At 43.5% G+C, this 72,089-nt stretch overlaps 3 protein-coding genes across 4 annotated transcripts; all 3 read left to right on the top strand.

Moving 5' to 3' along the window:
• Positions 1–33,263: 33,263 nt before the first annotated feature.
• LOC147634270 (uncharacterized) lies at positions 33,264–70,996 on the top strand. 2 transcript variants are annotated; one of them, XM_086805398.1, is made up of 4 exons: positions 33,264–33,389; positions 69,684–69,831; positions 69,932–70,249; positions 70,410–70,996. In XM_086805398.1, the coding sequence occupies exons 1-4, from the start codon at positions 33,375–33,377 to the stop codon at positions 70,613–70,615; spliced, it is 687 nt and encodes a 228-aa protein (XP_086661524.1). In that variant the 5' UTR covers positions 33,264–33,374; the 3' UTR covers positions 70,616–70,996. The 2 variants fall into 2 exon arrangements, with proteins under 2 accessions (XP_086661524.1, XP_086661525.1); XM_086805399.1 differs by having other exon boundaries at positions 33,360–33,389; positions 69,717–69,831.
• Positions 61,665–63,517, top strand: LOC147634272 (uncharacterized). The gene has a single exon (XM_086805397.1). It carries the CDS (start codon positions 62,057–62,059, stop codon positions 63,500–63,502), a length of 1,446 nt encoding a protein of 481 aa, XP_086661523.1. The 5' UTR covers positions 61,665–62,056; the 3' UTR covers positions 63,503–63,517.
• LOC147634271 (uncharacterized) lies at positions 64,149–66,307 on the top strand. Its single transcript, XM_086805400.1, has 2 exons — positions 64,149–64,280; positions 64,404–66,307. The coding sequence occupies exons 1-2, from the start codon at positions 64,236–64,238 to the stop codon at positions 64,848–64,850; spliced, it is 492 nt and encodes a 163-aa protein (XP_086661526.1). The 5' UTR covers positions 64,149–64,235; the 3' UTR covers positions 64,851–66,307.
• Positions 70,997–72,089: the final 1,093 nt, after the last annotated feature.

Here is a 72,089-nt window from a genome sequence, read left to right as displayed (position 1 = left end):
TTCACTAATTACCTTACAACTTGCTTGATTCTTTGTTCACGGTAGAGGCCCCCAACCAATCAATTGGTTAAGTATGTTGATGGAGCCACTAATGGGGATTGAAGAAAGAGGGAAGCTCCAAAAACTAGTGAATTATTAAATGAATTCACAGTTCTTGGCTTAGGTGGAGTAGAGTAACGATGCATAAACACTATATATTTTTCAACAAGGGGGAGGCTTCTATTTATAGGAAAAATTGAGCTCCTAACCAAACAAACTGATTCTAGAATTTTCTAAATCAGTTTGGTCAATATTTGACCATTTTTAGGTCAGTTAAGCTAACTTTTTGGAACTAGACTTAAATGAGGAGAGAGGAGAGATGAAATATCTCAATTTTTATGAGTTTAAAACTCATTCAAGCATGTGAAATATGCACCTCCTTTAAAGAACTCCCCTTCCTTACATATGTCATATTTTTAATATTGCTCATAGTTTTTTACTAATAAACCTTGTACATTTTCAACTCTTCATCTTATGTGAAATATGCACCTCCTTTAAAGAACTCCCCTTCCTTACATATGTCATACTTTTAATATTGCTCATAATTTTTTACTAATAAACCTTGTACATTTTCAACTCTTCATCTTATGTGAAATATGCACCTCCTTTAAAGAACTCCTCTTCCTTACATATGTCATACTTTTAATATTGCTCATAATTTTTTACTAATAAACCTTGTACATTTTCAACTCTTCATCTTATGTGAGCATTTACTCATTTTTGGGTATCTTCTTTTTCAAATTGGATTTATCTCCTCCCTACACATGGATTGATGCTATTGGCCCATAGGAACCTTAATTGGACCATAATCCAAAAATTTCTGAAAATCTAGACCCTTAGACTAAGGTCCTTTATACACATTTCTAATTAATTCCAATTGCACATTGGAAAGTTCTTTTTTGAATTTCTGTTTCAGGGGAACTTATTTTAATAAGATGAGATAATTTTCTATCTAAAAATATTAAAAATCTGAATATTCTCTCTCTAGAATATTTTCTCTCTCTAGGTTAAAACAATTAGAAACAAGTCTTTTATATTTCTGAAGAGGGATTGATTATAGAAGAAGATACTAGACATCAAAAAGGGGTTTGGGGGAGGAATCTTACAAGACCCATGCATGAATCATATGACCCCCTAGGTCAAACGGAAAGGATAGACTCCCGTCAATGATGAGGCTATCTATGCAACCTCCTGGATCAAAAGGAAATCCGAGGCATGCAAAATCCAAGGCAATGATTCCATGATAATCTGGTGGAAGTGGAGAGGATAAGGAACCACTATCAATGACGAAGCTATTCAAATACCCTCCAAGATCAAAGGGATATGTATGGTATACATCCCAAACCGTTAAAGTTGGAATGGTAGTAGCTCCTGGATCAAAAGGAAATCTCGACTCCAAAGAGATAGTAGCCCCAAGGTCGAAAGGAAAACTCATAAGCCCATCCTCATGACCATACTGTGAATCTGGCATGAAAGGTATCCGTCGAAGAAGCTCAAAACTCCTAGCCAAAATGTCAAGTGGTCCTGCCAACAAAAGAATCATCGTGTAGGCCAAGAATAGAATATGTCATAGATGCATCTGAATGTTGAGCCACATATCCAATAACTATGCTCCTCAAATGACAAAGAATACTTCCAAAGAAAAATGTCCTGACTCCAAAGAAAACAGGATCGTTGTTGACATCCGTAGGAGTCAAATGAACATAGCTCAAGGTCGGCCTCATGTAGAGTCAAATGTGAACTCATGCCACCGTCACATGTAGCACCACTCAAAAAATTAAAGGCATGATCCACGATATCAATATATGCATGAGTATGACCCGACCCATGCACAATATCTCCATGTGCAAGATAGTCTATATGTGTGTGTCCCTCTAAAATAAAAGCTGGATTATCATAAAAATCATCATCACTAAGCATTGACAAAGTGTCTACATGAGATATAAGTGGTATCAATCAACTCACTACTATCAATGGAATCTCCAAGGCCACTAAGGTCATCTCCAAAGGTATAGACAAACTCTATCACACTGGTGTCCCTATATGACCTAAATCCCATGATAGATCAATCTCCAATAACACTGGATCTAAGAAAATACCTAGATCAAATGTAAAGCTCTCAAGGTCAATGTCATAGGATATGCTAAAAATATGATCGATATGCATACTCCTACGATGTCTCACCTCTATGAACTCATCACTACTCTCATGCACTATCCCTAACTGTTCAATCACAACAACTCGATCCACCCAAATGCTACTAAGAATGTTGGGAAAACTAGGAGTAGTGGTCGTATCTGAAATCTCTACACATGTAACAAATCTAGAGGAGTAGCCCAACACATCTAAGACTAGAACCTTGGGTCTATGCTCCTCATGGTCTATGATGTGCTCAACGACATGTGAAGTGTCAATCCCATGTGTAACTGGGAATGTATGACTAGTTGAATGATCATGACTAGTCAAATGTCCATCAAGATTATGGAATGCATCGCTATGGTCATCTAATGTATCCCTATGATCACTAGCAAGAGACTAGGGTTGGCCACTCAAATCATGGAGTGAAAAACCCTAGTCTCTTGCATTGGTATCAGAGCAGCACCTTCTAGAGTTCAGTTTTGTATCACACCATTTGTACCATCTGAACTACACTTGCATCATGTGTTTGTAGGTTAGCAAACCCTGTGGTGTATGGTGCATACTGGCTCACTCGAGTGGATTGGGTTCAATTCCTAGCAAGGCCATACTTACAAACACATGTTAACTAACAACTTTTTGAATTTTTGCACTCAAAATTTTAAAGCTTGTACACTTTTGCATCAACTAGTCATCAACATCCTTTCTACATTATACTGATGCTCAAATCTGTAATAGAATAACATGCTATACATCCTCTTGATGGCAATGTGCTCAAATGCTATAAACCAAGGTATGTGCTTCTAAACAATGTTTTCTCAACACTTTTCTTGCTTCTTTTACTTCTAATACATCAAGATTTATACTAACCTGAGTAAATTTGTACTATTCCAATAGATTTGTAATCTCTGTTTATCTTCTTTGCAACAAGAAAGTATCAAGATCAGAAAGATTTGATCAAGAATCACTAATTGTTTTGTTTCTGTGTTAAGATTTGATTTCAATACAATAAACTTGTATAATTTGTATATTGCTCTGTTCTGCATTGTAGATTTGCACCAAACCTTGAAAATATGTATTAACTACACATAATCTTGAAATTTACACCAAAATTATTGAAAATCTATTCAAAACTGCGACAATGAATCTGCACTCAGCACAACACTCTGCAATTTTGCAACAAAATTTTGAGAACCCTGTATAGCAATTTGAATTTCTCTGCACAATAATCTGAATACTCTACACAGCAATATGAATATTCTGCACAACAATCTGAAAAACTCTGCACAGCAACCTACTTCTTGCAATGTTTCTTCTAAGAACTCAAGATCTAAGAATCTAGGGTTTATTCTTGAAGAATTAAGAGCTTAAAGGATTAATAATTAGAATAGTAGGCTCTCTAAGCAAGATAATGCAAGAAAATCCCTCAATATTGGTTGCTAAAATCTCTATAAACCCTAATTCGAAAATCAAGAAAATTTTCAAGAAGTTCAAGAAATCAGACAATAAAGTTGATTAGTGTTTTGAAAATAGTGTTTAATACAAATTCAAAAATGATTAATAGAGATTTCATTGTGAATCTTGTCAAACAAGAAATTAGCAAATCTAGGAATTATGTAGAAATCAATTTTGAAAATGATTAACACTAATTAAGATTAAGAAAATACATTTCAAAAAATACAAAGAAGGGGACACCCAGAGTCTCCTCCCGATCTACAGGATCATGCCAAGTCCACTCTCCCAGGTCCCACTGCAATCGCGTGCTGCAATCGTGTGAGAGATCAGCACTCCCAAATCCATAGCCACCATAGTCTCTTCCTGGCCACCTTGGCCAGGGATGATGACTCCCAAGCCAATCACTGCCAGCAACACAGTTGCTCACTAGCTGAAATACACACCCCTCCGAGGCTGAAAGATAGGGACCAGAAAGTGTGACTCTTGCCTAAAAGAATCTTCCTGCATCTGTGGGTGCACCCCTTTGAGAGGTGCTCCGAGAGGAATAAAATGTTCTATGGGTCCCCCAACCATGGCTCTCCGGAGCTCGCCTCTCATAGGACACCTCATCTCTGAAAGCACCGAGACACCCCTAAACCCTTAATGTTCATGTAACAATCCACATATCAGTATCTGTGTGATGCGAATATCTGCATATAAGTCTCTGTGTGGTACGGCACTAGCAAAACTGCCCTCCACTTGAAGGGTCTTGAGCGAGGGTTTAGACAAGAAATAATCACAATCCATGCGCGGACAAAGGCATGCAGGTGAGCACTAATCCTATCCTCCATGTGACGCCACTCTGTAGTACGAGTGCGAGCATATGCATATGCTCCGGACTCCATCAATCATAATATAGGTATCTATAAGAGGAGAGAAAAGGTACCACGATAGAAGTATACATGAAGACAAAAAGCAGCACCTCCAAGCTAGAGACTACCATCTCCCCATCCTGGTTTCGATGAGCAGAACCTTCAAGCTCCATCTTAGCCAAAGGCTAGAAATGGGTGAGAATGTCATTGATGCGTGGAGGTGATGGGAGAGCTCGACTACCTGGCCCTGGATGGCAGCTCCCACTATCTCGGGATCCCACTCTATCCACGGGGCTGCACTGAAGGAAAAAGAGGTGGTCATCATGCCATTATCTCATGTAAAGGACCTAAAGTGGTGAAAAACCACACATACCCGAATAGGAGCTACTGTCTCTTAAAAAATGTCGGTCCCTTCCGTCGACAGACATCGAAAGAAACTATAGTCCACTGGCTGCCCCAGGATCCTGGGAGCCCCACCTACGGACTCTGGCAGAAGAGCCCTCATGGAGAAAGTGGCAATGGTCATCTCTACCAGCTCAAAGAATCAATGAATCAAGCGACGAAAATATCCTGCCTATTATCTCCACTCCAGGTCGGGGGCTACTGGGAGGCAATGAGAGTGTGGAGGAGGCAGAAGGGGGCGGGAGGTAGGGCTCGAATGATAAGGGCGTAACGGGGAAGACTGCGACGGGTAAAGTGGATGCCGAAACAGGGAGATGAGGGGGGGAGAGGAGGTGAGGGGGGGAGAGGAGGTGAGCGAAGCGGTGAGGGAGGGCGAGAGGGAGGAGGGGCAAGGAGGAGTGCTGCTGTGGGAGAGATCCATCGGAGAGGACAGCTGCGAGAAAGAGCTCACCGAGGGCTCAGATAGACCAGTTGGCCTCTTAGAACACTCAGGGGAAGAATCTCGATGAGGTATCGATCACCATACTAGTGGGCCAGAGGGACCCGCTCCGAGACTAGCCAGGGTGCATCACCCAATGAAAAAATCTTGAGATAAATGTTCATAAAACGATTCTCTGACATAACTGAATCCTCTTGAGATCTGCCAGCCTGGCATGCACGACGACAGCACTCATCTCGGGTGGTCATCTAGCGGCCTGGGCGGCATGGGCCAACCATCCACCACTTGCTCTAGTAGCTGGGTCATCTAGAGTCGAGGCTTGGGGCTTTGCTACCTAAGGGCCTACGTCTCTCCCTGCCCCCTGATGAGAATCATCACAAGAAACGGGAGAAGGTACCACTAGAGGTAATCGCCTGGTTTGCCATCAAGGGCAAGCTCTGGCTAGATGGCCATCGGGAGAAGACGAAGGTACTCCTTCCTAAGACCTAGAAAACAAACTGTCACTCGGAAGCCCAAAATGCCAGCCAATGGGTCAGACGTTGGATCGAAGCCATGCTACCACATTGCAAAGAAGACCTGTGTCGTACTCAATGCAAGGGGAACAGCCACATGACCTGGTCCGACATTGCTGGCAAGTCGAATTCCACCTGGTAATATCCGTGCCCCAGAGGGTGAATATCGAAGATCTTCGTAGGTTCGCCAAATGAGACTGGTCTGAAAGATATCCCTGAGCTGTCTACATGCAGGGCGGCTACCAACAATTTTGTAAACCAAGGTGGAGGCCTCAAAAGAGGCAACTCCCGTGGGCGAGAGCCTAAAAATCCGCTTTTCAGAGAAAGAAATGCAAGCAACAGCGACTTCGGTCGAGGACAACAGAGCGACTGCCATGGAGTCCTCCTGAGGAAAAAGACGAGAATGAAGCCGAAACTTGCTGAAAGAGGGGAGCCCCGAAGCACTGAAAAAACCTACGAGGAAAGGGAAACAAGGCTGGGGGCTGAAAGCGGGACAGAGGGGGGGGGAGGGGAGGAAACAACGGCAAGGGCTAGGGAGGAGTGATGGAGAGAGGGGAAGGGGGGGCAGGGGGGGCAGGGGGGCAGGCAGGAGGGGGGCGAAAGAGAGGAGGGGGGGGAGAGAGAGAGACTGGTGAGTGGAGGCGAAGGAGAGAGGGGGGGGAGAGAGAGAGACTAGTGAGTGGAGGCGAAGGAGAGAGGGGGGCTGCAAGTTACATGAGCTGTGAGGGAAAGTAGCCGGGGGCGGGGGGCAAAGGGTGGGAGAGGGACTGGTAGGCGAGCTGGTAGGGCAGGCGAGGGGGGGGCAAAGGAGGCGGGAAGAGAGGGTTCTGCGCAGGAGAGGAAGGAAGGCGGGCAGAGGCCAGAGGAAGGAAGGCGGGCAGAGGCGGAGGGGGGCTACAAGTTACATGAGCTGCGGGGGAAAGCAGACGGGGCGGGGGGGGCAAGAGGAAAAGGGCGGGAGAGGGTTCTACGCAGGAGAGGAAGGAAGGTGGGCAGAGGCGAAGGGGGGCTGCAAGTTACATGAGCTGCGGGGGAAAGCAGACCGGGGGGGGCGGGGGGGCGGGCGGGCAAGGGCGGGAGAGGGAAGCAGGGTAGGCGAGGGGGGGCAAAGAAGGAGGAGGGAAGAGGGGGTTCTATGCAGCAGAGGAAGGAAGGCAGGCAGAGGTGGAGGGGCGACAAAAGGGCAGCGGAGGAGGGCGCAGAGATACGAAGAAGGGGGAGGCGAAGGAAAACATAGACGACAAAGGGGATTTTGGGAAGCGTGCACACGACCTGATTCGGATACACCTCCTCTTTATTAATCCTACTAACTTTAGTAGACGGGAGGAACCCATTGATCTAATACTATCATCTCTTCCTAGCTCTTATGTAGCTCCCCTTCCCAAACTACAAGAAAACTTAACATGGATGCTAATACACACGGCTTGAGACACATACACCAGCACCATAATAGTAAAATTTATCATCCCTATGGCATTCCTTGTCTTTTTTATATAATATGTGCACATTTTCAAACTTTATTAGCAAGGTTAAAATATGACTTTACCCAAATTCACAGAGGAAGAGAACTATGTGTCCTAACAGGGATCCACTAATAATTGCAAAAGCACACTTAGCTAGATTTAAGTTGTGAGCCTAGTCTCTCTACATTTCTCCACGTAGAACATTAGGTGATGAGGTGGTCTACCTTTTTTTCCAAATGCATTTAAATTATCCATAAAGATCCTCATGAACGTGGTCAGATACTTGTATAAAATTTACTGAACCATCGTTTGGAATGTCGCTCTAGTGCTTAGTCCAAATGTCATCACATTTAAAGAAAATTCTCCCCATTCTATCACAAAGGCTATTTTTCCCTTGTCCTATATGGCCATCTAGACTTGATTATACCCATTGAATCCATCCAAAATGAGTATATCTCACGTTTCCTACGATTTCATCTAGCAAGGAATCTATAAAATGGATTAGTAATTGTAGCTACCATTGAGTATTTTGTAGTTAATGTAGAATCTGAGCTTCCCATTCTTTTTTGGGATAATCATTATTGGTGATAACCATCCTATTTTATCCACATGATAGATGAATCTAACTTTTAGCAACTTGTATATGTATTCCTTGACCTACTTTTCATAGTTTGGATTCATCTTGTATCTTCTCAATGTAATAGAAATTCCATCTTCCTTTCATATTGATCTCTTATGCTAATGAAAGCTTGGGTTGATTCCTTTCATATCTTTATTCAAACACATCCTTATATGGAGTCAGTAATTTTTTACAGTTCTTCTTTCAAGTACTAACTCAATCTTGGCAGTAACTCAGTTCTTCCTAAGTTCTGACTCATTCTTGGCACTAACTCTGACTATACATGGCTCATGATCATCACCACCCTCTGCTGGATCTGTGCTAGCACACATCTTCCTACACTCTAACATTATGCCTTTTCCTCTTCTTCATGCTATTTGAATGCAAGAATGGTTTTATCTTTTCCTTTTCTAACATTCATGCCTTTTCCTTTTCTTCATGCTATTTGAATGCAAGAATGGTTTTATCTTGCTCTATTGACTCCTTATACCATCATGTGGTGTCTTCTTTGGTTATTTCTTCTTGACTTTCTTGAGCAAATAACTTTTCTAATTGTTATGTCAAGATTTCCTAATCATACCTTACGATGATCCATTCCACATTCACATCAAATGATGAGAGAAAATCTGGGCTCTACCTCAAACACCATATTGGGGAATATGGGAATTTCCCATAAGTTTGGGACATGTGGTCAAATCTTTGGATTAATCATAACTTGAACACCGTTACTCCAAATTGAGCGCTCTATAGCTCACTAGATTCCATTTTCCAAGCGCTTTCCAACAATAGGTCACATGATATGGTTTTGAAAAACTTATAGGCATGTTATCCAGGTCCCACCTTTTTAGCATTCAAAAAATGGGAGTTGAGAAATTCCCAAACTCACGAATATAGTGTTCTCAGGAGATCTGATCTTCCTGATCATCCTTTACTCCTTCCAAGTAGTTTAATCCTTCTGCATGTAGAGATTAGCTAGCTGGATCCAGTCAGTTCTTCCTACTCCTGATCATGGCCTTCTGTTAACCACACCATAATTAACATGGTTACACCCGCCCAAGCTACTATAAGGCACTTTGCCATCTTACCTACTCTCTTTGAATGGGCACTTATCTTTTGGATTCTACACAATCCCGCAATCCAAAAGTGCAAAACTTTTTTTTAAAATATTTATATTCCCAATGGGATCCTTATATGCAAGTTTATCCTTTTGTTCATATAATAGATATCAATTTTCAGCATTCATCTGATAAATTCAAACTTAAATATGATCAAGAGATCAAGAAGTTACACAATCTGGATTTACTATTATCCAAATAATCCTTCTCATCAAGTGGTTCGACTTTTGTCTATGGGGAATACGACCTACTGGGTGTGTTAAGTGTTAGCTTAGAAAATAACCCTTATTCTTATTATTTATTTATACTTTATGTTAGAATTAGGGTTAGGGTTACAACAATGCACACACACAAGATAGAGAAGCTTGAGAGCACACAAACTCACTAGATTAGAATGAACAAATGTGTGCCAGATACAAAAGATAGAGAAGCTTGAGAGCACACACACAAGATAGAGAAGCTTGAGAGCACACAAACTCACTAGATTAGAATGAACAAATGTGTGCCAGATACAAAAGATAAGTACACACCCCAAAATGAGTAGATAAGAGGGTGTACATACGCACGAGGGAAAAAACCTCCTAGTGAGGGAAAAGTGCCCCGGCGGTCCTAAGTGTGTTCACACACATCACTACCATATAATGCTACAAATCTCCCCAAGAGTGATGATGTGAACATGTACAGGGTATGGCCGATCAATTCTAAAAAGGCAGTAAGCCTTTTTAGATGTACAGGGTATGGCCGATCAATTCTGAAAAGGCAGTGAGCCTAAAGCTTTACGAAAAGCTTCGAACTTTTCACGAGGAAGAGCCTTTGTGAATAAATCTGCCATGTTGTCATGTGTAGACACATATACCAAGCTGATCTCTACTATAGAGAGTCTTTCCCTGACATAGTGGTAATGCATCTCAATGTGCTTTAGTGCAAGCATGAAACACTGGGTTCCTCACAACTGCTAATGTGCTCTGGCTGTGAGTGAAAATCGTAGTGCTAGACGACTGTCCAACACCCAAATCAGCCACCATAAGACGTCTAAGCCACACACACTCAACTGTAGCTGTAAAAGCTGCCCTCCCGTACTCAGCTTCACAGTTGGAAGTGGCCATTGTAGGCTGCTTCTTGTTCTTGTTACTGAGCCATGATATACATGAATCACCAAAGTGAAAGAAAAACCCACTAGTAGACACTCATGTGTCATAACATCCAGCCCGATCTGAATCACTAAAAGCATGCAACTGTGAATCACCCCCTTTTGAATAAAACAATCCAAAATACTAAGGCCAGATATACAACCTGACAATGCTTCATACCTGGGCTATGCATAAATCTGCTCAGCAGCCTGCTGATACAAACTAGCATCAAAAGAGTCTCCTGCATCTTGAAGACTAAGTTGAGTACCTGTCTCCATAGGTGTAGCCACAAGTTTACAGTCTTCAAGATTAAACCTCTTCAAGAGCTTCTGTATACATGTAGACTACAGAATAACAATGCCATCATTGCACTACATAAACTGAATCCCCAATAGTAATGCAATGGCCCCAAATCTAACATCTCAAACGATGACTGCAAATCAGCCTTGAAGGCTGAAATCTAATTTATATTGGGTCCCGTGAGCAGCATGTCATCCACGAATAGAACAATGACCAAAAATGTGTCCTTACTCCTCTTCACATAGAGGGTACTCTCTGTTGGACTGTTGCAAAAATCATTTGCAACCAAGTATGTATGAATCTTCTCATACCATGCCCTAGGAGGCTACTTAAGGCCGTAAAGAGCCTTTTTCAACCTGCATACTTTAGACTCTTCTCCTTTACTCAAAAATGCAATCTTAATGCCCAACTGATGTACATTCCACCCATGACGTGCTTCCAAATCAATGAGACACCTAATGGTAGTCATACAAGATGTGAGTGCAAAGGTCGCGTTACATACACCTCCTCATGTAAATCACCACTCAAAAATGCAATCTTAATGCCCAACTGATGTACATTCCACCCATGATGTGCTTCCAAATCAATGAGACACCTAATGGTAGTCATACAAGATGTGAGTGCAAAGGTCTCATCATAATCAATGCCCTTTTCCTGGGCATACCCTTTACAACAAGTCTGGCCTTGTAGCCATCAATGCTACCATTTGCTTTGCGTTTTAACTTGTAAACCCACTTAGTACCAATGGCCTTCTTGCCCCATGAGGTAAATCTGTCAAATACCAAGTGTCATTCTTGAGTATAGAGTTATACTAATCCTGCATAGCATGCATCCAATGATGATCATCCTATGCTTCCTCAAAGGAAACAAGTTCCTTCTCATTACATAAAGTAGAAATGAGAACATGATCCGCATGAGAATAATCTGCATGATGAGAACCTACATGAGTTCTGCTAGGTAAAGGAGCTGCCAACTTGCTATCCCTCAATATCTGCACAAGCCCTTTTGGCATACGCCTAGATTCTTCTATGGCTGCTCTCTCCTCATCCACTACATCCTCAATAATTGCCTCATCAAAAGGCTGATTTGCAGGGTGATTTTGCACCTGTAATGGCTGAATTTCAACACTTGGTTGAGCATTCAATTTCTCTACATATGGTTGTCCTCTATTAAACAAAGGTAGGAGCAAATCAAACATGTCCTGTGAGCATACATTCTGCTGTTTTTTGCATGAAAGCATGGACTGAACTGAGTTTTTAACAAAAACAATATCTCTACTTAACCAAAATCCGCTTTGAGGCCGGATGGTAGAGTCTATATCCCCTGCTTTTTGAATTGTATCCCATAAATATGCATTTAATTGCCTTATCATCAAGCTTACTACATTGTTGCTCAGGCACAAGAGCAAAAGCAAGACAGCCAAAAACACGTAAATGAGCCACAGAAGGCTTCCTGCCAGGCCAAGCTTCATAAGGAGTTTTAGACTGTAAGGCCTTGGGGTTGGTGGGCATTTGTTCAACACATAATTTGCGCACATAGTTATCTCTAACCAAAAACCATGAGGTAAATCTTGGGCTTTCACCATACATCGTGCCATCTCCATGAGAGACCTCTTCTTCCTCTCAGCCACACCATTTTACTAAGGTGTGTATGGCATTGTACATTGATGCCTTATGCCTTTTTCAGCCATATATATATTAAATTCCTTGGACATATACTCCCCCCCTCGATCTAAACGAAGGGTGCCAACTTTAAATTTACTTTCAACCATGGATATGAAGTGCCTAAAGCACATAAAAACCTCTGACTCCTACTTTGATGGATACACCCAGCTCTATTTGGAGTAATCATCAATAAAAGTGACAAAGTAGAGATATCCCCCAATAGATGGTGTCCTCATAGGACCACATACATCACTATGTATAAGCTATAATTTCTTAACATTTGTCACAGATCCATCCTTTGGAAATGATGCCTGATCTACTTTACCAAGAATACACCCCTCACATACATGTCTAGTAGGGGTCTCAAGAGTTGGCAACTCAGACACCATATCATGCCAATAATACACCCCTCACATACATGTCTAGTAGGGGTCTCAAGAGTTGGCAACTCAGACACCATATCATGCCTTTGAAGGCATAACAAACTTCCATTTCAGATGGCCAAATCGTGCATGCCATAATTTTGCATCACTCATAGCACGAGTCGAGACTAAGTAAGCATCATGCTGCAACTTCTCAAATACATCCATCTTGTATAGGCCATGAAAAAGGGTACCTAAGGTAATGATAGAATAACCATCATTTCTATCCTAAACTGTACATCTGTCATCCATAAATTTCACCATCAAGCCTGACAAGGCTAAGGCTAAAACTGACAGCAAGTTCTTCTTAATGCCTGGCACATATAAAACTTTAGAAAGAGTAAATGGGCCCCCATTTGCAGCAGTGAGCATAATTCTACCAACTCCTTTGTTGACAAGATATGAGGAACCATTTGCACATGTGATGATTCCTACACTTGGGACAAATTCTAGAGATGAGAATAAATTTTTTGTGAAGTAATGTGTTTACTAGCACCACTGTCAAAGTAACAAGCATCTAATTCTCCCACTGACATGCATATATCATAAACAGAAGGGTCATAACTGCAATGTACAGTCTATGCCCAATCATCTTGAGCAAAACTTGTAGATTCCTTCTTCTCTTCACTTGGTGCAAATGCATTAGCCAACCATGCCCGATTCTTTCTTTTTCTCTTTCTCTAGCCTTTTCTTACACTCATGTATGTAGTGCCAAAATAATGCCTCTACAAAACGTTTGTAGAAACCTTGCGTGCCCGAAACATAGCTGAATCGTGTCGCGGACCCCGAAAAGTTTGTATACTTTGTATACAACACACTACTGTATATGCCTTCTTCTCCTAAGAGGGTATCTCAATCAAAGATAGAAAAAACAGGGTTGTGAGGAGGGAGGTAGCCAACTAGATCAAGTGTCAAGGAAGCTCTGATACCAATTATTGGAATTAAGGTTGGGGTTACAAACGATGCATACACACACAACTCACTAGATTAGAATGAACAAATGTGTGCCAGATACAAAAGATAAGTACACACCCAAAATGAGTAGATAAGAGGGTGTACATACGCACGAGGAAAAAAACATCCTAATGAACGAAAAAGTGCCCCAACAGTCCTAAGTATTTTCACACACATCACTACCATATAATGCTACACTTTATACCTTAGCTTAGCGGTAGATTAGGAATAAGACTCAAATAGTCATGTCAAAGGTGACACTTTATATCTTAGTTTAAGGATAGCTAAGGAAGAAGACTCAATAGTCATGTCAGATCAAAGGTGACACTTTGTTCCTTGATATAGGTTGTTATATAATGCACTAAGCACTGGTAAATATGAAAGAAGAGAAGAAGAAGAGAAAAGGAAGGAATATACAAAAATACAGAGTCATGTGTGGTTTATCTTTGTAATTTTATGTAGTCTTGTATTAGTAAGTGTTGTAATGTTTAGTAATCTGTGTATCACATAATCTTAAATATTTGAATGATGGTTTATGCTATAATTATGTTTAATGTTTAATCCATAATCTATATGTTGGTTATGCATCTCACCAAATAACCATCACACTATAGCATATAGGTTTCACCAGTATTCAAGTGTTCCCCTGTAGTTTTAGTGGTTGCTCATCATCTCACTCCCATTTGGTGATCAACTTAAGCCCTTTTCCAACCGTGCTTAATGATTCACATATAAATACCTAGTGCTCACTTCCTTCTCACTTATGAAACAACATTGATCCAGTCTCCTCCGTTGTGTGAAGGAATCTTGGTCTGGTTTTAAACTAGTGTGTGGTGCAATTAGGGAGGTCAACTATATGCATGGTCTAGTAGCACTCCCTAGTGTCGAAGTGTAGAAGAAGTCTCATATTTAAAGGTTAGATTAAAATAAGACAAAGTAATGATTTGTCCTAACTATAAATGTGCACCTAATCTGATGCCACAATTACTTGGTGAGATTGTTTTTATAGGTATTTTATGATTTTTTAAAATTTTTACGGGTTTTTATACTTTTATAACGTTTTTGTATTTTTCAAGTTTTTTTTAATTGTGAAACAATAAATTGACATGCAAATGAAACAATAATTGATTTTTATGGTTTTCAAAATATTTTAATATTTTTCATGGTTTTTTTCAATGAAATGATAGTCTGACATGCAAATGTGCAAGATACATATAAACAATGCACATAGTTTTTTATCCTTTTTTGCTTTATGGAAATCTAGTCAAATTAGCAATCTGAATTTGGGATTTTTGAGTCGACGATTTGGATCTCAAACCGATTGATTAGGATCACAGATGATCTAAATATTGAATGATCCCAAACTAATGGGCGATCCAAAAAGCAAATGATGTGAAAAACTTAATAATCTAGGAAGTGGGACGATTTGGATTCTCAACAATCTGAAGTTTGGTTGTCGATCTGATAATTGGATTGGCAGTGATTTGAATATTAGTGTCAATCTAGATCACAAACAATGTGAATTTAGGATTGACATTCAGAAAAGATTAGGATCTAGATTTGAAATCATCTGACCGAAAAAGTGATGATCTAAAAAGAGAAGCGATCTGAAAGTTGGATCGATTATCCATACCATTGGGCTGGGATCGATGATCAAAATATGATGAGGTTGGAATCGGCGATCTAGATTTGGGATATGTGATCTAAAAGTGCATTAAAGATGGTGGTTTAACACCAATTTCTATGTACTTTCCAACTATAGCATCTAGCATCTTTACATAACTTTATATTCTCTTACAAGAGAATATTTGATTGGTACCTTGGCAACCTCTTTTTTTATAGCTCACATTGGAAATGAAGATCATTTAGCACTGATTTTTGTGTACTTTCCAAGAATAGCATCTAGCATATTTACATAACTTTATATTCTCTTATAAGAGAATATTTGATTGGTACCTTGGCAACCTCTTTCTTTTTACAGCTCATATTGAAAATGAAGATCATTTACCATTGACAATCCCTCATATCATTGCACACTTTCAACTCTAGTTAACGATCTAGATTTCAAATCAGCGATCCAAAAGCTGGATGATCCGGATCTTGGTGGATGATCCAAAATTTCTAGTGAGAAAACAAACAAAGTTTTTGAGTATTATGGAATTTTCAGGGTTTTTCTTGATGTTTTTGGGTTTTTTAACATGAAAATGATGCCTAGCAGCAGCATGATTTTACACTCAATTTTTCAAAGAACAAGTATAAAGATTAATGTCTAAATTAAGCTAGTATTGGTAAAGAATACAAAAAATACTAATAGACACTAATTTTGTAATTAATCTAGAGCTAATGCCCATGGTAATGATGAAAGTAACCAAGTGGAGAGATTAACTACCTCAATCACAGTTAGGAGAGCTTTCTCTTCACTCTATCACTCCCATGAGACAAAGAATAGATCAAATTAATCAACACAAAAGGCACAAAAGGTTATGGGTAGAAATAAAGCCTACTCTAATCACATAAAACACACAAATCACACAAATAATCAACTCAAACCAACTCGATATCATCCTAGTCTAGAACACCTTTCCCTATAATAAACCAAGGATTTACATCCACCAAGGGCAAGATAAAGTGAGAAAAATAGAAGACATTTAAGTAGATGATAGCTTCACGTTCTTCTTTCATCCAAAGCTAGTTCTTCCCCCATAGCATCACCATTTGTTCATGTCAAAAACCTTCTTGCCCTCTTGCAATGAATCATAGTGATAGTGGCCAAACCACTTATCTTGGATTATAGAATTCTCAAAATAGGAGAGGATAAAGATACCAAGAGATCCCTCTTGTTTGAGCCCTTCCTCTACTCTCAATCCTTTAAGTTGGTAACTAATCCTTGAAAATCAATTTGAAAACAGGAATGAGTCAACCCATGGGTCGAGACATTCTTGTTATTTGAGTGACATAACCACTTGGATCACGTCACAATTGATATTTATAGAGCTTGTAACAAGATGTTGGATGGTGAAGATGAGGACTAAGAATATGAGCCCCTCTCTCAAAGCATGTCAACTCCAAGGATTGGATTTATATTTTAGTAAACCATGGACACACTGAATCTTGGAACAAAGTTTATATGGTTGGATAGTGTCAGAATCACATTCATGTTCATGCATGACACATTTCAAATAGAACTAGCACGAGTGGAACCTGCCTGCCTTAATCTAGAGTTCCTTTAAAAAGACACCTAGCTACATGGCCCACCCTAGTTAATGTCGAGGCTAGCCATAATGTGTTTTCTTGGGAGCCGTGGACCTCATTAGGCCAGCCAACCCTCACACCATATGTAGCATCCATTACCGTGGTAAATAAATCCTAATCCAAAGCCATTAATTGTTTTAAAGTTGAGTTTTATATTTGGAACTAAACTTGCATCTTGCAAGCTTTATGTCAACCCCCACGAGTACAAAAAAAAAAAAAAGAGAGAATCATTCTAGGGAGATGATGGATTATAGTCATCTCACTGAATATTTAGTCAGTGGTAGAAAATAACCGTAACACTCGAGCTTCCCCATGGAATCGACCAACCCCTCAAAATATTATGGAGATCCAAAACCTCTTTCAAAAAAATCTATGTAGAGAATTTGAGATTTACAAATTATTGGTGAACTTATGTTTGTGTGTAACTATTCTATATACAGTGATAGTATATGGTATGAAGATTGTAAGTTTTCTATATGTGTAGAAGTATTTTACAAGCACTATTTGGTAAGTTCCGTAAGTATAAGGTAATCATGTCCTATCCCAGATTGTGAGTGAGAAGCTAGACAAGAATAACTTCCAAGCATAAAAGTTCAAGATGACCAATTTCCTATGGAAAAATGATACTAGGAGTTTATCACGGGTGATGAAAAGAAGCCACAAATTAATGAAGAAAATCCCACCCCCCATAATAGGTGCAGGCATATAAAACATGATATAAAATAACCAGAAAGGTATTGTATTAGTTATCTATCATTGTAACAGACTCTATGGTTATGCATATATAAGATATATAAGATGTACAAATGCCTAAGGGGGCTTGGGATGCCTTGGTGAAGATGTAAAGTACAAACACTCAAGCTCGAAAGATGCAACTAAAGTAGGAGCTGCATAATGTAACTAGAGGGAAGCTAAGTGTAAATGATACTCAACGGCGGTGAAGGTTAAAGGTCTTACACATGCCCTTTTGAGTGCAAGGTTATGCATATACTAGATGCAAAATGGCTAAGAAGGCTTGGGAAACCTTGGTGAAGATGTACAAAACAAACACTCGAGCTCGAAAGATGCAACTAAAGTAGGAGCTACATAATGTGACTAGAGGGAAGCTGGGTATAAATGATTACTCGATGAAGGTTAACTGAAGGGCTTGCAAATACCCTTTTTTCTATTGAACCACCATTAGATGTCACCAATAGATGATGATGATCTGGTATTGGCAACCTTGAATGGTTTTAGTAAGGAATATAGTCAATTTTAGACCTCAATTGGAGTTCAAGAGAACTTTCACGATTTTTAAGAACTGCTTACTCTCCTCATCCGTGAGGAGATAAATATGGGGGGAGGTTCATCCTCCAGAAATTCACATAAGCAGGCCTTCTACTCAAATATAGGTAGAGGTAGAACATCATCTAAAGGCTGAGGATTAGGCCATCTTGGAAACAGAAATCATGGGCACAACGCAACAACAGGAATCTAATATACAAATAAGAGCAAGAGGCTACTCTAGAGGCAAGGGGAGCTAGAGAGGCTGAGGTGGTTGGGAAAATAGCATAGAGTGCAATTACTAAGGCAAAGCAGGGCACATTGCAAAGAATTTCTATAAAAAGCAGAATGATATCAAAAATGTAAAATTATAAGCAAGGCAACTATGCATCATCAAGTAAAGAGGGTGATAATAGAATTAAGCAGTTGTTTGAGATACAACACATACTCAATTCTACGTCAAGAGATATGTCACTATTGGGATATATGTGGATTCTAGTGCCTCTAACCACATAACCAGTCATAGTGAGTGGTTTAGAGATAGAAAATAGAAAACCCAAGGTATGTGAAAACATGTGATGATACTACACACCCTTTTGCACATGTTGGTAAAGTGCCATTATCTACGTAAAGAATGGAAAAATGGAGTACCTACCTAGCAGATGTACTTCATGTTCCTAATATTACAAAAAAACTTATTTCTATTAGATAGATGGTTGAGTAGGGTCTGCAAAAAGCGAGGTGTTCAATCTTCAAGGGGTGCCTTGTATAGAAGACTTCAAAAGTCAATGCCACTTGGCTACAAAGGGTAACAGAAATGATAGGATATTTACTTTGGATGTTAGTATGCCTAAGGTGAAGTCACTGATGTTTTCTGATAAAGTAGGTATCATTGTAGATATTGACATATAGTACAAGGCACCCATGTTTTCTCATAAAGCAGGTATCATTGTAGATATTGACATGTGGTACAAGCACATTGATCATGTGAATATACAGTGGGCTGAAGTCTATGCAGGTCTAAAATATTGTTGTGGGTTTGCTGAGGTTTAAGGTTTATGGTATACATAAATTATGTGAGACATGCTAGCTTGGTAAGCAAGTCAAACATGCTTTCCCACATGAAAATCATGTTGGTGCAAGGCCATTGGATGTTATACATTCTAATGACCAAGATTGTTGTTACATTCATTGATGATGAAACATGCTTTCCCACATGAAAATCATGTGGGAAACATGCTTTCCCACATGAAACATGCTTTCCCACATGAAAATCATGTCAATGCAAGGCCATTGGTGGATGTTATACATTTTGATGTATGCAAACCAAGATTGCAATAATTACAGGTTGTAGGTATTGTGTTACACTAATTAATGATCACAATAGAAAAGTGTGGATTCACTTTTAAATATTTAAATCCTTGGTTGAGAAGGAAAAAGGAATAAAGATCAAATGACTAAGATTAGATGGTGGAGGAGAATATTTCTCCCAATGAGTTCGAGAAAGCAAGGAATCAGGAGGCAATTCACATATAGGTACACTTTGCAATAGAATGATATTACAGAAAGGAAAAATAGCCACATTACAGAAGTTGCTCATGCCTTGATGTTTAAAAAGAATATGCTAGATTATTTTTGGGCTGAAGTAGTAGCAATTAATGTTTACATTATGAACAGGAACCCAATGTAGATGTTCACGAATGATGCTTGAACAAAAGTTTGCAAACATAAAACCAGATGTGTCACACTTAAAAGTGGTTAGATGTATTGCTTATGGACATGTTCCTAATGAAGTAAGAACTAAGTTGTATCCAAAGTTAAAGAAATGCATCTTTATTTGTTATGTGCTTTGGAGAAGAAAGCTTATAGATGTTATAACTGTTGGGTAGGATGGAAGCTAGCAAGAACACACACACACACACACACACACACACACACACACACAACCTCAAGCACAAAGAAACGTGAGAGTGCTAGAAAAGATGTACTCAATAATGATATAAAATGAAAGTACAAGTGAGTACTAAAAGGCCTAGGGCAAAGTGCCCAACACACATAAGTGTGTTCACACAGGGAAAAAAACTATGTCCAGTCATAGGGAAAAAGTGCCCGTGCATAAGCTGGGTTCACACCTGAACTAGCCGGGAGTGGACATGACCAACAAACCCCCCTCAAGTGAATGGTGTGAACGGGTAGCAGCAGGGTGATAAAGCTATGAATGCTGCCCTGCACTATGCTCCACAGTAAGAGTGAACTGTAGTGCCAATTGAAAAAGCAAGCACTATATGACAGGGAAAAGGAGAATCCCTAATGTCATAGTGCTAATGCTAGAGCACAGTAGTACAAAAATGCATCACCAGAAATGCATGGAAAAGATTATGTGGACATCAACTGCATCAAATCAAGAGGCATCGCATAATACCCCCTGAAGGCAAGTACCAAATGCCAAGCTGAACTGCATGTAATCCACATCAATGCTCTGTAACTGCACCAATGATAAGCATAAGAAGAGGTAGCAGATATATGCATGTGTAAAGGCAACAGGATCCAGAAGTCATGCATGTGAGACATGCAGTGTAAGCTGCAAAAGTGATACTCATCAATGGAGGATCCTATGAGGAAAAAATCAGCAATGGTAGGGCTGATAAAAGTAAAAATTCAGCAATGGTAGGGCTGATAAAAGTAAAAATTCAGCAATGGGAAAAGCTGAAAATGGGGAGAAAAAGTGGGGGCTCGAGGCAGGCATCAGCCAATGCTATGAGAGGATAGGTAAACTCTCATCGATGCCATGATCAGTGGCATGTATGGCAAATGTAAAGATGCATAATCCCACAATGAATAATATACATGTGACATGTCAAAACCATGAGAGCAAGCCAACACTGGCCAAGTGTGTAAAAGGCACTCCCAGTAAACATCACATGTGAGAAAGTGATAATGTCAACAATGTAGAAACAATCCCGCCATCGCTGCAAGGGAAAACAGCATAAAAGGCATCTCCAGTAGACATCACATAAGAGAAAGCATATAGCATAGACCAGCATAAGGGTCAACAAGCATAAGTGACCGTGAGGCATCACCAACTGCATGTGGGCAAGTAGAATCCCCCCTTGAAATGCATCTACTAGACAATGCATACCATGGAGTACAGACTATAAAGCATAGTCATCAAAAGCAATGGCATCAGAAGACATCTCTGTAGGCAATGAAGATGTAAGTGTCAAGGCTGACACATGTGTAGCCAAATTGGCCTGATCTGTGCCTCTGGAAGAAGATGCCAGCTTCTTCTTTTTTTCACTCTCAATACGCTTCCTGCATTCCTCTATGGTGTGCCCTGTTTTCCTGCAATAGTTACAGCGCTTTTTCTTTTCAGGCTTGTCCTCTGTCTTGGGAGGATTCGATGGACTAGGTCTAGGCCCAGATCTATTCCCACGAAAAGGAGCAGCCACCCATTGCTGACTCAACAAACATCATGTTGTTCCTGTTGGAACGAGATTGCTCTTCACTAAGCAAGAGAGTCACAAGGTTGTCAAAAGTGACCGCATTAGGTGCATTGCCAACCAACAACCGCCCGCAAAGTGGTGCCAAATGTTTGATAAGAGTCAGGCAAGTTGCACAAAACTGTCTAACAAGATAGCTATCTATCAAAACCTCATCAATGTTAATGAGCTGCTCTCGTAGGTCCTTCACATGTGTAAGGTACTGATCCATAGAGTCACCTTCAAGCATGCAGTCAGTCAAGCTTGCCCCGAAGGTAAGCTACACAAGCCTCATTGCGACCTGAATACAATGCCGCCAAGGTATCCCAAGCACCTTTTGCAGTGGTGCAAGATCGAATGTGCGATATGATATGCCTGCGGCACTAGAGAGCAATCAATGCATGGTCCTGGGCATCCCTAGCATCCCAAGTACGCTGTTGCTGAGTAGGAGGAAGACGAGGAGGTGGACCTGCAGGAGGATGAGCGGGAATCACTTCACCTTCCGCTAGAGTAGGTGCAAGAGGACATTCCTCAGTGCCATCCACGTACAACCATACATTTTTGGCAACCAAAACATGAAGCATCATATAAGCCCACATAGGGTAGTTGTCCCCATTGAGCTTGTCCTCTTGAGATAGCATTCCAAAGAGGTCATTATTAATGTTAGCCATGATAGGACAGCAAATCTGTCACAAGTCACCACGAGTATGCAATGTCCAGCAAAACCGTAAGAATGCGGGAGATAAATAGCAGGATAACCAATGGACTGAAAGGGGGAGAAATACATATGCATGTCCCAAATCTGCAAGTGTACTGCTGCACGATGATGCAAATCTGTCAAAGTGTCCACAATGGCATACATATACTACAGCAAACCACCACAAATGTATACATGTGCCGTGAAAAACACAATCAGCTGACACGTGTAAGAGCTGCAAATGCTCAAATCCTGGCAGATCAATTGGTTGAATGCTCCAAAAATGGGCTCAATGTAGAAAAACCCTAAATTTTTAGGCAACCAATTAGACCACATCTGAACCAGATGTGCACCTGTAAATCTGCTAATGCGATTGTCACATGTACCAAGTGCTGCAATGCCCAAAAATTGGGGGAAATGCCCCAATGCCAACCAAATGTGCCTGTAATACCCAAAAAATGGGGGCAATGCTCCAATGCCAACCAAATGTGCCTGTAATACCCAAAAATTTGGGGGAAATACTCCAATGCCAACCAAATGTGCATATAATACCCAAAAATTTGGGGGAAATGCTCCAATGCCAACCAAATGTGCCTGTAATACCCAAAAATTTGGGGGAAATGCTCCAATGCCAACCAAATGTGCCTGTAATAGTAAGCCATTTCCTAAGCGCGGTACTGGATGAAGCAAAATCTCCAGCCATCGAGGATGCACCTCAAGATGTTCACAAATCGAGAAAGTTAGAGAAGAAAAACAGGGCTTGAGAGAATCTTGTTAATTTTTCTCTTATGGATAGAGGTACTCGAGATTCAGGAGCCTACCGCCTTTGTTAAAGCATAAGAGGATCCAAAGTGGACGATAGCCATACAAGCAAAATAGGACTCCATCCTGAAAAACCACACTTGGGAACTTGTAGATCGTCGTCTAAGACATAAGGTAATTGGCAATAAAAGGGTTTACAAAGAATAATACAGATTTGATGGCACTTTGGAAAAGTACAAGGCACAGGTAGTCACCAAAGTTTTTTCACAAGTTGAAGATTTTAACTTTTAAGAAACTTTTGCTCCTACAGTGAGGTTAACCACAGTCCACACTATTTTTGCATTAGCAGTACAAGGGGGATGATCTATTTTCCAAATAGATGTAAAATCTCATTTCCTTAATGAGAACTTCAAGAGGAGGAGATATATGTGGAACAATCACCTGGGTTTGTGGTTCTAGATTTTGAAAGCAAAGTTTGTAGGTTACAGAAGGCACTCTATGGGCTATAACAAGCCCCACAAGCATGGTACCAAAGGATTGATGTGTACTTTGTGAGCATTGGTCTCTTACACAACCCTTTAGACGTAAATTTGTATGTCTTTTATGATCATGGAAAGTATATAGCCAGTGTTTTCTATGTAGATGACCTCATCTTGGCAGGGAATCACCAAAAAAAGATCTCATAAACATAGAGGATTCTTAGTACAGAGTTTGAGATGATAGATCCTAGGCTCATACATTATTGTTTCGGGATTGAGGTCTAGCAAAATCTAGATAATATTTTCATCTCTCAACAAAAATATGTAGGTGAGATAATCAAGGCATTTGGCATGACCAAATGTAAGCCAGTTTGCAAGTCAATTAGTACCCTAATGGAGGTTGATGTGAAGCTATCCATCGTAGACACATTAGACCTTATAAATGAGTTATACAAGACACCTTAGACCTTATAAATGAGTTATACAAGACACCTTAGACCTTATGGATGAGTTATATAAGAAACAATGGTCTTATCTTCACCAGTCTTGCTATTGGTGTTTTAAGAAGGTTCTCTAATAAGCCCTAAGAGAATCATTAGAAAGTAGGTATATGGGTGTTGCACAATGCATCCAAGGTGCTCAGAAGTACGACATCGACTATGCTATAGATGACTCATATCACAGCATATGATTTGGACACCAGAAGGTGCTCAGTAATAGGGTATTGATTTTTTCTTAGTTCAAGATATATTTATGGATCAATAAGAAACATCCCACTATTGCACTCTTGTCTAAGTATAAACAAAGCTACATACTTTGCATCATGTGAGGCATTTATGGATCAATAAGAAACATCCCACTATTGCACTCTTGTCTAAGTATAAACAAAGCTACATACTTTGCATCATGTGAGGCATTGTGGCTGAGGAGGATTCTAAATGGTGCAAAAGCAACCTCCTATAATAGTGTAATTTGTGATAACTAGAGTTGCACGGCCATTTCTTGGAATCCTATGTTTTATGCTCACACAAAACATATTGATATTCATTATCATTTTGTGTGTGAGCTCCTCTTGTTCAGGGTGGTCAAGGTGCTCTACATCCTGAGACGATAAATGATTGTGCAAACATCATCAAGCAATCGAGAAGGTCTGCTACCTCATAATAGAGAATTATGTAGACATTGTTATAGGCTGATGATGGAGAAGTATGCAAACATCTTCATAGTAGGGAGATCAAGAGAGAGAATTGTGTAGACATCATCAAGAAATTGAAATAGTCTACTACTTGATGATAGAGAATTGTGTAGATATATTCACAAAGGTTCTTACCAGGGAGATCAAATGGAGCGGCACCTTCATTGACTTAGTATCGAACCACATAGGTATTCACTTTTGAGTGGACATTTAGGAGGGGTGTTGGTTTTTAATGCTCCACCCTCATATTATATTATTTAAGCATAAGCTAGCTCACGTTTGTATGGCATTTATTATGAGGAATAGCTCATGTTTGTATGGCATGTATTATGAGGTGTCACCATGTTTGTATGGCATGTATTATGAGGTGTAGCCATGTTTGTATAGCCTGTATTATGAGGAATATCCATGGTTGAGCAGCTCGAGTGCCCAACATCCCTGTATATTTATACAAGAAGGTGGCTTAGGAGGCTAGATGGTTTAGAGATGGCTTTAGATTTGCCACACTGCCAAATAGGCTATATTCTACACTAGGCCATCATCTCATAACGGTCCACACATCTTGGACACCTTGTCTTGACATTATAGGGGGATGAACGGGGCGTAAGAAGATGAGCTCGAATGCCATGGGATGTGGGAAAAATTTACACATTTACTAGTACATCTTTACGAGCCGAGTTTACACTATGAATAAGGGCATCAACTATGACTACATACCTATGTGGGCATGGTATGGCCAGCCCCTTCTCCACATAGTTTATCAATCATCGCTATATGAGTTTACTCCCTAGCTTTTACTATCATACATCTTCTATCTTAGCAATTCCCAGATCAACATCAAAGCTCCCTTCACACAGGAGCACATGGGTGTGGGGATTTGTCATCTATTTTATCACTTTAGTAATACAGTATTTTCTTCTCTATCACTGTTATTATGCAATTTTAGTTTTAAATTTTTATGTCGTGAAAGATTACTTCTTGTGAGTATTATGTTGTATACACTATAGGTTATATCTTCTTACAAGTTTCTCAAAAGCGGAACATCCACATTTATTGCCGGGGAGAGATATGGTCCGATGTGTAATTTGCTACCACTGAAACCATTTAAGCATAGAGTGTCCATTACTAAGGCCTAGATAATAATAGCATCATGCTCATTGCAAGTGCTATGGGAACCATGATATAATTCATTGTTGGTACCAAGGAAACCCGTCTCACCACGTCTCACCACAAGCTATTATCCCAATACCAAAGTAACCACTAGCCTTATCACCCCTATACCTTCTCAATTGGTGCCTAATCCAATGCCCATTTATCAAAACCATGTACCAAGAGGTATGTACAGCCCTGCCACTAGTGTCATACCCACCTTTGATATTATCCCCAACCAGATCCTATAATCATACTAATATAATAGTAGTCAATATCTTTTCTAGTTGAGTATGAGAGTTTAGAACAAGAGAGCTGTTAATCATCATTGGACACCTCTCTAGTGTCAATGCCATTCATTGGCAACCATCCCTTCATTTGGCCGTTGGCATTAAAAATGCTTATATTGTATATTTTATGTGTGAGATCGTCGCTTGTCTATGAAAGGTGTGCCACGGGATTAACTATGAAGATTTCATGCTTAGATTAAATGTTTGCACAAGTCTAGGCAGCCTTGAATAGCCATGGACCTATATTTTAAGTATGGCCGACCAAGGTGTGAATGCTTGGGGCCAAGATAAGGGTCAATTTGTATTCTCACCATTGATTCTCTTATGCATAATCAATAGAGTGCTCTTCTTCTCCACTCTCTTGCTCTCTTGTGTCTTGCTCACCTATTTCAATTTGAGCTCGTGTGCTCATTGCATGTGTGTGAGAGAGTGAGAGCGAGATTGAGTGAGAGGAGGGTCAAGCTGCATTTGGAGTGCGGAGGTAGCGACGGAGTGGAGCACTTAGGTGCTCCTGCGGTGGCGCAACCTACGAGGATCCCAAGCACAAGTATTCATGAGGTGAGTGACACACCCTGCCCTTGCATTTATGAGCTAGGTCATGGAACATTGGCTTCTCGGTTGAGTTGTTTTATGCTCTCGAGTGTGGTTGAGCAAAGCCCCACAACAAGTGGTTATTTCCTATGTTTCCTACGTCTTTTCCATGGCACAAGGGCCTTCCATAAGTGGCGCCGCTGCTAAGGAATAGCCCCACCGCATAGCCACAATGCATCTTGAATGCTTGTGTGTAGTTCATTTTTGTGAAAATTTTGTTTTTGGTCAAGAAAGGAACATAAGAAAAATCTCAGAAATTTGTCTATTTTGCTGTATTATTTATGTTTCTTGTTGCATTTTGTTGTTATATTTGCAAATCTGTGTTTAGTTTTAGTCAATTTCTACAAAATTTCAATTTTGCATTGATTTTTTATATTTTTTGTTTTTTGCATTTTTCAATTTTGAAAATGAAAAACAGTAAATTGGACATGAAATTGAATTAATCTACGTAAACATACCTCAAAATCAGTTTTCAAGCATAGGGTTTATCTCAATTTTGACTCCTTACATGGAGAAATTGGGATTGAAACAAAAATTCAGGGAGCATTTGCAACACGTATTAAATTCTGCATTTAGCAAGTTTTTTTTGCATTTTTGCATTAGTGCAATTAATATAGATTAAGTTAGCTTAATCTCCCTATAATTTGGGCCATTGGGAGTTAGACTTGATTGGCTAGCTGCATTTAATGTGTATAGGCTTTTAGGCCACTAGCCAAAAAAGTCCAAAAGCTTGTCAATACCCATTTTCGGGTAAGTTTTGAGTGGCTAGACACATTTAATATATGTAAGCCTAAGGTAAAGATTTAGGGAATACTCTTAACGTAAACCATAAACGAGAAACTATACAGTAAAGACGTAAAAAGTGGGAAAAATAGTTAAAATAAAAAAGTTAAAAAAAGGAGAAAAGTAAAAGAGAAAAGGTAAGTTCCGAGGGCAAAAGAAAAAGAGTATAGAAATTTTTTTAAAAGTGCAGCATAAGTTTGCCTATTATAGGTTTTAGACTGTGTAGCTATTTTGGTGCACTTGATACAAAACTTAAAAATTTTCAATCTCCTAGTTAAGGGACCCACCTTTACTATAGGAAACCCTCTGGTTGGCCCGAAAAAAGTTCATGCACAACCCTTACCAAAGTGTTTAGAACTGTCTAAAACCCACTTTGGACAAGTTTCTCTAACACCCAAAAAAGTTAAAAAAATATAAATATAAGAAAAAAAATTAAAACCTCCTTTGCCCCTGACCAGCGTTGTCACATGCACTTACGGTCTAGACATGTATTAGAGGCCTATTTAGACAATAGTGCATCTATCAAGCTAGGTGTGTACCAACCTACGCTAGGCTTAGGACCTCACAATTGGAAGTTGGAACCCAGTTACAAGGACTTGCAATAGGGGCCAATGATACTTTATCTGATCTTGAATCAATGGAGAATCCCCAGTCCCAAGAAGTGAGAACCCTAAACAGGCCTCACCAGGTCGGCCAGCTACCAGTCTTTTTGATCTCGCATAGCTAGCTACCTTAAAGGTTCCGCCTCAAGTGCTACCCTCTGAACCAAATCTTACTACATACCGACCACATGATGGAGGAGTTGAGGTAAACTTCAAGGAGACACTTGGGGTGGTGTCACCATTACAAGCAAGGAGCATTCACATTGATATCCATGTCCATACAGCTCCTGTTGCACCTACTACAAATGTGACCATCAAACCAACCCTGCACAAGCGCTTATGCCTTATGATAGAACATTAGAAGAAGTGCAAGCAATAGAGGCACTAATCCAGGCTGCTAGAGCAAAGGAAGAAGAGACTTTACAAGTGACAAAGGAACGATTATTAGCCCAAATAGCTTAGTATGCCCAAAACGTGAATCGCAAGCCAGGAATGTAAAAGTACTGCCCGTACGATAACCTCACCACCACAAGCAATCACATTGCATCTACCTCAAGGAAAGAGCTAGGCTTGTAAACCTTGGATCAATGTCTTCTCACCGGAGTATGACGTATCAACAGAGACTCTTGTGGATTTCGATACAGGTCAAGCTTATGGTGTTAGCTGGGAAGGGATTGTCCAATCAATATATGGGGCCATAACAAAGAAGGAATGATTGTAGGGTATCTGTAATTACATATATAGGACCATTGAACATGAAAAGATCCAAAGACTTATGGCCCAAGTTAGGACATCTAAAGCAAGAATGCCCACAATGAACGAAATGGTAACACCTCCTGTGAGCTGAGTGGATCTTACTTTTGTAGTATCCCCTGTGGCTATACCATGGACCAACCCACATCTTCTAACCCACAAGGCCATGCAGGGACCCAAGAGCATACTAGCATGAGCTTCACCTTCTTAGATCCTAGAATTGTCCCCACCCAAGACACCACTAGTACACTGCCACCACACCACCAACTATGGCACCTATGACTGACGCATTATTACCTTTGAGCCACATGCCCACGGTTACCATGGTAGCCACCACCACTTCACACATGGACCCCCCTACACGCTTGGCATATCTAGTATTGCCATTCTTAGAGGGGTCACATCTCATTCTAGTGCACCCATGAAACACCCCTTCCCTAGAGTGAGTGTGCTACCAACTGTACTATGAGTGTGACTGCACTTAATGCCCACATGACTAAAGCACCTATTGGGGTGCCAGTAGGACACATGCCTTATGTAGCATATCTACCCCCACTAGGGTTTAGACCAATGCATCCTCATGCAGTGCCATGTGTTGCACTTCCACCTTCTCCTATCATTGCTCTTGTTATGCCAGTACCAGCTCTACCCATAGACCTAGTTACTTTTGCATAGGCCCTAGGAAGAGTGGTAGCGAATAGCATAGCGCTTGTGAGAGATGGTGGTAGACAAAGACATGGAAAGGCTTCCCAGGTAGCCAAGCTAACTCATAAATTCATTGGAGATGGTGATCCTTGGAGACATTTGGAGGTATTTTATCAAGTGAGTGAGGCATTGGGAGAATGAAATGAGATTTCCAAGACCAATGCCTTTAGTCTAACATTAGATGGTAAGGCTGGGAATTTATATAAAACTCTCAATGTCGAGGAACGCTTGAACTTAACCGCACTTAGGAGATTGTTCTTGGAGCAATTTGTACCTAAAGGAGTCTTATGGGGTGTAGCTTCACAACTACACAAAGCCGAGAGAGAAGAAGAGGAGTCAGTTAGAAATTTCATTAGCTATCTCAACCATTTGAACTCTCGTTGCCTTCTGCATGACGCTATTTAAATAATCAGGTCATTTGCTAACACTCTATTAAATGCATACATTACGTTTCTTTGCCCTGTGGGGTAAAGAAAGTGTTACTAGAAGAGGATCATGGCTCTAATCAAGAAGTTTTATATGGAAAAACTACAGAGATGGGGTAATTTGGGATAGGATGGTTAGAGTTTGAAGAGTCTAGTGTAAAGTTCAAAGGTAGGTGTCTTGGCTTGGATTGGAAAGCTAAGTTGCTGTCCCATGTCCCATGGTTAGAGTTTGAAGAGTCTAGTGTAAAGTTCAAAGGTAGGTGTCTTGGCTTGGATTGGAAAGCTAAGTTGCTGTCCCATGTCCCTCTAAAAATTATGAGTTCCCCCTTTTGTAAGTTTTTATATCTGAAAGAGGTGATGGGCTTGATGAAGTGGGATGGATGTACGAGGGACTCAGGAAACTCTTTGCTCAGTTTAGGCTTATGGTGGACTCACAAGTTCACCCCTCCCTTGGCTCAGCTTGATGCAAGAATAGCTAGAAAGTTGAATAACATAGGGTTGAGAAGGCTAGGAGATTGTCGAGATTGCTCTTAAGTTGGGTGGAAAGAGTTGGGACAGATAAAGGAGGAGTTTGGGCTACAACAAAGGGATCTTCATGTGGTAAGGCATGCCCTGGAGGAAAATTGAGGAGGACTAAGTCTCCACTACTTTTAATGAGGCTTGTTAGCTGAAGGCTTGGTCTTGGTGCAATGGGGTTAAGTTGGATAGGGTGACTACCAGGTTTTTGTATGAGGAGATGAGCAAGAGCTCAATGGGCTTGGTCTTGGTGCAATGGGGTTAAGTTGGATAGTGTGACTACCAGGTTTTTGTATGCGGAGATGAGCAAGAGTGAGGTAAATGTATTGTACTGCAACAAAATTTGGAGAGTAAGGTGGAGTCCTAATGCATGGATGAAGAGATGGAGATTGCTCTAGGAGTTAGATTTTCTTATGAAGGCTCAGACTTTTCTGTGGAGGGTTTGTATGTGGGCTCTTCCTATTGGATACAAACTATTACATATGAACTTTACATATGGAGCCTGTCCTAGATGTAAAATAGTAATTGGAGATGGTAGACATGCTTTCTGGGGTTGCCTTGCTATTAAGGGGATGTTGGGTAGGATTGATAAATGGGTACTATCTTGCATAGGGGTAAAAGGGACTTGGGGGAATTGGTTGTTGGGGAGATTGACTAAAGTTGAAGGGGCTATTAATTTAGTCTTTAGTATTAGATATTGTTGTCTCTGGGATATTTGGAACTTTAAGAATTGACTGTTGTTTTAAAAAAGGTCAAGACAAGGGCTGGATGTGGTAGATCTGATGTATAGATGTGTGCATCAATGTTGGTCTATATATTATGTAAATAAAATGAATAATAATTCTTTTGTTGAGGTAGTGCAGGCCTTAAAGGCGTTGAGGTGTTAGTACAAACTAGGGTAACCAAACAAATTCTGACATGTTGTAGGGTTACTTAGGGAAAGACCTAAAGATAAGTTGCCCAAAGTTTGGACCTAAAACTAGAAGATGGCATTTGAAGGAGAAGTAGCATGTCTATACATTTCTGGCTTTGATTGAGAACCCTATTGGCATGAGACATGATGTGAAGATATGGACTAAGGAAGCTGGTTGCAATACTCTTTTCTTGTGGCATGTATGCAATTGGGTTATCATATATCATGGGGACACTCATCTTTTATTTGGGAGGAGGAGAGGTGGGATCAAATTGTGAGAATATGTGAATGTGAAGTGGAAGCAAATAGAGATCACACAAGAGAGAGTAGATAGCCACAGAGAGATCCAACACTTGAGCTAGAGACTAAAATATGAAATGTATTGAATGAATGTTGAATGAAATATGAAGGCACAATGGCCATGCTTATATACATCTCATGTAGAGCAGTCGACAAGTAGCATTGAAGGACAAATATCCACGATTGATATAAAATAGGCTATAAAAATAGTGGAAAAATCCCTAAAAATATCAAATAAATATCTAGATAAAAAGGGGATAAAATGGAGCTAGAGATGACATGTCCAACACCTCCTCTCAGCTCAAGCACGGGGATTTGACTCCCATACGGGCAAGGAGTTGATCAATAGTATCTCAAGGAAGAGGTCTAGTGAAGAGATCAATAATGTTGTCATGAGAAGGATAATACTCCAGTGTAATGATGCCGTTGGCGATGCTCACAAACAAAGCGAAAGTGGACCTCAATATGTTTGGTCTTGCCATGGAAGGATGAAGTTTGAGCCAATGCCAAAGCACTTTGGCTGTCTGTAAGAAGATGAATCGGATAATTCGAGAGTACATTAAGATTGCTCAACATTTGGAATAACCATAACCATAACAGCTCACAATAGATATCTAGATAAGCACGACACTTAGAGAGATGAGAAGCACATGTATAGCTATTGCTCCCCAAAGAGACCAATTGCTTCTGAATGGTTATGAACTCCGTAATAGAATCCATGATGTTAATAGGATCGATGATCTTTAGGTTGGAGAGCTGATTCTCCAAGGCTATCTTTTGAGCAAAGTTCTCACGTTGATACGATCTTTGAATGGTATCCCACAATTGTTCTGTAGTTTCCTCATCATTGTCGTCAAATTGATGAGCAATAGAGGGGTTTATGTTGAAGAAGATAAAGGCATGAGCCCTTGCATCTTTGTCAGCCCCCCAGGCATCAATCTTAGCTTGAGGAGAAGTAGAATCGAGAGAGGCATTAGTACTAGAAACAATACCCCATAACATGATATTGAAGGAGAGTCTTCATCGGTAGTGCCCAATTAAGGTAATTAGTTCCATCTACGATGGATTTCTTCGAAAGTTGAGGAATGAATGAAGAGATGATAGTCGATGTAGAAGCCATGAAATCCTCCTCTTGAATTTACAGCGGAAAGGCTACAACAAGTAGGTACTCGGGGTGGCCCACTCCTCCCTAGATGCTAGGTGAGGTGAAGTAGGGACATAATACAAAATGAGGAGTGGGAGGCCTGGGAAAAAAAACACACTAGAGTGCTATTGTAGGCATAAACGCTGATTTGTGCGATAAAGCTGATCTGTGGAAGCATTGGAGCTTTGATACCATGTGAGAATATGTGAATGTGAAGCGGAAGCAAATAGAGATCACACAAGAGAGAGTAGACAACCACAAAGAGATCCAACAATTGAGCTAGAGACTTAAATATTGAATGTATTGAATGAACGTTGAATGAAATATGAAGGAACAATGGCCATGCTTATAGAGAGTAGTCTGCCAGTAGCATTTGAGGAAATGTCCACGATTGATATAAATACGTAAAAAAAAAAAGCTATGTCCAACACAAATTTGTAACTTGGTTATTAATAGTGATTGGAAGTGACAGTTGTAAAAAGAGCTTTTGTATATGGCTGTACATAAATATAACTATATTTATGTTCCAAAAAAAGAGAGTCATTATTTAATGCAGAGGCTTCTGTTTATCGAGAATGGAGAACTCGCTGGTGAGAAGTCTCTCTCTCTCTCTCTCTCTCTCTCTCTCTCTCGTATTTTCTTTTATTGCAGGAATTATCTCCCTTATAGATCCAGTTACTTTCTTAAGAAAATTACAGTGATGGCGATAAGTATCTTCAGAGCGTACACTTAATCAAATTTGCAAATGTAATTAGATGGTGTGCTTGTAGAGATATACTGTACCATGCATGGAAATACCAATGACAAACATGTGACAAGATATCACAGAATGCTGTCTATTTGGATTTGATGGTCTGATGTCTACTGGAGTCAAAGTTGACCTTTCCTGTTTTGTGAAGTGTGATGAGTGAGGGCCGAGATGATGTCCCACAGCTGCCCCAATGGACTGATTTTGGCCCAGCAGATTGGCACTTAGCCCACAGATTGACATAGCCACAGCCATTTGACTTCCCCATGCTATTTGATTGGGTTCGTAAGCCTGGCAGTGATTTGTTAACCTCGGTAATGGGCACCTGGAAAGGTCAAAGGACTGGATGATGATTGTCCACCCGTTTTGTCAACACTTTCATCCATGATTGGATCATAGTTCCAGTCCTCCATTTCTGCTTGCTAAAGTTGAAACTTCCATGAGCCTTGATGGATGCATAACACACTGTGCATGTCTGTTTGACACACCTCCACATGGTGAGGCGCCTAGCCGGGCAGTCCGAGGAGGACAAAGCAACCAGCTGGGCAGCCCATGGGGTCGTCCAGCAGCCTGGGACAGGTTGGGCAGCAGCATGAGGGCGTGATTGGCCATTTTGGACAGGTTGGTGTGGTTCAGGCAGAGTCTGGCAGCATAATGACCCACTTCTGAAATGAGAGCGAAATTATATGGAGTCGTGAATTCTACCGAATCCACATAGTGTGCCTTCATACTATCCAAAACGTTGCCTTGAATTTCTAACAAAGTGGACCCCTTCAATGTCTGAATGTTGGATTTCCGACTAAGAGCATCAACGACAGGGTTATTCTTGCCAGGGACATATTCAATCATACCCCCAAACTATTGCAAGATTTGACTCCACTATCCTATTGTCTACTGAAGTCAAGGTTGATCTTTCCTGTTTTGTGAAGTGTGATGAGTGAGGGCCTAGATGATGTCCCACAGCTGCCCCGGCTCCCAATGGACTGATTTTGGCCCAGCAGATTGGCATTTTTCCCACAGATTGACATAGCTACAGCCATTTGACGTCCCCATGCTATTTGAGTGGATAAACCTTGCCTTCTGATTGGGTTCATAAGCCTGGCAGTGATTTGTTAACCTCGGCAATGGGCACCTGGAAAGGTCAAAGGACTGGATGATGACGGCCCACCCGTTTTGGCAACACTTTTATCCATGATTGGATCATAGTTCCAGTCCTCCATTTCTGCTTCCTAAAGTTGAAACTCCCATGAGCCTTGATGGATGCATAAGACTGTGTGCATGTGGATAAGTGAATGTTTGACACCTCTCCACATGGCAAGGCGCCTAGCCGGGCAGTCTGAGGAGGACAAAGTAACCAGCTGGGCAGCCAATGGGGTCGTCCAGCAGCCTGGCACAGGTTGGGCAGCAGCATGAGGGCGCGATAGGCCATTTTGGACAGGTTGGGGTGGTTCAGGCAGAGTCAGGCAGCAGGTGGGCAGGGCCAGGCAGCATGAACATGTGTGAACACCTTTTGTAGCAAGTGGTGGAGCAGCCCAACATCCCCTAGAACAGGCCGACCAGCATTAACCCCCCTCTATAAACAGCAATGGGGAATTCAGCCCCCATCTCATTCTCTGTGGAGCACATCTTGGTAGGAGTGATTCTTTGAAGACTTGTGCGTTGGTGAAAATGATTCATAGTAAACGATGGGCTGAGCACTAACATCTAACAGCAATGCTTGGGCTGAAGATCAAGTCACCTTTGTTGGGTTCTATTTTATACTTTTACGGAACATTCAGTCGGAACCTTTTCTTGTAAACAGATATATGGTAGGATTTAGGGCTACATGTGTATTGTGCTTGCATTTTGCACTTTTCTCTATCGCCTTTGCCACTGAGCACTTGCACCTAGGCGCAAGTAGTCTACATTTGGTATCAGAGCATAACCTTGTTTCAGCTAGACTTGCTCGTAGGTGGTTTTAGAGTGCAAACTGGGTAAACCATAAATGACGAGGTCATTTGCTGAGCTCAACCAGTGAGAGAAGTGGAAACTCTATAGCTGGGCACCTTTGCTAGTTTAGCTTGAGAGCTGGGAGCATCATCACTTGGAGCATATAGGCCATAGTCACAAGGGAACGGGAACGTTTTGGGGAACGGATGACTGTTTGGAACGGGAACGAAAAGCTTGAATAAAAGGGAACGGAATCGGGAACGCCACATCATTGCATAAATGTGTTTATAAATTTACTTTATATATCTGTAAATGCTTTGGAAAGAGGCATAGTAAAGAAAGAACCTCAAACCATCTCAGTAGTGGCCATGATAATGCATAGATGTGTTCTACATGATACATAGTTCACTTATATTTCTTACATGGTCTGCGGTGCCATTTTGGAACGGGAACGGGAACGGCTATCTCTATGGAACGCGTTCCCCCGTTCCAAGAGCTTGGAACGACGTTCCCTTGTGACTATGATATAGGCAGTCATCATCAACAAAACGCATCATCAAGCATTCAGCCAAGGAGAAAGCGCTTCAGCCCCTTGCGTTTTCAGCCTACAGAAGATTTCAGCATACATCCACCTCATTGTTTGCTGTAGCCATCAAGGTGAAGGTAAATGCAGCATGTTCATTCATTCATAGTGCATATTCACAGCCTAGAACAGTCCCAAAACAGCCCATCTCTCAGCCCCTTGGAAGAGTGCATTAGCCTTGCGATTGGACATCATTGGTGCTTCTACAGCTGTGTACAGTTTAGCCTGACTCTTGGTCTTTCAAAGGTCTTGTGTTTGGCTTATCCACAGTCCCAAGTCAGTCATACAGTCATTCTCTTCAAAGTAATAAAAGCAAATACTCCTAGCAATAGGAGGGGGCACTTCAGTGGATAATTTGGGAACCAATCAGGTGTACGGTTCTCTCTCTCTCTCTCTCTCTCTCTCTCTCTCTCTCATCTCTTAAAGTGTGAAGTGATAAAGTGGATTGCTAAAGACTCGTGAAACTCAAGATAAAGAAGGCGGTGTGAGACATTGTGTGACAGGATTCTACATCTACACATAATTCCACTGCATGTTACAATGAATATCAGTAATCTTTACAGGCGCTCCAAGGAGGCTAGCCAGCAAAAGATCCGTGAGTTGTCCGCGCGCTGGGCAGCTACTAACAATCTTGCATACTAGAGTGGAGGCCTCTAGGGATGCAACTGTCGAAGCGAGGAGCGGGAGGTCCTCTTCTGAGAAGGGTAGGCAAGGACAGCAGCCTCAATGGGGGATGATGGAGCAGCTGCCATGGAGTACTCCTGAGGGGTGTAGACCAGAGGAGGTTGAAGCTTGCCGAAGGATAAAATGCCCTGCTAGATGAGAACGGAGGGGACGAGTTGGAGTTGAAGGGAGACGGGGGGAGGGACTGGAGAGGTTGCGGGGGAGAGGAGGGAAGTGCGGGAAGAGAAGGGGGGGGTGTGCAGCATGTGAGAGAGGGGGGGAAAAGGCGGGGGTAGTGTGAGAGGGGGCACGTGGGGGCAGAGTGAAGGGAGGAGAGGGGGTGCAGGCAAAGAAAGGGGTGCTGGCGGGGACAGCGCGCGCGAGAGAGAGAGGGGGAAGAAACTTGGACAGCGAGAGTGACATGGCGCACACGCCAGGGCAAAGTGAAAGGGGGAGGGGGGCCCGCAGTGGAAGTAAGGGCAGCTAGCGGGGACAGTGTCACCATTTGGTCCCTCACCCATCTCGTCCAATGTTTTATACATTGATTTGAGCCAAGGTGTGAATGGGGGATTTTCCACAGAAGTAGCGAAGTCACAGGATGGAAGACGCTTGTGTAAAGCCAAGTCTTGTCACAGAACTTGTGCGAACGTTTATTTGGCATGTCTTTATCTCAAGGCGGATTACAGGACATGAGTTTACAGGATTTTACTCACTTACATGGTTTGTAAGGATGGACATATGGGGATTTGGAACACTTCAAGTGGGCGCCTAATTTTGCATGGATCTTGCGAGCTTTTATATGTGTATATATATATATATATATATATATGGCAGCTGTTTTTAAGTCCCAAAAGAGGAGTTTTATGGTATTTTTGGAGAGGGAAAAGCAAGCATTCGTTGGAAATAGGGGAGGGATGCGCCTCTTGGATCAGCAGTCGGGCTGATATATATACCTCTCTCTCTCTCACGGCAGCGAATCAGGGAGCACATAGGCGGCAATTTTCTCTTTTTCCCCTCTGGCGGCCGTACTGATACAAGCAATCGGGCAACCTCTTCTTTCTTTTGTGCTTGCCGTATAGTGTACGGCAACCGTACAGTTCTCGCCCCTCTTGTGTGTAGGCGCACTCCATCTCCTACCTATGCTGGTTGTACAGGATATAGCAATAGTGCAGGTGTTAGAAGATCTCTTCTCTCTCTTACATCTTGTCGATCTTGGAGCTGAGATTTGGGACTGTTTTAGGGACTGGTTTGGAGGAATCTGGGATAGTTTTGAGGCTCAGTTTCGGAACTGATTTGGCACGGAGTTCGGGGAAGCTCTTGGCTCCATATGGGGCTGATTTATAGATGGTTTCAGGGACTGTTTTTGAGAGTTTTTTTCAAGACTGTTTGAGAGCCTTTTCAGGGCTGTTTTTTTTGGAGAGTTTGGCATTGGGGTTTGACCGTACACCGAGCTGGTGATTCGAATTGGCTCTTGGAGCAGTTTGTGTTTTGATTCCTGTGCAAGTGTTTGCTGAGGAAGCTTGTGGAAAATCTGGTACAGCATTGCACCCGCACCTTGGTTTGATTGTAACCCGTTTGTTGGAATAAAGCAGTTCCTACGGGGGCTGGCCGTTCCGGCTCAGTGTTGTGTTCCCTTTAAGAAGCATTGTTTATGGTTATTTCCGCTGTGTTTTCACATCTTTGTTTGGCATCTGAAGTATTTGTCCATTGATATGGGTTCCCGACCGGTTTCAGACAGTGCGGAAGTAGGAGAGGGGGCGAAGGGGGGGGCAACGCTGTTGGAAGGGGGGGGGGGAGGGGGGCGCGGCTCTCACAACTCTTGATCGATAATGTCTTGCTTGAAGAAATGGATTTTTCATCCAAGTTTCTTGGAAACGTTTTTTGAAAAAAGCAACGTTTCTTCTTTTGTTGCGTCTTTGTGGACACTTTCTGTTGTCGTGTCTTCGTTGACACTTTCTTCTTTCTTTGAAACTTCTTTCTTCTTCTCCTTACATGGTGAATGGCTGGGTGGTTTTTCCTAACCTTAGTTTTACCATTCACGGAATGCCGCTCTAGGTAGCCAAGCTAGGTCACAACTAGAAGCTTTGATACCAATGTAACATGCAACTGGTATGATCGTGTAACGCACATGTCACATGCATCCCGCACTTGGATGCCTTGTGGCCATATCTTTACAGCAGGTGCAGGTCTTCCAGTGGTATTTGGCCTTTTGTGAGCTCGTGTCCGGGACAAGTCAGCCAAGGATCCAGTGAAGAGGATCATGGCTAGGTGTGCATACATTTGTCACCCTGTGGAATGATGTAGAGGTATAGGAGTCAATAGGTTGGTGTGTGTGAACCCATATCAGATGGTAACTAGCAACACCCAACATGGGGCATCAGGGTCTAGGCAACCAATGAGGGAAGGCCTCTGTCGACCAGCCCTGAAGAGACCCCATGCAGCCAAACAGGCCCAGTTGGCCAACATCCTAGGCACACGTGTGAAAGCACCTGCAAAATTAGCAAAGTCAGCCTGTCGTGGGCATAAGAAACGCAGGCGACTGGATTATTGCTGGCCGACCAGCAGTGGTGTCTCTCTTCAACTGGCTTACAGCCTGATAATAGGGAGAGTGCAGACTATATAAAGGTTCTCCAGCCTCAAAGCATAAATCATCTCATATTCTGCAAGTGTTGAAAGTTCAGGGTTGTAGACAAGCTAAGTGAAGGGCCAAAGCAAGGTGGAAAGGTGTAGATCAAGGGATTAGTCTAAAGGTTGAAGGATATCTCAGCCAAGGGAGCTGACCAAGTCAAATCAGTTTAGTCCAGGCTATTTACAGCCAGAAGTCTGTCATTCTACACATTCAATAAAGCAAATACACCATACGTGGTGGGGGCCCTTCCGAGAGTATTTGGGACCCAATACTTTGTATTTGTCTTCTCTCTCTTTGCACTCTTATCTTCTCTACATTGTGCTATTCATTGTCAAGAATCAAGGGCTGAAAGCATTTATCAAAGTATAATCCACATCTGTGAGCTTCCACGCATGTGACAGCACAACAAGGTCTTCTTTATACCTTTAAGTTAGTGAGCATGAAGCAATCCACTTTAAGCTTTATTCACAGGAGATAGAGCTAAAGAGAGAGAGAACGTAGAGACGACACCACATTGGGTCCCAATCTACCCACATAAGGGCCCTCTCTTGCCGCAAGTAGGAATATTTGCTTTATTGCTTTGGATAACATCTTTACAATGCAGAAAACTTACTGAAGACGGTTCATTGAGGATTGCCAAACGCAAGGACAATGTAGACCAAATGTCGATTGAACCATCAAACGGATTGAAGACAACTGTGAAGCCACTTCAGAGAGCCTTATGCACACCTAGATCTGTTGAGGGAGATGCAAGAACGAAGGCTGAAGAGAGCTTTGGACTGGCTTGGACTGTAGCACAATGAAGTTCTTGGCTGAGATGTATGCACAAGCCCTAAGGCTCAAGCACACATACTTCAACACTTGTTTACTGCTGAATCTATGAAAGAATGAGATGATTTAGGCAATGGGCTGAGGGGCTTCTTATATATGAACATGTGCTGCTGGTTGGTTTTACCTAGACTGCTCTCGGCCTAATATTATATGCTCACGATTGCTGAAAATAAGCATTAAATGCTTCTTCCATGTCATCGCTTCATGTGTGTAAGAGATGGTGTTCTGGCTGCTGGTGGCTGACTGCACACCAGCCGACTGGCTGTATACTGCTCCAATAGGGCTGCCGACTGAATATAGATCTCTTTTATGCCGACATACAGGCTGTTATACTGGTTTATGCACTCATGGATGAGCCACATGGGCTGGTTTTACAAGTTTATGAGCTCATGAATGAGCCACATGGGCTGGTTTACAGGTTTATGTGCTTGTGGAAGAGCCATATGGGCTGTCATACAAGTTTATGCATGTATGGAAGAGCTATGTGGTCTGCTATACATGTTTGTGCGCCTATGGAAGGACATGCTGGATAGCTTTATTGGATGAAGGGAAGGTTTATGGTAGTATATGGATAACCTGGCATCTCCCATGGGGAGAGTAAGGCCCTCAAAGCTTGTACATGTTATATTTCTCCTTGTATAATGAAATACTCCAAGGGGGGAGGGGTCGGGGGGAGGGGAGGGGAGGGGAGGGGAGGGGGGGAAAGGGGGTCGGGCCCATTCCGGCCTCTATGCAGCAGTGTTATGTGCAACATTTATTTTCAGCTTTGTGGATTGTTTAATGGTTGTGATTAAATGCCAAAATGTTTAATTATGCTCATGTTCAAGTGATGCACACCCACTTCTGTGCTTTTCGGGCGAGTTACATTGGTATCAGAGCATAAGGCTTTCTCTCATTCTTATGTGAGAACGATCTTATTAAGGTGCATACTATGGCCGTTGGTAGGATTATACATAGCAGTACCAGGCATAATGGGAAGTGAAGATTATGGTTTCTTGGAGTCTGTGAGCATAGTTGTCAGGTACGAAAAAACGGTACTAGTAGGAGACTTTTTATTTTGGAAAAATAAGTTTGATAGAGGTACGATCGACTTTTAAAACACTTGAAAAATAGATATTTGTACACATTTAGAGATGCAAAGTCGTGGCAAGGTAGAAAGCCCCCATTGCCCAAACGGCCATAAAAAACAATAAAACAAAACAGGAAGAAAAAAACGGGCATAAAGAAAGTCAGGAAAAAAATTGGCCATTAAAATAAAAATAGTTTCGCATTGGTTTCGCTTGCATAGTTTCATACCATACCGTTTTTTACGTACCTCATGAGCGGGACTAGTTTCGCAGACAACTATGTTTGTGAGGAGGCGTCTATCTTCTATCTTTGTATTATGGAAGTTGCTTCTCAAGCCCAAAGCAAGCTATAATGGAGTTCTATTTGTCTCATGGCTTCGTGATGTTTTTGGCAAAGAAGAAGAGCTAAGTATTCTTTGAGGTTACAAAGCTATTACTTTTTGTTTCTTCATGGTTTATGTGTTTTGAACACTTAACCCTTGTGTGTAAATGTAAGGAGAAGGGTTGTATGTTTTTTTTAAAAATGTGTTTCAGGAAAAATTCTTTTCATGGCTGAGAAGCCTAGAATCTAGAGGTCAGCTCTATTGTGAGCACGATGCTTGAGGACTGCCATATGACATAGTTGTATATATATATATATATATGGTCATATTTTGTATTCTTCAGTTTGATGGCTTTATGGACTTATGGCTCCCTTTAATGGGATTAATTTTTTTCATGGCTTTCTTTACTGGGATGGATTATATCTATAGAGATTTCTTTCTTGCACAAGATTTATATAGATATTGGGCTTCGTAAGCAATTTCTATGGACGAATCTATCTGAGTTTATAGAGAAGAAATATTTGGATATCTCATGGATATAATGCTTTTATGGATAAAGTCCATCTCTACTCCAAGGTGTGTGGTCAGCACGGAGCATGTGGTAAGAGTTATGGTATATAGGTCTATGGATTCCTGGACTTCTTTTCTAGGGATTTGGATCCATCCTCGGGTTTATGGATTATATTTATGGCTCCCTTTTACTGGGATGGATTATTCTTTTTACCTCCCTTTATTTGGGATGCATTGGACTTGGAACTCATGGTTCACATACCCTGTGTAGTGTTCTCTTGTCCTACGTGAAGATTGTTTCTACCATGTATGGGTGAAACAATAGAGATCAGATAGGAGGGAACATGGGCACTTGAGAGGGTAGTGTGAATTGGTAGCCGAAATGCCTATAAACTGTGTAGCAGAAATGCTTATGGAACACCAGGCTATCTATGCCTCCAGTGATTGTTTTATCTTATTACTTGAGCCCACCTCTCATCCAAGATGTGTGGTCAGCGTACGAATATGGAGTGCAAGTGGTAGAGTGGACATGACGCCTGGTTGGCAGGGGACTTATGTCTATGCCAAGGGTCATGTGGATTGACACCTTGTTGGCAGGGGACTATATCTACACCAAGTGTCAATAGATTGGAATCTGGTATTCTAGGGACTTGATGTCTGTGCTAAGATCCAGTGGACGTTCTATATTCGCGTGCATAGTCAATCTGTCTTCTATTTCTCGGCCTGGTGTTTGCATGTGTAAGCATAGAAGCCAATGGAGAGTAGTATGCATTTGACTTGGAGTATGGATAGAGAGACATGATTATGGTATCTTGACTTATGGGTTTGTTTTGTCTCACCCATTTATTTGGGACATGATTATGGTATCTTGACTTACGGGTCTGTTTTGTCTCACCCATTTATTTGGGACATGGATTCTTGCAGTTATATTGGATTCTTGAGATTGTCTCATCTCACCCACTTGATGGGACGTGATTATATCTTGATTATATCTTCTTAAAAGTTGAGGATAACTTTTAAGAAGTTGGGGGGGAATGTCACCACTTCGGGCATCTCCGAAATTCATGTGTGTGGATGGGCTTTGAATGGCCAAAAGATCAAGAATGTATAAGCTTTGGGAATGGGGGATTATCCAATATAGAGGACCAAGTGTTCGTAGCATGGTCCATGCACTTGAGACGGCTTCTTGGACACAAAAATGAGCTTTGGAGCTCAAGTGTCAAGTGGAAAGTTTGTATGGCGAACTCTTGAGAATTTGGGAGAGATCACTCAACGAAACAGGTTTCTACATGGTGCTTACATGTATTTCTCATGTGGTGGAACACAGAGAGATCATCTCCTAAATTTTAGGGTTGTGAAATTAGCTAGCATATGGGATATTTTTAGAGTTTGTGGAATTTTTTGGCCTTTGGATTTGGGACATGTGGCAGATAGGAGAATAAAAGTGAGACAAGTGTCTTCACACTTGTCAATTCAGCTCTACACATGGCATTGTAGCATTTTCTTGCTTATTTGAACATGAGAGAGTCATCTCTTGGGCGAGTTTGAGCTTCAAGTAAGTTTTTGGAGGCTGAAAACTCTGATTTTTCAGCATTTCTCTTCATATCTAAGCCCACCATATCCAACTTGGGGAAGATGATTTTCACTACTCTACACCATCTTGCACACCATGGATGGCTGAATTTCAGCAAAACAGTCCTAAAGCATGCTGAAATTTCTGGTTTCATGTGATATACAGGCTGTTTTTCAGGTTTTGGCACTCATGGATGTGACATACATGCTGTTATACTAGGTTATGCCCTCACGGATGAGCCACATGGGCTGGTTTACAGGTTTTGGTGCTCATGGATGTGACATACAGGCTGTTATACTGGTTTATGCACCCATGGATGAGCCACATGGCCTGGTTTACAGGTTTATGAGCTCATGAATGAGCCACATGGGTTGGTTTACAGGTTTATGTGCTAGTGGAAGAGCCATATGGGTTGTCATAGAAGTTTATGCACGTATGGAAGAGCCATGTGGGTTGTTATACATGTTTGTGCGCCTATGGAAGGACATGCTGGATAGCCTTATTGAATGCAGGATAGGTTTATGGTTGTATATGGATAATCTGGCATCTCCCATGGGAGAGTAAGGCCCTCAAAGCTTGTACATGTTATATTTCTCCTTGGATAATGAAATACTCCAAGGGAGAGGTCAGCCCATTCTGGCCTCTATGCAGTGTTCTATGTGCAATTTTTATTTTCAGCTTTTATTTTATGGCTGTGATTAAATGCTGAAATGTTTAATTATGCTCATGGTCAAGCGATGCACACCCACGCATCCCGGGCAAGTTACACTACGTCCAAACTCTGGCAAATGCCAAGGGTCCTGTTCCCTAAAGGCTATAATGAACCCCTCCCAAGCCAAGTACGCTGTACCTAATGTTGTAGCCATGCCACCATTGAGTCTGTCCTCCGTCGACTTTAACATGTTAAAATCTCCACCCATACACCAGAAGTCCGCCTGTGGTGGGAAGGACTGACGAACTGTACTCCAGAAGGTGGCTCTACCTACTATAGTGTTTGGAGTGTATACATTTAGGAAGCCCACAACGTCCTCTCCAATCTTGATGGTCACCCACTGACCATGTCTAGTGACAATGGCCACTACCGACAATAGCTGCTCACTAACAGAAATGCATACTCTACCCTGTGTCCTGGAGGGGCCAAAAGAGTGGGAACAAAAGGTGTGACTCCTGCCCTGCAAAATCTTCCCGTAGTAGCGGCAAGTACAACCCTCTGAGATATGGTGCTCCTGAATGAAAAGAATATCTATGGGTCCACCAACTGCGGCTCTATGGAGCTTCTCTCTAAGGACACCACGCCTGTGAAAGCATTGTGGGCTCCCGAAACCTTGGATGTTCCATCAAACTGAAGGGAGAGAATTAGGGTTTCATGTGGGAGACATACACAGAGAGAAGGAGAGAGAGAGAGAGAGAGAGAGACATATATGTGGGGATAAGTCAACTCATCAAGTGTGAGTGTGTGACTCCCCTATCACACATGTATCTTTGCTCTAGTACACATAGTGCACTTAGTACATTAAAAGTACTAAGTGTACTATGTACTATAACTTATGGGCGTGTACACACTACAAGGGTGGGCATAATGCCTTTACCCCAACACAACCTTCCACTTAAAGGCAAAGTGCCCTTAAATGAAGGAAAAGAAAAATCAGCATGTACATGATAATATACAAGGCCATATCAAGGCTGAAACTGGCCTCATCCAATGCCCATCGAGTGTCTGCAATGAGCAAATCGCTCTGGAGGCAAACTCTTTGTCAACAGATCAGCCGGGTTGTCATCCGTATGAATCTTAACAAGCTGAATTTGCTTGTTCTCTATCACCTCTTTGATAAAGTGATATTTCACATCCACATGCTTCGTCTTTGCATGAAAGACAGGGTTCTTTGCCAACTGGATGGCACTCTGACTGTCACAATGCAACAATGGAATATCCCCTGTATAACCCAAATCAACCACTAACCGAGATAGCCATAATGCCTCCTTGCAAGCCTCTGTGGCTGCAATATACTCGGCCTCTGTAGTAGATAAGGCAGTGCACTTCTGCATCCTGGATATCCATGACACAGCACCTCCTGTTAATGTAAACACATAACCGGTAGTAGACTTCCGGTTATCTAGATGACCGGCATAATCCGAATCCGTGTAACCATGCACTAATGCATCCTGTTTGCCAAAGTATATGCACATATCCTGTGTGCCCTTCAGGTATCTCATGACACCTTTCACTGCTTCCCAATGCTTCTTGCCAGGGTTGGCCATGTATCTAGAAACTACTCCCACTGCAAATGCAATGTCCGGCCTAGTAGCAACCATGGCATACATGAGACTGCCACAAGCTAAAGCATACGGAATCTTGGCCATATCAGCCCTGCCACTATCTGACTGTGGGCTGTCCATAGCACTGAGTTTCACATATGGAGGCAAAGGAGTACTAGTCTTCTTCCCCCTGTCCATATTGAACCTCTACAAAACTTTGCCAATGTATTCCTTCTGAGACAAATACAACACATGCTGATTTTTGTCCCGAAGTATCCGCATACCCAAAATGTGATTTGCATCACCCAAATCCTTCATATCAAAGGTTTGATGCAGCCTCTTCTTCAAGGCATCCATCTCTTTACGAGATTTCCCGGCAATCAACATATCATCAACATACAAGATGAGGATCAATAGACTGCCATCCAAAGCGTTCTTGGTGTACAAGCAGTGATCTATCTCACTTCTCCTGAAATCTTGGGATTTCATGAATGTATCAAATTTATGATACCATTCCCTTGGTGCCTGTTTGAGCCCATAAAGACTCTTTTTCAGCTTGCATACAAGCTTCTCCTTTCCATTCACTGCATAACCCTCTGGTTGTTGCATATATATCTCCTCATGGAGATCACCGTGAAGAAAAGTAGTCTTCACATCCATCTGAATCAAATCCAGATCATCATGAGCAACCAAAGCTAATACAACTCTAAGTGTGGTCATTTTGACCACTGGAGAGAAGATCTCATCAAAGTCCACACCATATTCCTGCTTGAAGCCCTTAGCCACTAACCTGGCTTTGTATCTTGGCTTTGCATCAGGTGCAACTTTGAGCATGTAAACCCACTTGCATGGCAAAACCTTCTTGCCTGTAGGCAAATGCACCAACTTCCATGTTCCATTTTTGTGCAGAGAATCCATCTCTGACTTCATAGCACGCTCCCAAAGAGCCTTGTCTGCCCTCTGTAAAGCCTCCTTATAACATGAGGGCTCCCCACAGTCAGTGAGCATCAAGTAGTCAACCCCTGGAACAAACCTGTCAGGGGCTCTGGAGGGTCTTGTGGACCTCCGTACCCAATGACCATCATTTGCAGGTTGCTGTCCAGCCTGCATATCACCTATTGGTGGCTCCTGTTCCATGCCATAAGGTTGAAAGATCATGCCCGGTATCTCCTCTAACTGTGGCATATCCATGGGGATATCTTCTGCCAACTCTGGCTGTCCATTTGAACCATTTTCAGCACCATTTAAGGGCTGGTTTTGTTGCTGTAATGGCTGATTTACAGCCCTTTGTTGTTGTCCATGATGTCCATCATCATCAAAGATGACTCTGCCAGGCTCCTGTTGCCTTGCAGGCTCCTTATATATGCATGTTTCATAAAAAATGACATCATTGCTGCGTATAATTTTTCTATTCACTGGATCCCAAAGTCTATACCCCATTTCACCTCTATCACCATATCCTAGGAATATGCATTTGTGAGACTTAGGATCAAGTTTGGTGTCCATTTCCCTGCGTATGTCCACGTACGCAACGCAACCAAACACTCTCAAGTGCTTGTATGACGGAGGCTTCCCTGTCCATACTTCCTCTGGCACTTTCCCACCAAGCCTCGTGTTAGGTGACCTGTTTATAAGATGAACGGCTGTCATAACAGCTTAAGCCCAAAAACCATGAGGTAACGCAGCATGTGACAACATAGAACGGACCTTCTCCTGAATGGTCCTGTTCATCCTCTCTGCTGTCCCGTTTTGTGGAGGATCATAAGGAGTAGAGAGCTCCCTCTTGATGCCTTAAGCATCACAAAAGTCCTGAAACTGTTTGGACATATACTCTCTACCATTGTCGGAACGCAAAACCTTCAGTGTTTTGCCAGTTTGATTCTCAACATGAGCAACAAACTTCTTAAACACTGAGAATGTATCACTCTTCAAACGAAGAGGATAAACCCACACCTTGCGTGTGGCATCATCAATAAAAGACAAAATATTTTGCCCCTCCCAAAGAAAGCTGAGGCATCTCACATACATCTGTATGCACAAGCTCTAACTGAGCATCTTTCTGTCCAAGAGCTTTCTTGTGGGGGCACTGGAGTTGCCTGCCATATATACAATGCTCACAAAACTGAAAACTTGAGAACTTTAGAGAAGGCAAGTAACCAAAACGAGACAATTGCTCCATTCCTTTGACACTCATGTGTCCCAACTGGCTATGCCACATAGAGATTTCCGGCAGGTCGGTTGCATGTACATTAGCATGGTGACAAACACCAGCATGCATGAAGTAAAGAGTGTCCACCTTAGAGCCTCTGGCAACAACCAGTGAGCCCTTACTAATCTTCCACTTTCCACGACCAAATGTGGTAACATAATCAGCATCATCAAGCTGTCCAGTAGAAAGCAGGTTCTTCTTGATCTCAGGCACATGCCTGACATCATGGAGCATAAGCTGTGAGCCATCTCAACACAAGCCTCACATCACCTCTGCCAAGAATCTTGCATGCATGGTTGTCACCCAAATAAACTACTCCTTCATTGCCAGCAGTATACCTGACAAACAAGTCTTTGCAACCTGTGACATGAAAGGAGGCACCTGAATCAATGATCCATGAGTGCATACCATGACCATCTCCTGCAAGAAGTGAATGGGCATCAAGTGAAGACGTGAATAGGACTTGTCCTCACTGTCACCTGCATGTGACACATTGACTTCTTCAATCTTGACTCCACTTTTGTCCTTTGGCTTTGCATCTTTGGCTTCATCTTTGTCTTTGTCTTTTCCTTTGCCCTTTTCCTTTTGATCATTCTTCCATTTGTAGCATTGCTTTTTGATGTGTCCCTTCTTGCCACAATAATGGCATTCCAAGTCCTTTTTGGAGCGGGACTTGCTCCTTCCCCATTCTTGGCTCTTACCCCTTTGCTGGGATCTCCCACGTGCATTCATTGCATTGGACTTTCCAACAGAGTTGTTCTTCCTGTTCATCTCCTCTTGAAGAAGAGCACCTTCCACATCTGCATATGACAGCATAGCATTTGAATTGCTAGTGGCTGTCCTGAATGTGTCCCAACTCTCTGGCAAAGTGCATAAGAGAAAGGTGGCTTTGAACTCATCGTCCATTGCCAACTTTTGATTGATGACCTGGCTGACAACACCATTAAACTCATTTAGATGGGCTGTCATAGACGCCCCTTCCTTCATTTGAAGACCTATGAGTTTCTTCAACCAATACACTTTGCTTGAGGCACTTTGCTGGGCATACAAGTCCTGCAATCTTTGCCACCTGTCTTCTCTTCACGAATGCTGAAAAGTAAAGAGTCTGACACAGACAACATGATAGTAGATCTTGCCAGCTCATCCATATCTTCCCATTCTTCAGCAGTAAGAGAAGCGGGCATTACACCTCTTTCTTTGATGGGCTTGTGCTGCTTCTTCTGGAGCAACACATTATAGCACTGGGTTTGCCAAATGTCATAATTATGTGAGCCTTCAAGATTCTTGATGTGAAGTAATGAAGAGCTCTCACCTGTGGGTTGCCATAGCAATATGCAACCTGTCACAGTCAATGCCTGACTCCCTGCAAGATGTGCAAACACTGCACCAAAAGCACACAAAGTGCTCACAGTTGTTCTCCCAAAGTTTATCTCCCACTGCGGAAGCACAAATGCAACTCTACTCCCACTGTATGTGATAAAATCACCAAAATCTGGTTGCTGCAGATTTAGGACAGCACCTTAGATGTGCTCGGTTCCCCTTCCAAAGTACTGTACAACAGTACTAAGTGCTCACAAATGATGTACCAAATCTGTACCGGCAAGTACAGCAGCTGAAAATGAACCTTTTCCACACTCAAATCAATGTACAGCCATGCCAAAACTTGTACAAAGTTGTACCAAATCTGTACCAGCAAGTACAGCAGCAATAAATGCTCTCCTAGCTGTCCAAATGAGTGAAAATCAGACTTTTACAGTCCCCACCACTGCATACAACAGTACCAATTGGGCAAAAGCCCCTTGACTGCAAGTGGATTTCTAAGGATTCAAGGCATAAAAGTCTTGCCTGCTGCTTCGCCAAGCTCAACAAGCATAAAATCTTGAAAAGCCCTTTGATTTAAGATCAATTTCTGATCATACATGGTACATTAACGCACATGAAGGCATCCAGAGTCTTCGCAATGCTTCCCCCTGGCCACTTATACATCCAATACATAAAAGCCCCTTGATTTACAGGCACATTGAGTGCTTGACAGGCATCAACACATTGCCCAAAGCATCAAATGCGAGTGCCTGCATGCAAATCAATCCAATTGACACAAAAGCCCTTTGATTTGCACTGCAATTTCCTGCAATTTTGCCCCAAATGTGAGATTGCTCACATCATACAGCATGTATGAATGCCCAATGGCACAATTACATCAAAAGCCCCAAATTTTGACATCCAACTTCCTGCAAATTGACTGGGAATGTGACCAATGTCACCCAATTTTCCAATTTTGCTCAAAATTTGAGCAATTTGGCACCTGTACCTGCTCAATTGATAATTGTACCTGCTCAATTGCAAATCCCAAAAAAATTTGAAGCAAATACCTTTGCAATCAGCTGATTTTTTGCTGCAGAAAATTTTTGTTGCAGGAAAAGGGGGTGTTGGAGTAAGAAGTCAGCAGGGAAGAAGTCGTCAGAGGGCAACGAAGCAGGAGCTACTTCAAAACGCGAGAGAACTCCCTCAGCGATTTTGTCAGAGATGTAGAGCTGCTGTCAGAAAACTGCTTGGCTCAGGTACGCAAGGGCTTCAACTGCCCACGTTACAGCAGCAGGACGTGTTAGCGAGCTGGATGCAGGCGTGGATGAAACCGCAGGCTGGCAGTGTCGGGGATTGTAAGTGCGTAGCTCTCCTCGTTGTGTGCAACACAGTAGACGGCGGGAGCTCCACGGGGACACCTACCTGTGCCCTTTGTTACGCCTTGGCCAGCGCTACACGCGATGGGCTGAGCGCCACCCGCCAGTGATGGCACCACCACCGCGTACTGCAGAGTCTTTGACTCGCCTACGCCACCGTCAGACCCGCGAACGGGTACTTTGCTGCCAGCGACACGCTTACCAACACCAGACACGCCACGTGTTTTTCCAGCGGCTCCAGCTTCACCCGTCGCTCTGCTGAAGGAGAAATGGCTGCCCTCGCCTCCTCCTCTTTCCGCCCACCTGCGTGCGACTAGTTCAACGCAGGGACAGTTGCTGCACACTGCACGAACCCTAACAAACCCTAGCCAGCTTGTCGCAGTCAGCACAGCAATCAAATTCGTAACCCTAAAGCCAGTGCTCTTCGATGTAGAAACCCTACCACTCTCTACCACAGGGATCTCCTGTAGCCAAAGCTCTGATACCAGTTGATGGAGTGAGAGTTAGGGTTTCATGTGGGAGACATACACAGAGAAGAAGGAGAGAGAGAGAGAGAGAGAGAGAGATATGTGGGGATAAGTCAACTCATCAAGTGTGAGTGTGTGACTCCCCTATCACACATGTATCTTTGCTCTAGTACACATAGTGCACTTAGTACATTAAAAGTACTAAGTGTACTATGTACTATAACTTATGGGCTTTTACACACTACAAGGGTGGGCATAATGCCTTTACCCCAACACAAACAATCCACATAACTAAGATTGGTGGGAAGCATAACTGTCCAAAAGGCCCTCCACTCGAAGAGTCTTAGGCATGGGTTTCGATGGAGAGTAAGCATTGTCGGTCTTGGGGCGAAGTTGTGCCAGATGGACATGAATCCTAGCCTCCATGTGTAGCCATTCTGTTCGAGCCCTAGAGTATGCATACTTTGGACTCCACCTGTCACAGTGCAGGTATTTGTAGGAGGGGGCAAAGTGTTACTGCCATTGAAACATGAAGAAATACAAATAGAAGTACCTCCAGGCTAGAGGACACCATTTCTTCTGCTTGGTTTCGAAGGCCCGAGCTACCCAACTCCATCCGAGCCAAAGGCCAGAGGTGGGTAAGCACATTAGTGATACACAAGTCGTGCAGATGATGTGAGAGCTCTATGGCTTGTCCCTGAATAGCAGTGGATGCTGACTAGTCCGTTCTGTGTGCTGCACTCAGTGGGAAGGAGAAGATCATCGTGCCACTCTCTGGGGTGGACGGTCTGGAGTGATAAAGCACCACACATGCAAATGGGAGCCACCGTCTCGTCAAACATGCTAGTGCCTTCGATGGGGAGACACCAGAAGAAATTGTAATCAACTGATTGCCCTGGCACCCTAGGGGGCCACCTGGCGACTCGAGAGGGAGCACCCGCGCCGGAGAGGCAGCGATGGTCATCTCTACCGGTTTTGAAAAATGATGGATCAAACGGCGTACCAAGCTGGCCGGCTGTCTCTGCCCTGGGTTTGCCACAACTATGGGGTGGTGGGAGTGCTTTGGAGAGGCAGGGCGGAGGGGGTTTCGGTGCAGCCGAAGCTGAGGGAGTTGCGGGGGGGGGGGTCGGAGCAAAGGGCAAGGAAGGGGGGGGGGGGGGGAGGTAGAGCGGGAGGAGGGTGAGGGATGGGCAAGGGCTGAGATGGAAAGAATAGTAGGAGAAGGGTTCGCGTTGGGGGGGGAGGTTGGCGCTGCAGGCTATGGAGGGTCAGCTGGCCTCTCGGGAATGTGAAAGGCTGGTGGGGGATCTCGACGAGGTAACGGTCTCTAGAGGGAGGGAGGTGGGGGGGGTTCATCACCGTCGAGGGGCTGTTATGGTAAATGCTCGAAATGGCTCTTTGACACAATCGTGTCCTCGTAGATTCTGCCAGCTTGGTGTGCTTGTCGAGCGCCGCTCTGCTCTGGAGGTTGGCCTGCGGTTCCGTGTCGGGCCGGCCGTCTGCCACTCTCCTGTATCGGTCTCAAACGAACTGTCCATGTGCCAGGCGGCCACCCACAATCTTGTATTCTAGGGTGGAGGCCTCCAAAGTAGTGACAGTCGTAGGAGTTGGAGATCATCTTCTGAAAAGGATAAGGCAAGGGACGGTGGCCTTGGTCGAGGATGACAAAGCGGTTGCTACCATGGAGTTCTCCTGAGGGTTCAAGACCAGAAGATGCCGAAACTTGCCACGTATAAAAAAACCCCGAGAGCGATAAACACCTAGATGGGACGACAAGAGAGAGGAGGGGGGAGGGGGTGGGGGGGGGAAGCAAAGAAAGGAGGTGGGGAAGCACCAGGGCAATGAGGGGGCTTAAGGCGAGGGAGGCAAAGGTGGTACTGACACGGAAAAAGGCAGGGGCGGGAGAGGGCAGTAGCACGAAGAAGGGGAGAGATGAAGGGGGAGGGCGCTAGAGAGGCAAGGGTGCCATAGAGAGAAGCCCAATGGAAGAGGGGGAGGCAATGTTAGTAGTCATCTCTTGTCTATATATTTACACCAAGGCCTCTGTTGTGGGTGTGCCCACCCGATTTAGGTGTTTTCTCATTTTTCCCCACTCTCCATATTTTTCCCTATTTTTCCTCAGGTGTGGGAGGCTGTCCTGTGGCTCCTGGCTGATCCAGACACTGGCCGACTGCTGGTCTGAGTGTTCTGACATAGGCCGACTGCCCTTGCTGCTCCACGTCTCTCTTTGTGCGCTGGCCGACTGAGTTTTGCTCGCTGACTGGAGATATGAGCAAGTTGTGAGCTTCATGTTGCTGTCGACTGCTTTTTGGGCCGGCTGATTGGCTCTTAGGGGCCATATAAAATGGCCCCTATCCCCCACACTTTGTATTTGGGTATTCGGGTTTTCTTGTGTATATAGCAGAGTTACACGCCTCTCTCTCTCCCTCTCTATTGCTGTGTTTTTCTGCAGTGCACTTGCTTTTGTGTTTTCAGATCTTGTATTCATCTCTGCTGCATATTCTGACATGGTATCAGAGCTCTAGGCTGTTGGAAGATCTTGGGAACTGTGTGAGCAAGAGGGGGGTTGTTTTGTTGCTGATTGGTGGACTGTTTTGGACCGTACGGGAAGAGGAGAAGCAAGAGGAAGGCGGGCTGATTTGCTGGACACCCACTTGCAGGTTTAAGTTCTTCATTTTTCCCACCCACCCACCCTTTTCAGTTACACCCCCGCAATGGCAAATTTACTTGAGATGACTGAGAAGCATGTGAAGATCCTGACACTCCCCACGTTCCCGGTGGACCGTCAGTTGGACGGGAACAACTACGGCATATGGAAGGTAATGATGGATCCTGTTTTGGAGTCTTACGACCTTGCTGATTTCATTGTTGTTGGGGTTCCCCGGCTGGAGTTAGAGGAAGGGGAGTTACCCTCGATTCGGAAGGAACGTGAGGCAGAGGCACAGTTATGGGATCGTGTCAATGTCAGGGTCGTGTCAATGCCAGGGTCCGTTCTTTCATTTTCCTCAACTGCATACTGCAGGTAATCAATCATATCAAGCATATGACGTTGGCCAAAGGTATATGGCAGCATTTGGCTTCTCTCTACACAGGGTATCGCCCATGAAGAGGATCTCCTTGGAAGTACAGATGTGGGTGATAAATCCTGCAAGTCGTTGATGATGCGGGAGCACATCAACAAGCTGTAGGCTCTTCAGCAGGAAGTTCTCCAGGCTGGGAAAGAGATATCGTCGGAGGATATGGCCATAACGTTGTTGTCACATTTGCCCTCTCAGTACTCAGCATTTTACTCTTCGTTGATTACCAGTGGTAGGCTCAGCACCATCACATGGGAGGAGCTTGTGCCCATGGTCTTGGACCAGGAGGAAAGATTCTCGAACCCTTCACAAGGTGGAGGTTCGGAGGCCTTAACTGGCCAACGGTCGAAAGGCCGTAACAACAAGGGCAAAGGGAAGGCTTCATCGAAGAAGTCTTTTGAGAAGAAGTCCGACTCAGACCGCGAGAAACTAAAGACAGAGAGGACCTGTAATGATTGTGGCGAGAAAGGTTACTATTGGAGGCAGTGTCCCAAGCGGAGCACCGAGAAGGGTGCAGAATCCTCAGCAGCAACCGTGAAGACTCCAGCTTTTGTGCACCTGGAGGTGATGGACATCGATGTTTCATTTTCTTCGGGCAGGGAGGAGGTTGGAGGACTCTCCGCTACGGATACTGGGGAGTGGATTCTAGACAGTGGTGCTTCTAGGCACATGACTCCTTCCCGTTCGGCTTTACAAGATCTCTGCAGGTATTCTGGTCACATTCTTACTGGGAATACATCCACTATCCAGTTCATAGTGAGGGCAGGTTGGAGATAGTTCCCAATGTAGAGGGGGGAAGGATTCCTCCCAGGTGTTGTATGTTCCATCAATTGGTTTTCATCTATTGTCAGTGCGTCAGGTTTGCAAGACTGGCATACGGGTGGAGTTTGATGAGCATTTTGTTGCTCTCCGGGACAAGACAACAGGCCAGGTAGTTTGGGAAGGTGGAGTGGAGAATGGAGTTTACAAACTTTCAGCACTCTCGCTCCCAGGTCCTCAGTTTTGTGATGAGTGGCAGTCTGGTAATGGCCACTTAAGTGTGGATACGCTGCAGGTGGAGGCTTTCTCGGACCAGATGGTGGATGGCTTGCCAGATAATGGCAACAGTTGGTAGGAACTTTCCAATATAGATGTTGGTAGTTCTTGTGTTCGTCAGTCAGAGGAAACTTTACAGGTAACCTATGCTCTGATGTCTCGTAGCATTCGGAACAAAGAAACTCCTGTAGATGAGGAAGTTCTTTCCTCGGGCACCTATTGGAAGGCCAGGCAGGTGGTAGTTGATTACTTGCAGGTGGAGGTGGATGTTGCACATTCTCGAGGCTTTGTGGTTCCGGATTCTGAGGGGGTTGGTTACAAGTTTCCGAAGGCCTTGAGTAGTCTTCAGCAGGTTTCCAGGACTTGGCATTCCACCGTAATAGGTGTTGATCCTTGTGAGCAATATGATGCCTCCTTGACTTGGTTGATGCATACCAGATTGGACGGAAGCAGAATGGTTCATTGATTTGGTTGATGCATACCAGATTGGACGGGAGCTTCCTGATGAGGCTGTTGAGCTCATGTTTGCAGAGGACTCTTTGGGAGGCAGGATTGCGTATCTTGAAGTTTCTACAGCATGCGAAGGATCTTGGACTCTTTTACACAAGAGGGGGATTGATGGATGGAGTCAGACTCCACGGTCGGAGTGACTCAGATTGGGGAGGAGAGCCAGACTCGAGGACCTTGACATCAGGCTACAATTTTTCCCTTGGCTCAGGAGCAGTTTTATGGAGCACTAAGAGGCAGCCATTGAAACCGATCCCATCAAGTGGGAATAGACTCCGTTGGACACCCACCCGCGTAATAGCACAACTTAAATATCACAATTTGAATGGACAACTGAAAACTGAAATGAAATGAAATGTTGATCAATGGACACTAGCACTGGGGCCAGAACGGGCCGACCCCCCCCTCAATATATGATATATTATTGGGAGTATTTAACAAATACAATGCTCCATGGGTTCAAAGAACCAGATGATGTCCATGTACAACTGAGATGAATATAGTACCAAACAAGAGACTCGAAGGAGATGTTCGAAGGAGAGCAATCCACTTGTGTAGTTTAGTCTCTACGGTCCTATGCCTTCACTGGAATCCGCGGAGAGCGCCCCACTGGTGTTCCAGGACCACGCATAAACAGGCGCTCCCGTACTAACGCCTGGCTCTCCCGATCTCGGCGCTCAAGGACCGTGGTTCTCCAAAAGCTTGGACTACCCGGCACCGAACGGGTGTTAGCAGTAGAGAGTATCTCTTATCAGATCTACATCAAAGTGCTTTACTTAAATCTCAATCCACTTACTTGTAGCTCGCTAGTGGAAGACAAATACCCGAGGCGTCTTTGTGCAGCTACTAGAGATGGACACCAGGGCGCAGCAGCCTGTCGAGGAGGAGCAGCAGCCGCCTGTGTAGAAAGTGTAGTCGCCTGAAGAGGGGAGGCGCAGAGCCGCCTGTAGCCACCTATGGAAGGGAGGCGCAACCCCACGCAGCCGCCTGTAGTAGAGGGGAGCGCAGCCCCACGCAGCCGTCTATAGAAGAGGGCGTAGCCACCTGGGGGAGGCGCAGCCGCCTGCAATGGAACACAGCCGCCTATGGAAAGGAGCGCTACTGCCTGTAGAGAGCGCAGCCGCCTGCAAGGGGAGGAGCGCAGCCGCCTATGGAGCATGAAGGATGGTCGCCTGCTATGTGTTCCAAGTGGGTAAGGTGGTCGCTCTTTTGTAGGTGTTGGAGAGAGAGCTCACGACCACAGCTGGCCGGTTCCCCTAGCTTGCATGGGGGCGGCCAGTTTCAAGGTGGGGTGTGGGTAGGTGGCCATGCACCCATCCCCACACACAGGATTAAGAGTGGGGTTTCCCTCCCCACCTTGGCCCATACGTGGGTGCCCATAATGGGTGCCCTCCCTATCAAGGATATCATTAATTATTGGGAGGGTGCCCACTCTTTTAATGAATGTGGACTTACAACCTTATAAAAATAAAGGTTAGAAAGAAAGCTATTAAACAAACAAGTGCAATACACTTACCACTTGTTCACACGCAACAAAACTCGTCAGAAGAGAGAGCAAACTTCACGACTCACTGGCAGGCCTCCCCGCTCAGTAAGTGGCACGTCAAACAGGCAAACACAAGAATACAAGTCATGCGAAAACAGTTCCAAACATGCAAAACATGAATGCATGTGCAAATAGTATCATGGACATATCTCCCGTTCATGGAACAAGTACAAAACATCTTTCGGGCACAATGATGGCATGACAAAGAAACATAAATCCCAGTCTTCCTATGGAGTGACAGTCCCATAGGTAAGACATAGATCCAGACACGAGCCTCCCTATGGAGTGGCAATCCCATAGGCAAGACACGGCACAAATACTGGCTCTTCCATGGCGTGAGAATCCCATGGATAGAACACAGTCCAGGTCATACACATGTGGCACCAGTCTGGCTCCCGTCCATACGACACCGTCCTGCTAACACACGGGTGGCACCAATCTGGCTCCATGTTATGCAAAAATACTGGCCCCTTCACATGAGACACTGGTCTGGCCTCAAGTGAACGAGACACAAATCTGGAGATGGACCAAATGGTCGGCCAATTGGTGACAGCCATCTTTTGCCTTGTCATCGACAGAGGCAGAGTACCGGGCTGCTTGTGGTGCTGCTTGCGAGGTGGTGAGGTTGCAGAGGTTACTTGGCGGGATTGGGTTTCCATTGGAGGAACCCGTGGTCATCTAGAAGCTTTGCTTTGGCGGCACTCGAGCTCACTGGGGTTGGTTCCACATCCAGGAGCTGAGAGGGGGTGTTAGTAGTCATCTCCTGTCTGTATATTTACACCAGGGCCTCTGTTGTGGGTGTGCCCGCCCGATTTAGGTGTTTTCTCATTTTTCCTCACTCTCCATATTTTTCCCTATTTTTTTCCTATTTTTCCTCAGGTGTGGGAGGCTGTCCTGTGGATCCCGGCTGATCCAGACACTAGCCGATTGGTGGTCTGAGTGTTCTGACATAGGCCGACTGCCCCTGCTGCTCCACGTCTCCCTCTGTGTGCTGGCCGACTGAGTTTTGCTCGCCGACTAGAGATATGAGCAAGTCGTGAGCTTCATGTTGCTGTCGGCTGCTTTTTGGGCTGGCCGACTGGCTCTTAGGGGCCATACAAAATGGCCCCTAGCCCCCACACACTTTGTATTCGGGTATTCGGGTTTTCTTGTGTATATAGCAGAGTTACACGCCTCTCTCTCTCCCTCTCTATTGCTGTGTTTTTCTGCAGTGCACTTGCTCTTGTTTTTTCAGATCTTGTCTTCATGTCCGCTGCATATTTTGACAGGCAAAAGGGAGGCAAAGGCCAATGGGGGGCCATGGGTTGCAGGCGAGAGGAGGAAGCATGTGCTGGCAGGAGGAAGAAGGGTGAAGGAGAGGGGGGAGGGGTTGCGCACAAACACAAGGGGGGGGGCAGAGGCCAGGCCCAAGGGGCTCGCACAGCGAGGCGAAGGCCGAGGGGGTGGGGGGCAGGGAGGGCAGGGCGATGGCGAGAGGGTGCTTGGTGCGTAGGGGGGAGCTTTAACTTCCTCAACTCCATGTGTGGCAGCTCTTTTAACCACCAACTCGGACTGCATTTTCTCTCTGTATATACTGTTGGAGTAGGGGTTGCAGCCAAGTACAAGAGTCAACACACACACACACACACACACACAGAGAGTCACAGTCATGAGAGTATTGGAGAGGCGCAAAACACAATATTATTGAGAAAGTACCAAAAGTACAATAATAAGTGAACCTTATATTGTTATAAGGGCAGGTTCACATGCATATAAGCTCAAGGGAAAAAACCTCTCCTAAAGAGAGGAAAAAGTTCCTCGGCAGGTCCTAGTGATCACACACCACTCCCCATATGACATAGATGTCAACAACACCCCCTGGAGTGATGATGTGAACATGTAAGAAGGGGGGCGGGGGGGAGTTACAAACAAGGGCAGGGAGGGCAAGGCAATGACGAGAGGGTGCTTGGTGCGGGGGGGGCTTCCAGCTTCCTCAACTCCGTCTGTGGCAGCTCTTTTAACCACCAAGTCAGGCTGCGTTTTCTCTCTGTATATACTGCTGGAGTAGGGATTGCAGCCAAGTACAAGAGTCAACAGGAGAGGCACAAAACGCAATGTTATTGAGAAGGTAACAAAAGTACAATAATAAGTGAACCTTATATTGTTATAAGGGTAGGTTCACATGCATATAAGCTCGAGGGAAAAAACCTCTCCTAAAGAGAGTTAAAAGTGCCTTGGTAGGTCCTAGTGATCACACACCACTCCCAATATCACATAGATGTCAACAAAGCCCCGTGGAGTGATGATGTGAACATGTACAGGGATGGTGGATCAATCCCCGAAAGGCAACAAGCCCAAAGCTTTGCGGAAAGCTTCGAACTTTTCATGAGGAAGAGCCTTTGTGAACAAATCTGCCATGTTGTCATGTGTGGGCACATAAACCAAGCTGGTCTCCTCCATAGAGAGTCTCTTCCTAACATAGTGATAATGCACCTCAATGTGCTTAGTACGTACTACGAGCATGGAACATTGGGTTCCTTACAATTACCAATGCGCCTTGACTGTTGTCAAAATGGTAGTGGAGAACGGATGTAAGCCAGACACACTCAACTATAGTAGTAAAAGCTGCCCTGTACTCAGCTTCACAACTAGAAGTGGCCATTGTTGGCTGCCGTGATATACATGAATCACCAAGATGAAAGCAAAAGTCGCTAGTGGACACTTGCATGTTGTAACATCGAGCCCAGTCAGAATCACTGATGGCACACAACTGTGACTCACCCCTTCGGATAGAACAAACCAAGGTGCTGAGTGCCTTGCAAATAGCAGAATACCCACTTGACAGCCTACCAATGCTTGGTACTTGGGCTATGCATGAATCTACTCAATTGTGAGACCCCATACTGAATGTCTCACCGCATGTTGCATAAGTAGATCAAGCATCCAACAGCCTGCTGATATAGTATCTGATCAAAAGGCTCACCAAAATTCTAAATGCTAAGCTTGGCACCTGTCTCAACTAGTGTAGCCACAGGCTTACAATCCTCAAGACTAAACCTTTGGACCAGTTGTTGTATATACTTTGTCTACATCAAGACAATCCCATCACGTGACATCTCAAAAGAAGCATGTAATTCAACCTTAAAGGCTGAAATTTTCTCAACATCAGGGCCTGTTGAGTAGCATGTCATCAATGTATAAAATGATGACTAGGAGATCCTCTTTCGTCTTCCTAACATAGAGGGTGCTCTCTATGGGACTGTTACAAAACCCATGTGTAGCCAAGTATACATGTATCTTCTCGTACCATGCTTTGGGAGCTTGCTTAAAGCCATACAAAGCTTTCCATAACCTGCACACTTTGTTTTCTTGACCCTTCTGAACAAAACCATGAGGATGATATGCATAAACCTCCTCATGCAAGTCACCATTCAAGAAGGCGATTTTAATGTCCAACTGATGCACTATCCAACCATGATGTGCTGCCATAGCAATGATACACTTGATGGTGGTCATACGAGATGTGGATGCAAAGGTCTTATCATAATCTATGTCTTTCTACTGTGCATAGCCCTTTGCCACAAGTTTGGCTTTGTAGCAATTAATGCTACCATCAGACTTTCTTTTGATCTTGTTGACCCACTTCGTACCAAAAGCTTTCTTGCCAAAAGGCAAGTCAACTAAATCCCAAGTGCCATTCTTCAAGATGGAACTAATTCCTGTTGCAGGAGGTGCATCCAATGATGATTCTCGTGTGCTTCCTCAAAGAAAATAGGTTCCTTGGCATTGCAAGTAGAGGCAATGAGAGCATGATCCACAAAATGCCCAGATGTATGGCGAGAACTAGCACATGTTCGCCCTACCAAAGGAGCCATGACATTATTGTCCTGTAAGGTTTGCTACAGCCAACGAGGCACCGATTTAGCTTGCTGAATTGATGTCCTCTCTTGTTCCACTTTCTTCTTCCACTGCATCATCAATGTCTGCGTGATCAATGGGTGCAACATGTGGCATAGCTGGTTGCTGATTTTCAGCAAATATGGGCTGATTTCCAGCCATAGGCTGAGTGTCCAAGTGCCCAACACCTGGTATGTGTGTCCCGTACAAGGGGAGAAGATCCTGTGCAAGGTTGGATCAAAACGTACGTACGGATCCATTCCGTACCGTACATCCGTACAGTACGGGGATCCGTAATCCGTACGTTTTTTTTTGGGGGGGGTGGTCGTTTCGGGTTTTGCCAGCGATAGCGTCTCGTATCTTTTTTTTTGGGTTCGCCGAAACCGCCTGGACTCCGTACAGCGTGTGGTGGTCGCCGATACCGTGAGCTGTTCGCCCGTCTGTGTGTTCGCCACCTGCTGTTCGCCACCGCCCTCCCTTCTGTGTTCGCCGGCTGTAAGCTGTTCGCCTCCCTGGGTTCGCCGATACCGCCTGGACTCCGTACAGCGTGTGGTGGTCGCCGATACTATAAGCTGTTCGCCCCCCTTTCCCCACCCACCCTTGCTCAGGCCCCCAAGGCAGCAACATAACTCTCTCTCTCTCTCTCTCTCTCTCTCTCTCTCTCTCACACACACACACACTCACTCTCACCTGAGCTGCCCACTAAATATTAGCATTGCATGATTGCTGAATCCTGATTGAATTTGTATGGCATTGTGCATTGAATTTGTCAGAGCAATCATGCCGAAGCGAGAGAACCCATACTGGAAGGAGCACACAAACGTCATTCGCATTGTGACTACTCCAGGGCAGGCAGGTAGTGGCACTCGACAATGGCAGTGCAAGTACTGCAATTTCACCCTCACGAGTACAATTACTCGTGTCATCAAGCACCTCACAGGCATTGGCACCACCAACAATTGTGCAGGGTGCAAGAGAGTGCCACAAGCATTGAGAGATCAGTTGATTGCTAAAAATTTCCCTGCAATGGGGGCAGCTGGAAGAGGAAGAGGCACACAAGAGACGCAGGATGCGCTTCATGATGCTCTTCTTGGGGACTTGGCTGGTCCATCCACGCAGGTTGATGAATCTCAGCTTGCCTCTTGTGAGCAGGCATCGTGTGCCAGAAAGAGGCCTTCTGTCATGCAAGATGAGAATGAGGGTGATACATATACGGAAAGGAAAACCACCTTGCCTTCTCGTGTGCATGCACAGTCTTGGGTCAAAGAAAGGCAAAAGGTGGCTGAGATGGAGATTGCTCGCACTCTCATAGAGTGCAATATCTCCTTCAATGTTTTGAGGACTGACCAATGGAAGAGGATGGTCAGAGCTATAGCCCAGGTTGGACACACGGAGTCATGGTCAGGGCTTGAGTACAAAAAGATGCGCACCACGATGCTTGACGAGCAAAAGGCCTTGATAGACAAGGCATTGGTGCCAGTGAAAGCAGGTTGGCAACAATTTGGTTGCACTATCATTTCAGATGGCTGGAGTGACACACGGCGACGACACATCATCAATATTCTTGTCTCTTCATGTCTTGGTACGTATTTCTTACGCGCTGTGGATGCTGGGAAGGCAGGCGAACGCATCACTGCTGAGAGTATCTATGAGCATATTCGCCAGGCAATTGTTGAAGTTGGTCCAGAGAATGTGGTGCAGGTTGTAACAGACAATGCTGCTAATTGCAAGGCAATGGGAGACATGGTGGAGGCGGAGTTTCCTCGCATTGTGTGGACTCCCTGTGCAGCCCATTGCCTTGATTTGCTTATGGAGGACATAGGCAAGCTGAGTTGGGTGCAACCCACAGTTTCTGATGCCACGAAGATCACTACATTGTTCAGAAAGAAGCAGCATGTATTGGCTATCTTTAGGAGCCACAGCAACCTAGATATGGTGCGGCCATCCAAGACAAGATTTGCCTATATGTATTTGGTGCTACACAGGCTTTTCAAATTGAGAGATCCACTATTACAGACAGTTGTGGATCCAAAGTGGAGAGATATGTATCATTCACAGACAGAGCCCACCAAATACATACAGCGACGGATACTGGATGAGACCCTCTGGACGGATGTGCAAACTCTCTTAGTGGCTTTGCAGCCAGTATTTGTGCTTCTGCGAGTCACAGACATGGCTCCACTTTGGGCTTAGTGTACCACCTCTTCATGCATATGAAGAGTCATATTGTAGTCTGTACGTCCCTGACACAGAATTGGTAAGTAAAATCTTGATTCTTGATGGCCGATTACAGAATCTTGATTCTTGAGTCTTGACTTACTAATTGCTCTACTTCTCTGTTTATTTTACTCTTGTAGCCGAGATGATATATTGGCTATTGTGGATTATCGATGGGGGTATATGAGTCGCCCCATTCATGGGATGGCTGCATTCCTCCATCCTTTCTACAAGACGCCACTTCTCTTTCATGATAGGGAGCTGCTCACCTTACGAGATAGGTACATTAATAGTATGTATGATGTGGAGCAGCAATTGGAGATTAATGCGGAGCTCTGCAGCTGGGTCAACAACTTGGGACCCTCATTTGCTAGAGTTGTTGCTCTTAGACCAGAGGCCACCAAGCTTCCTCTTACTTGGTGGCAAAACTATGGAAGATAGGGTCTTCCACAGCTTACAGATATAGCTCTGCGAGTGCTATCTCAGGTATGTATATCATGTATGTACTATGGACTATGAACTAGTCTTGTGAAGCTTATTGGGAATTGCTGAGCTCACATGAATGAAGCACTTTTTTTGAATTGGAGTGCAGGATTGTTCAGCAGGTGCTTGTGAGCGTAACTGGAGCGCTTACTTGCTCATACATACAAAGATACGCAATCGTTTGAGCACCTCTCAACTAGAGAGACTGGTCTATTGTAGGGCCAACATGAAGCTCGTACGAGCTTATCATGCTTTGGGCACCCCAAAACAGGTGAGTTTATCCTATTCATTCTCTTATGGGGATTGGCCTCCCATTTACATAGCTTTTATACTATAGTATACAAAAAGTTGAGTCGTTGACACTCCGCGTTCTCTTTGGTTTTACGTTGAATAGGTGGATCCAACACGTGTCAAGCTGGTCCCAAATCCTACCACAATTGATGAGGCAGAGCAATGGTTGAGAGATGAGCAGGACGAGATTCTTTGCCTCTTGCATAGAGAGCTGGAGAGTGTAGACAGGCGGGTGACGAGATCGAGAGCCCGAGCTTATAAAATTCAGCTACATGAGGGACCTGCAGATGCAGAGAGTTCTGGCCGGAGAGGCGCCCGGAGAGGGAAGCTGCCTATTCAGACTCCTCGAGCACGTGTGAATGAGGCCGTTCGCCTCATTCACACTACCCAGCAGGATGATGCAGAGACAGGGACAGGGACATCTGAGGCAGCCCACCCACCTGTGCCCATGATGACAGGGCCTGAGTATGATGACGAGGGCAATGTCATCACGGAGGGTTATATGCTTGATTCTCCAGGGTCATCATCCTCATCGGATGATGAGTTTTGATTTGGATTACCTTAGTTTTGATTTGGTGTTGTATGGACATGGCACATTTTGTCATTATTCATAGACTCATTTTCAAATTTCATCATTTCTTGATGTGAATTGTGAGTTGTCACGACTCACTTGTGACAATGTGACTTGTCTTAAGTAATAAGTAATAAGTATTAAGTACGATTAACTTATTAAGTATGATTGACGACTTTGTGATTCTAATTTCTCACTTTTGAATTAGTAGGTTTTTGACCTTGTTGTGTCTCTATTTCGAAAGTTTTATATGTCAATGTGGACATGGACTGAAATTTAATGTAGGTGGCTGAAATTTCTGAGATTTTATGTATTTTTACCAATGGTACGTATTTTTACGTACCTTAAAATTTTTTTCCGTACCAAACAACGTACAGTACGTACGGATCCATACAGTACATAACGTTTGGAACCACCTTGATCCTGTGAGCCAATAGATGGCTGTTTTCTGCATTCACGCAAGGTCTCAGATGAATTTTCCACAAAGACCAAGTCTCGACTAACCATAATCCGCTGAGAAGCAGGATGGTAGAGACGGTACCCTTTACTTTTGGCACTATGGCCCACAAAAATACATTTCACTACCTTGTCATCCAGCTTGGTACGATGTTGCTCAGGCACAAGTGTCATGTCCATGACATGTACATGCTAATCTCTAAGCTAATCCCTGAAAGGCAGCATAGTAAATAGGAATTTAGGGCATGAGGCTGGCTCAAGTATGTGCAGGAGAACCCCAGAAAAGGACTGTAGTTGGTCGACACGGATGCTAGACAGTAGGTCGGGTGGTTCTCTGCTGGCCGATAGCAGGTCGGCCAGGCTTCATGCATGTTGTGAGCCTATGCAAGGCTAGGGCAAGAACATTGCTAGGCATTTAGTCCTATAGGGGCTGGGTCATAGAGTAGGACTCTTTTGAGTCAAGATCACCTATGGCTAGCCAGATTGTACGTCCTTTTTGTACATTGTGAATATACTGAAACTCAGCTCTCTCTCTCTCTCCTCTCCATCTCTTGCTTGCGGTTTTCATTAGGTTGTTAAAGGAAAGGTGTTTAGGGCTGAAAGTCGACTCACATAGCTTCCGCATTTGACATTGCCCACCACCCTTATTGCATCGTGCATGGATGAAACCATCGTCTGTGTCGATCTTTTGGTGGTGTGGTGACAAGGCAACATTCTATTAGTATCAGGTTCAGCAATGCTAAACACTAATGGTGTCCCAGATGAAGGTGCACAGTCCAAGGAGAGTAACACAAGACATGGAAGAAGTTCCTAGGAGGTTGGTTAGTGGTGTTACACAATACCCAAGGGGAATGGCTGTTGTGTGACTCGGATGCCACTTGGGGCATACCAGGAAACGCTTTCAGGAAACAGTTCCAAGGGAGGATGAGCCTCCAAGGGGTGGAGTGAGAGTGCAGACTCAATACTTAGGAAAAGAAGACAAAAGAAAGTGTTCAAGGGCAGGGCATGAAGGGATGGGGGACAAAGTGGAACAAATGCACGGATCTTCATCGGAATTTGGAGTGGATTTGGAGATTGGGCAGGGTTTTAAGTGAAAAGGTTGCTAGGAAGGGAAGGATGACAAGTTTGGGAATCCATGAGGAGACAAAGGGATGATGACAGTCATCCAAGGTCAGAAGTTGGAATCCCATCATCAAGTTTAGCAGGGGGGGGATGTCTTGTGCATGACATGTATATGCTTATCTTTGAGCTAATCCCTGAAGGGCAACAAAATAAATAGGAATTTAGGGCATGGTTCTCTGCTGGCCGAGAGTAGGTTGACCAGGCTTCTTGCATGTTGTGAACCTATAAAAGGCAAGGCCAAGAACATTGCTAGGCATTCAGTCCTATAGGGGATGGGTCATAAAGTAGGACTCTTTTGAGTCAAGATCACCTTTTGAAGGGGTCGCCTATGGCTAGCCAGATTGTACTTCCTTTTTGTATATTATGAATATACATTATGGCGAGCACCAGGGCAGGCTGGATTCCGACGAGCTTTCTCCACTATTGACCATATATTCACTCTGAGATGTCTGATTGACCAGGCTAGGGCGTGAGAGAAAAGATTATACTGCTGCTTTGTGGATTTCCGCAAAGCATTTGACATGGTGCCACGAGAGAGACTCTTCCAGTGCCTACAGTCATTGGGATCCCATCAGAGATGGTTTGGGGCATCTATGCTTTATATGAGCAGGTCCTCGGGCGCATATGATGCCCTAGGGGGCTATCTGATGTTATTGCTAGCACCATAGGTGTGAAGCAAGGATGCCCACTCTCTCCTACACTATTTGGGCTATACATCGATGAGGTGGCTAAATTCATTGGTCACGGTAGTGGGGACGGGGTAGACATCTCAGGTACCACAGTCCACATTATGCTATATGCAGATGATATTATTCTGGTCTTTGAGTCGTGGATGGGACTACAGCACCATCTCCATGCACTCCATGACTTCTGCACACAGAGGGGGCGTACAGTGAACCTTGGGAAAACCAAAGCCATGATTTTCCACACCTCAGGGCCGGTTCGACGACAGGCCATCTAGGAGGACAGGTATAGGTGGTAGACTCATATGTGTACCCAGGGATTACATTTACGACTCCGCCATGAAGATTTACTATGGCAGAGGCAGCTAGGGATAGACTCACACGAGGGTATGCAGCTCTGGCCAAGCTAGAGAGACAGTGTCACCAGGCACACTTCCAGGAGCCCCGCACGAAGGGGTGGTTATTTGACACACTAGTCACCCCTGCTTTGATGTATGTTGCAGCAGTATGGGCACCTGGGCTCGCCACCTCCACATGGTCTCAGATAGAGAGGCCTCAGATTCTCATGCTCTCATGGATGATCTGCAGAGCAAACCCTCCGTCCCACATGAGATTGTCCGGACGGAGTTTGCTGCGCCTCCTATGCTAGTAGAGGCCCTCTTCCAGACGATCTGCTTCATACAAAGGATCAGAGATATGCCATCAGATCGACTCTCACATAGAGCTTTTGAGGCGTCCAGGCAGCTCGCAGAGAGTGGAGATCGGAGATCATGGTATTCACAGATGATACAGTGGCTCACTCAGCATGGTCTCGACATAGATCACCTGCCACCTTTCTAGTATGATATACATGCACCACACATCCAGCTCTCTCACAGTGACAGGAACAGAGTCCTTCGACAGGATTTATGACAGTGGTACACTTAAGAGACTTGCATTACACCCAGTCAACCTCTACCGCCAAAGATGCTATACTACAAAGATCAGTTTATGCGTATCTCAGCGGATGGATTCATACAGAGACCTGGATACATGGATGTGTACATGCCTCATAGTGCCCGAGTGGCGATTGGCTAGCTCAGAGTGTCATCACACCAGCTTGAGATTGAGGCAGGTAGGGCAGCACCCCAGAGCAGAGAGGATATGCAGACTGTGCCTGGAGGAGGTTGAGAGTGAGGAACATCATGTATGGAGATGTAGAGCATATAGTGTCATTAGAGAGAGATACACCACCATCTTCAGTGGACATCCCTCACTCCGCCAGATCATGGAGTCCGCAGACCAACGCAGATTTCGCCAGTTCTTGTTAGAGACAGCGCCACAGAGAGAGACTGATACGGACTCATACCACAAGGAGAGGTGGGCGACAGCTCCAACTCATTGATTTCTTCCAAAGATCTATCAAAGTGCCTACCTTGACACAGGAGGGGGTTACACTTCAGCACGCTGCGGACCTCCGAGCTAGACGGAGACCGAGAGCACCAGGCTGCCAGACTCCGAGACTACATCAGAGGGAGATCATAGAGATACAGGCTCGACGTCAGCACCATATCCAGGAGCAGCTAGCTCACTTACACTCACACCCGGAGATCATGCTCCGAGGTATTTTTGCCTCACCATCGCCTATGTATCACATATTACACCCCCATTATGGTACTGGTTGGAGCTAGATAGATCTGCATTGCATTCTTGTATACCCTACACATATAGGTTGCATACTGAGCCTCTAGCAGTAGTGCTCCATCCATCACACCCCCCCACTAGCTCAGTACTTTCATACTTTATTTCATGTTCATTTTGTCCTTTTTTTTTCTGGACATCCAGAAGACATTGACAGTTGTACATTGATTTGTCTCATAGGTCAAGTTCGGCCTCTAGTAGACGTTAATACCGCTTTCTTTCTTCTTTCTTTCTCTCTCTCTTCTCTCCATCTCTTGCTTGCATTTTGCATTAGGTTGTTCCAAGAAAGGTGTTTAGGGCTGAAAGAAGACTCACAGAGCTTCCGCATGTGACATTTGATGTCATGTCATCCGTTAATCCCGATGCTCATAGACATGGATATTCTCATTAGCAAATATATGGGCAGATTTTGTAGCCCTACAGGCTCTCAGAAGTGCCCACAACATGGCCCAATGGTTGGGACACCTTTTGGCATAGTTTGGACACAAAATATAACTTTTTGGACAATGTTGTGGGAAAAATAGGCAAAACCGACTTGATTACGAATTCATACCTTTTTCCTATAAATAGGAGCATCAAGCATTCATTAGAATCATCATTCAAAGATCAAGAGGATCCATTTGTCAGTGTTTGCAAGGTAGCAAGGACACCGTGGTGGATCAGCAAGAGCTTCTCTTGTCCGATTCAGCAAAACTTGGGTTAAGTCCAGGAATCCCATTCTATTTTGTAAGTAGGGAACATTCAGTTGTAACCTTTTTTTTTACATAAATATACAATAGAATTTAGGTGTATTGTGCTTGCGTTTTGCATTTTGCCGCACTTCTCTCTATCTTCTTCTTAGTTCTTGATTTAATTGGGAGATGCATTCCAGCCTGCTTATGCAGGAGAGGTCCAACATTGGCAGGGGTATTGGATTCAGCATAATAATGTCGAAGACATGCAGATCGAGCTTTTTCAGGCAAGTGACGACCGAGTATATGGATATGGATGGGATTGTATAGGATTATTCACATGGAAAGGTGTGTATAGACTAAATCTTAGCCTATCTAACCTTGCTTTAGGTAGATATATCTTCTATTTCTTGGCCAAACTTTGTTGATTGCATCAGTACTAGTGCAGGTTCATTCGAAGGAAGTCAGGTTCTTCTGGCAAAAAGTTATCTCAACCGGCATGTCTTGCAATACAGGGGCCAGAAGACCATGCAAAACACCATGGAAGGGACATGGGCCATCAGAGGCCTTCAAGGAGAAGGGTTTTATTTTGAGAGGCTACCGGCTTTGTCGGTAAGCCCACCTGTCATGGCATATCTCCAAGAATGGCAAGGGCATCGTATATCTGAAGGGGCGCTTGGAGAAACTCATGTGGACCTTGTTTTCACAAGTGAAGGCAAAGTGTATGGTGGTGGTACTGATGATCTTGGAAGCTTCACAGTTCTAGGTATGTGTATTGTGATTATCTGAGATGGGTAAAGTGGGTTATCAGGCTGATTCATCATGCATGCTCTCAAGTAATCATATTAGGGACATGTGAATTAAACCTATCTGAAAATATGGCTTCTGAATCTTCATGGACTTTTTTTGACATGTTTATAATCCAGGCAATTATTATCAGAAGGATGACCTAACAACAATTGGAATGCTCAAACAGTATGATGATGGGGGGGTTGTGAGTTACGAAGGCATGGTTTGCAAGAAAGAGGCATCCATGGCCATGCAAGGGACTTGGATCAATGAAGAAGGCCAACAAAACACTTTTTGCCTTACAACATGGAATGTCCTCCTTGGTGTAGAAGAGGGTTTGTGAAGGTTATTGCCGTGTAGATCAATTAAGAGTTTCTATTAGAGCTCTGCAGGAAATGAGTGACGTCCTGATAACTTACATGACAGGGATGGAACCTTCAATTCAGAACTATACAGCTCATAGGTAAGGAGCTTTACAGATTAGCTCCTTCCAACATATTTGGACAATGGTTCTTCTCCATCCAAGCCCCTGCCTGTTCAATGGGTGGGGGGTGATTTGTAATGCCTGTCCAGTGGCTTGAGAATGGTGTATGATGGGAGAACTTAGAAATTGTCTCATAATGTATAAAGAGGGTTGGTTTTGTGTATAATTAGTGATCATCCATGGCTGCCTGTAATTTTTGCATAATGATTTTATATAATGGTTCCATGCATGTTGATGTCATGTACAGGGTCTTTTCAATGCATTTAAGATTTTGAAATTTGTGTGCAAGCATCATGGTTTGATCGCTTCTTTTTTAGCAATCAGCCATGCACCATACAGAATGCTAAACCAACAAAATAAGGAAGCGTTTGCAACAGATTTGTTGCAAATCCTTCCTTATGTTGGTTACCTTTTTGTATCTATAGGTAGATACAAATTAGTGGTGATTGTGGAGGTTTGGAGATCACGGTAGGACATCTCTTAGCTTTTGTTTTATTGCATATAGTTTCACAGAACAGATTCCCATGTAGATCCTCTTAAGGGTAGACCACCATGGCTATTTGTCTTACCACGATTCAAGAGCTAATTGCCTATGCTTAAAATGTAAAATTTTATCAATTTCTCCATGGCCTGTATTCCTCCCCTCCTTTTCTTGCATAGTTGCATTCCGTACCCGTACTCATCAGATGTGTACCTTCAGTACTTTCCGTACCACTCCATATGTACCGTGCCTCGTACGGATAAGGTCTTCATACCAAATATGAGGTTCAATGTACAACACTTATTTGGCCCGTTTTATAATTATTTTAGTCAGTGGTCATCGCTCAATAGTTAATAGATTAGTTTTCATTTCAGTATTACCATTGTCTTTCATGCTATTTTTGTATGGATGCTAGATATTTCTTATTTTATATTCATACATGTATGTATGTATACATATACATATACATATATACATACATACATACATACATACATACATATATATATATAAATATATAAATGTGAACGTACTGTACTTAAAGTACTCATCTTGATGCGTACTTTACGTACTTGTACCGTATACGTACCATACCTAAAGTACTCAACCAATATGTTTTTTTGGCTGAAATCAGCAAGCTGTTTGTGGAATCTCCTACACTCCTCGGACCTTGATTGTTTCAATCATATCCTTTTCTTAATTCCATCTTGACATGGATACACTATCTATTCAATCTATGGCTGCATTACCTCTTTCAATATGCTCTAACTTAGCTGTCTTTGTATGTGTGCTTACTTTAGTTTTTGCGTTGTTAACCTCCTACATTTTTCTTCCTTCTTTTTGTGCATGAAT

The sequence above is a fragment of the Cibotium barometz genome, chromosome 11 (assembly GCF_041138505.1).
Source record: "Cibotium barometz isolate CiBa-2024 chromosome 11, ASM4113850v1, whole genome shotgun sequence".
NCBI lineage: Eukaryota > Viridiplantae > Streptophyta > Polypodiopsida > Cyatheales > Cibotiaceae > Cibotium > Cibotium barometz.
Note: the sequence above shows the minus strand (reverse complement) of the source record. Positions and strands in the feature narration are given on the sequence as shown.

Coding starts and splice junctions, on each gene's coding strand:
- LOC147634271 (XM_086805400.1), top strand. CDS start 64,236: ATGAAGCTCGTACGAGCTTATCATGCTTTGGGCACCCCAAAACAG. Junction 64,281..64,403: donor CTTTGGGCACCCCAAAACAG/GTGAGTTTATCC, acceptor TACGTTGAATAG/GTGGATCCAACACGTGTCAA.
- LOC147634272 (XM_086805397.1), top strand. CDS start 62,057: ATGGCATTGTGCATTGAATTTGTCAGAGCAATCATGCCGAAGCGAGAG.
- LOC147634270 (XM_086805398.1), top strand. Junction 69,832..69,931: donor AGGATTATTCACATGGAAAG/GTGTGTATAGAC, acceptor GTACTAGTGCAG/GTTCATTCGAAGGAAGTCAG. Junction 70,250..70,409: donor TGGAAGCTTCACAGTTCTAG/GTATGTGTATTG, acceptor TTTATAATCCAG/GCAATTATTATCAGAAGGAT.